Source organism: Artemia franciscana, chromosome 1 (genome assembly GCF_032884065.1).
Source record: "Artemia franciscana chromosome 1, ASM3288406v1, whole genome shotgun sequence".
NCBI classification, from domain to species: Eukaryota; Metazoa; Arthropoda; class Branchiopoda; order Anostraca; family Artemiidae; genus Artemia; species Artemia franciscana.
In genome coordinates this window covers 2736919-2809007 of record NC_088863.1, presented here as the reverse complement: position 1 = coordinate 2809007, position 72089 = coordinate 2736919, and the positions used below count along the sequence as shown (strand labels likewise).

At 33.9% G+C, this 72089-nt stretch overlaps 2 protein-coding genes across 3 annotated transcripts in view; both read left to right on the top strand.

Moving 5' to 3' along the window:
- The first annotated feature begins 44906 nt into the window (after positions 1-44906).
- On the top strand, positions 44907-67552 carry LOC136038554 (lactosylceramide 4-alpha-galactosyltransferase-like). Of its 2 annotated transcripts, XM_065721850.1 has the most exons (3): positions 44907-44959; positions 64839-64936; positions 66419-67552. In XM_065721850.1, exon 3 carries the CDS (start codon positions 66419-66421, stop codon positions 67421-67423), a length of 1005 nt encoding a protein of 334 aa, XP_065577922.1. In that variant the 5' UTR covers positions 44907-44959; positions 64839-64936; the 3' UTR covers positions 67424-67552. The 2 variants fall into 2 exon arrangements, with proteins under 2 accessions (XP_065577922.1, XP_065577835.1); XM_065721763.1 differs by lacking the exon at positions 64839-64936 and having other exon boundaries at positions 44909-44959.
- A 2250-nt stretch (positions 67553-69802) lies between these two features.
- LOC136033631 (protein sly1 homolog) overlaps positions 69803-72089 on the top strand; it is a 13760-nt gene continuing 11473 nt past the window's right edge. Inside the window, exon 1 of the mRNA XM_065714440.1 lies at positions 69803-69931. Within this exon, the coding sequence (XP_065570512.1) occupies positions 69803-69931 (129 nt within the window). The remainder of the gene's footprint in view (positions 69932-72089) is intronic.

The window sequence follows — 72089 nt, the reverse complement described above, 5'->3', positions numbered from 1 at the left end:
GAATTGCAATCTTTTAAATTGAAAAAGCAGATCCGTTGGAATCATGGGAATGCGAGGAATAAGAACAGTCTCACCCTCATAAGGCCCTGTCAAGATTGTGGCCTCTATTAGGTTTTCCATTGTTTTTTTTAGTCGCGTGCCATTGCAAAGCTTTGGTGGGTTGATATTTCTTAAAAGTATTATTGGTACGCCTATTTATAGTTGTAGCACGTGTGGTGGAAACCCTGAAGGATCTATGGAATTTGAAAATTCAGATGGATAATTAACCGCTTCATTTGGTTCCAAAATACAAATTAACTGCGTAAAACTTGCGAATATACAACATTCTTCGCTGTCCAATTGTCGCTGCATATAAATAGATTGTCAGGTTTACCGACCCTCGAACATGCAACGTACAATTGTCCATGGGAAAAACAATCAGTATTAAGATCTATACCACATTTTTCTAATGATTGACCTTGAGCTTTGTTAATGGTGATTGCAAATGCTAATCGAATTGGGAATTGCAATCTTTTAAATTGAAAAGGCAGATCCGTTGGAATCATGGGAATGCGAGGAATAAGAACAGCCTCACCCTCAAAAGGCCCTGTCAAGATTGTGGCCTCTATTAGGTTTTCCATTGTTTTTTTTACGGCAAGTCGAGTGCCATTGCAAAGTTTTGGTGGGTTTATATTTCTTAAAAGTATTATTGGCACGCCTATTTTTAGTTGTAGCACGTGTGGTGGAAACCCTGAAAGATCTATGGAATTTAAAAATTCAGATGGATAATTAACCGCTTCATTTGGCTCCAAAACTGTGTCGACTGACTTGTAAAGGACTGCCTGGTCTCGAATCTTGGTCAAAACAATATTGTTGATTTCGTGGACGTCTATATTTTTGGGTGCGAGAATCGCTGTTTCACTTAGCCATTTATTATTTTTTATAATTTTTTAGAATATTCGGAAATACTTTTTCAATCAATTCATTTTTGGACGTCACTAAATTACAGAAATCAGCAGGTAGTTGTATATGTCCTGAAATTGAGTCTACTGGGAGCTTTCCGTTTCCCATTGCCAGAAATTGATCTGAAAATGTTTAACCAGAGTCATCGTTTTGCAATAGGACACGCATATTTGTATTTAATTTTAATGTTTTTACGTGTGCCCATAAATTAGAATTTTTCAGGCAAGCATTCATTTTGTCTGCAGGAGTTGATCTAGGTATTATAGGTAATGTTTGCCTGAAATCTCCCGCAAGCAATATTAATGTGCTGCCAAAGGGTTTCGACTTTCCTCTCAAATCTTTCAAGCATTGATCCAGAGCTTCGAGCGATTTTTTGTGTGCCATTGTGCACTCATCCCAAATAATAAGTTTGCATTGCTGCAATACTTTACCCATTCCAGATGATTTGGAAATATTGCACGTGGGAGTTTCTGTAGAATGCAAGTTCAGAGGCAATTTCAAAGCGGAATGAGCAGTTCTTCCACCAGGCAGCAATGTTGCGGCTATTCCGGACGACGCAATTGCCAACGCTATATCATTTTTTGATCGAATTGATGCCAGAATCAGTTTTATCACAAATGTTTTACCAGTACCTCCTGGCGCATCCAAAAAGAAAATTTCTCCATCGTTGTTATCGACACAATGCATTATCGTATCATAAATGTCTTTTTGTTCCGACGTTAACTTGGAAATGTTATTTTGTACATACGACAATAGATCACTCGTACTTTAACTTTGTTCACGATCCAATTCTACACATGTCGAAACAGCAGCGATACGGTTAGGTGAAGGTATTCCCAAATCCTGAAGAGGTTTGTTTGCCATACGTACGCACAAATCTTCTATAACAACTAAAGTGTAGTTATAAATTTCTGATGTAAAATCAAAAGTCATATCTGACGTCTCTAACTGTTTTCGATGGAGTATATCTTCGGACATTTTTGACTTATATTTTTCCCATAACTCTGTAGGCGCTGATGGAGAGCAAGTTGTTAAAATGATGCCAAACAATGCACGAATTTGACTTGGGGTTGACGTTTCGCACGCGTCATTGATGCAGTTATCCCAGTGTTGGTCATTCTCCAATAAATTCAGAGCTTGGCATGCACTACGGTAAGTGTCATGTATAGTACCATTTACAGTCCTCAAATACTCAAAAGATGTCGGACCGGGTACATTCACCAAAAGCAGGCGTAGAAAGAAGCATTCATGTTGATTGGGGTGAACGGTGTAGAGTCTTCCTATCGTGGTATCTTTGAAGATGGTAGGTTGGCCGTCGACTGACTTACCCTGTTTTCGACGTTCAAATACTTTATTTTTAGTATTCCACGTGTAATACGAAGGCACTTCAGTATACAGCAGTTTTTTTGCAAAAGAATCATTTTTGCAAAGCGAAAAAAAAGCTGTTAATGTTGTATCCGGTGGATTCGGGACTCTTTGTTGCACGTTGGTTTCCGTGAAATAAACACGTTGACCATTCTGTAAATGTACCGCTAAGTGAACAACAGCTGGACTACGTTCACGTATCGGAAATGAAAGAATTCGCCAAACAGCTTCATTACTGCTTATGTATCTTCCAGCCTGATATTGTACGATTTCATCGAAATCTTTGATTTCGGGCTGCAAGCCAAAAACTGCCATGTCACTTCCTTTGTTGACGTATTTACATATGTATTTGATTGCCTTTACGGAGTCACAGTATTCAACGTTTATGTGTGCATTAAATGTTTTTGATAATAATGGGGAATATGGAACAACCCACTGGTTATCTACTTCGATGGTGGTACCGTTACGCTTCTTTATTATTGCTGTTTTACCGCCATCTTCAGTAGATCTTCTTCTATATTGTGGGTAACCATCATTGCCAGTAATTGTGTTTGATACTAAAAGTCGAGGATATTGCTTTGTGCACCTTCCTTTGGCCATGCATGGTGAATTTTCGTTCAGTTTACCGCAAGGTCCATGTATCATATTTTTTACAATAATATCATGTAACCCCTTATCGACATTTTTATCAGGTATTTCAGCGGAAATCACATCATCAATTTCGTTCGAAGTAATTTTTTTATGTAGCCAGATTAGTATATGTGCGTGTGGCAAACCTCGTTTTTGCCATTCCACTGAGTACATCCAGCATCGCACTGACCCAAACACTTCAAGTTTTACAATGTAGTTTATCAGTGATTTCAACTTTTGCCGGAAGACACGGGCCGTAATGTCATGCCTATGAACCGCCGATTGTCCTTGAAGTAAAAGCTGCAGTATCTCGTCCCAAGATTGATTACATGTAAATGTAATTAATAAATCTGGACGACCATAGAGACGAACATACGCAATAGCATCTTGAGCATATTCATGCATATGACGGGGACTGCCAGCATATGACGAAGGTAAAATTGTTAATCTTCCAACGTTTGCGGTATTACCGTCATTTATAACTGCATCTCGCAAATGAATGTATTGTTCAGAGCGGAGCTTGGTCTGATTCAGGCGGATATATAGCAAACGTTCTGATTCAATTTTAGCATACATATCAACGACAAATTGGTGAAACAATTCACGGCATTTTAAAATATAATTTTCTTCATCCTGCCGAATCATTAGTCTATAGGAATAATAATGCCTTGCACTGCATTTCTTATTCATTTCTTTGTTAGTGGCTGGATTCATCAATTTAATATTAAAGTGATAGCCGTCAGCTCCATCCCAAAAAATGATAGGATATTGTAGGGCATCGTAGCATCGATGAGTTTCAGCAATTCTTAACAACTGAGCGTTTCGCTTATGAGGAATAATATCTCGAGGTAAAAACTGATCACCGACCATAACGATTGTCGATAGTTGGAGCATTGTATCTACGCACATGTTGGCCAGGAGGCGTTTTGTCAGCGGAAATAACAATTTTATGCGTATCAGTAGGCATCAAATCGATGGCTGTTTTGAACAGACGCACTAAATTATTATTTTTGTGGAAAAGATGTTGCAATTGGGAAACGATTGTCCTTTCAACGTTGGGAGAAATTTCGCAACGTGCATTCAATTCAGAATTTCTATCACTGATGAAGTAAAATTGTAAAAATTTATGATTCTCGCCTGAAAATGGTAGAAGGGACCCTGCTCTATGATAAATTTGCCCTTTTACTTTGAAAGTAGACATAAATTGATCTGGATTTTCGATTTGGGCTCCAAACGATGTCATTTGGAAACATGAGTTGTATTTTCTGATTTTTGACAAAAAACACTTAGATTCTGACGTAGTTCCAGTAAGGAAAGTCTTCAATGGCTCTGGCGGTGCAGCCAATAGAGGAAGTTTAACTTTTCCTGAGGCGCAACACATTCCCATTGTTTCACCATTGAATTTCAAGGCCTTGCAATAGGGACAAATTTTAGACATTGTCCCGATTTGAACACATCTACTCAAGCTATAATCATCGACTGGGTTGTACCTGAATGCCAGGCAATAACTTTCAGGTTGCTCTGATTCCTCGGCACGCTTTCTTTTCTTACTTTCTCTATCAGCAGCAAGCCTGATTTCTTGCTGTTCTTGTGATTCCTCGGCACGCTTTCTTTTCTTACTTTCTCTATCAGCAGCAAGCCTGATTTCTTGCTGTTCTTGTAATTCCTCGGCACGCCTTCTTTTTTCACTTTCTCTTTTAGCAGCAAGTCTGCTTCCGCGTTGCTCTGGTAGTTCCTCGGCACGCTTTCTGTTCTTTCTTTCTCTATCAGCCTCAAGCCTGTTTCCTTGCTGTTCTTTTGATTCCTCGGCACGCTTTCTGTTCTTTCTTTCTCTATCAGCCTCAAGCCTGTTTCCTTGCTGTTCTTTTGATTCCTCGGCACGCCTTATTTTTTCACTTTCTCTTTTAGCAGCAAGTCTGCTTTCGCGTTGCTCTGGTAGTTCCTCGGCACGCTTTCTTTTCTGACTTTCTCTATCAGCAGCAAGTTTTTGGCATAGACTCTTTGAGCATCTTCATCGGCTTTTGCCATGGTAAGTTCATCAGTCATTGTAAACTTAAACATTAATATATTTCTACGTGAACATATGTCTTAAATATCTTGAATGACGTCACCGTCAAAGTAAAAATGACGACAACTAATTTCATGACGTCAGTCAACACATAAACATGACGTCACCTGATCCACAGACAGACACACAGACAGACAACTCATTTTTATATATATAGATATTATATAAATAAGTTGTAAGTTTGTCCACATATTTGTGATTGTTTGTCCACATATGACGTCTGAAAAATAAAGAAGAAAAAGAAAACTAAAAAAAAGAAAAAAAAGAAAAAAACTAAAAAAGAAAAAGACTAAAAAAAGAAAAACTAAAAAAGAAAAAACCTTAAAAAAAAGAAGAAAAAACTAAAAAGAAAACAAATCAATAAAAAGAAGAAACTAAAAAAAGAAAAACGGAAAACGAAAAAAACTAAGAAAAGAAAAAACTAAAAAAGGAACTATATCTATATATATATAAATAAATTGTATGTATGCATGTTTGTTTGTTGGTGGGTTTGTATATGACGTAATTATAAGTATATAAGACTTTGTATAAGACGTCATTATAAGATGACGCTACAGACCGGGACACCGGGACACAAATTACGACCTGTGACACAGGGAATATAAATGATGACTGGGACACTCAAAGAGAAATTACAGACTGGGACACCGGGACTGAAATGACAACCGGGATATCTATATATATAAAAATAAGTTGTCTGTGTGTTATGTCTGTCGAGTGACGTCATGTAGTCATGTCGTCATGAAGTTAGGTGTCGTCATGTTTGTTATGACGATGACGTCCTTAAAGGTATTTAAGAAAATCGTTCGAAGACAAATTTTTAATTGTAAGAAGATCGTGGACGGAAAAATGTTTAATTGTAAAATGACTGAAGAACCTACAATGGCAACAGCCGAGGAAGCTGCTCAAAGTGTCTATGCCAAAAAATTTGCGGCTGATAAAGAAAGTAAGAAAAGAAAGCGTGCCGAGGAATCACAAGAACAGCAATAAAACAGGCTTGCGGCTGATACAGAAAGTAAAGAAAACTAAAAACTTGGACACAGGGAATATAAATGACGACCGGGACACTCAAAGAGAAATTACAGACTGGGACACTGGGACACAAATAACGAGCGGGAGATATAAATGATGAATGGGACACTCAAGGATAAATTACAGACCGGGATACCGGGACACAAATGACGACCGGGACACAGGGAATATAAATGACAACCGGGACGCTCGAAGAGAAATTACAGACTGGGACATGACGACCGGAACACAGGGACACAACTACAAGGGGGATGCCGGGGGCACAGGGGGATATATAAATGACGACGGGAATTTTGTTGCAATGTTCATTAACTCCTTTGTGCTTACAATATTTTCAACAAAATGTAAACAGATCATTAAAGTCGTGATTAAGTGAACTGATGGAACTCAAAAATCCCATGTTAAAATCGAAAATTTATATTTAAAAAGTACTCAAGTATTCATTGGCGGAAAGATACCGCTTTTAATATCAGGCCGCAGCTTGAAGATGCTACAAAATGTTTACTATGATTTTGCTCCATTTCCTCTAATTGCTTAGAAATCTTCGAAAATGTCTCGCTTTTTTTCACAAGTTTACTCTATGAAGGATATTGCTTTTAGAACAAAATCGGTACTATCATGAGCAGAAGACAATACCGTGTAAGATGATTGCAACCATTTTTTGATGTATTTTCCTGTTTTCGAACAGTCCCATATAATATTTTCAGCACCCTGAAATTTTTACAAGTCGGTTGCTAGAAAGAATCCTTTCAGAAAACATTGTACCAATAACACCCCTAGAGACCGAATTGACAAGCTGGTATATTTAACCTGCTATTTCCGCCAATGAATGAGTGCTATTTGAAGGATGGGAAGTTTCCCCAGTGAATTACACGGTAACCCATTATCAAATCGTAAACAGTTGCAAATAGAATTAATAACTGAGCTCTACCTACTATTTTCTGTTGAATATTTTAATCCTTCGGGAAAGTCGATTAACGGTTGAACTTGTTGTAACTGATGTACCTTTTCAGCCAATCTTGCCGTTGCTCCATGGTAACTAGATTAAATTCAAACATGAAGCAATTTTAGAACTTCTAAACGGTTAAAGTGACACAAATATTATGCTTAATGGCTTCACCCTCAAATGACTTTATTTGTGTTGTAATTGGCAAGTCATCAAAATTCTAAGTAAAAGCTTCTTTGCTTTCAATTAAACAGCAAATGAACATAAAAAAATAGGAGAAATACAAAGTAGTTGAGAAGCACTAGAACAAGAGAAGTATTGACAAGAGTATATTTACCTTTCTTTTGTTTCTCAACATTATAAGTTTTCGAAGTGTCAACTAAAGAGATTGTCACAAATAAGCCAATACATATTCCCACTAAAAGGAATATAACAGCTGAGCATACTGGTCTTCTCCCTGAAATATAAAATCATGATTAAAAAATATAAAAGGTCAAATTCAAATCCGATGGCATCACAGCCATAAAGTGTTTCTGATAACCATCTAACAAGGTGCTCATATAAAACCACAGCAGTAAGTTACCAAGGATGAGTTTAGAATTCCATGATTTATCTTCAGCATCGCCGGTACTTACAGAAGATGGTTCTGTGGGTGCCGTTAAGGATTCAGTATTGTTCATTTGCTGATTAATTATCATAGTTTTAATTTTAAAAAGCATGGAATATTCATTGAAACAATGTTGCAATATTTTATAGTTATATAAATCTTTGTTCTATGTCATTGCATTGTATCTAATTTTTGTCAAGACCCTATTCTTCCCAGAAGTTTTCAGATGAAAAACAAAACATTCATTCACTTTAAAGAGCTTTTTTTTTCCAAATTAATTCTTAAGAAAAAAGTAAAAAAAAGAAAATTATTTCAGTAATAGTAAAGGGTCATTTTAAAGTTAAAACAAGCAGAAATAAATTAATGTCATAATTCAAACCTAAAGCAACCATAAATTAATGTGAGTGAATTCATGAAACCAAGAATGGACAGAAATAAAATTTAATAATCACGTTATACAAATAGATAACAGATACGGATATAGAGTAATATATGAATCCAAAAACAAGACAGAAATTAAACAATAATTCAAGTCAAATTTAAAATGAACCGAAATTACAAGAACCTATTAGACCATTTAAATTCAATTTTGTGATTTACTAAAAACCAATTTAAAAACCAATGTTTTCTTAACAGTGTGACTTTTGATTTGCCGAAGCGTTAACGACAGCAACAAAATCTTGATATGCTTACTGTAATATTTTCAATCATAAAAAAAGAATATTTCTTAGGGTAATTACATTTGTTACTTCACAAATTTAAAGTTACTTCAGAAGCAACGCTATAGCGTTGCCATTAGTAAAAAGCCGTAAGGATTCAAAGTTTTATTATTATTATTATTATTTTTTATATGGAAGGGGTGGTCATATAAACTTCGGAGGGGCTTATTCAATTGGATATTAGAAGTTTTAGAGACTTTTTTTAGATTCAAAAGTGATCGAAGGGCAACTAGCCCCCCCCCAGCCCTCTTTTCCCGAAATCCATCTGATCAAAATTTAGAGATAGCTATTTTGATGCAGATAGTCCAAAAGTCAAATGACTATGCCTCCTGGTTGCGAAACCCTCAACAGCCACCAGGACAAGGGATGTAAGTTATGCAAGTTTCCCGTTATTAACATGCAAGGTTTTTATGGAAGAAGTGGTGTTTAAACTTCGGAGAAGGCTCATTTGATTTGAAATTAAAAATTCTAGTTCCCTTTCCAAGAGTCAAATGTGATCGCAGGTTGACCAACCCTCCCAATGTCATTTTCCCAAAATTTGTCCAATTAAAATTTCGAGATATTATTTTGTTCGAAATAGTCGGAGAGCCAAATATCTATCGTTCCTGGTTTGACAACCCCCAAGCCCTCGGGACAAGGACTCTAAGCCATGCAAGCTGCTCATTGTTAACATATATGATTTTAAGGAAGAGGTTTTCGTATAAACTTCGCAGAGGACCCATTATATTGGAAATCAGAAGCTCTAGTGCTCTTTATAAGAGTCATATTTTCGAAGTAACGCCTTAAATTAGGTATGCTTTTTCTTAGACCACACTCCCGTTCTATTACGAACAAATAAATGTTCGAATGGGGATAAATCCATTTATTTAGAGATTGAAAAAAACACAGCTACAAAAGTCCAGATATTTCGATCACATATACAGCGACCGCCATCAGTAGCAATCAGTAGCAACCCTCCAAAAGTCAAATAATCAAATGAAAATCATACTGTCAGACTCAATAAATCAGAGAACCATACTGTAGAAGTTTCAAGCTTCTATCTATAAAAATGAGGAATTTTATATTGTGCTGGTAGAAGAAAGATCATAGATCTGTGTTTATTTTATTTTTATTTTTTCGTTCTTTTTCCCCAGCGGCGATATTATCAAACTAATGGTCTTTGAAGATCGGCAGAGGGCTCATTTGACCAGAAATTGAAATTTTCAGTCTCCTATTTAAGTGACCAACAAGAGTGGAGGGGATCTAGCCCCCTACATAATTATCTGAAGACCCTGTCTTTGTTAAGGCTGATTATGATGATTCTTAACTAAAGCTAGTTATTTGACACTATTGTTAATTATTATTATTATAATATTACTAGCTGTTGGGGTGGCGCTTCGCACCACCCCAACACCTAGCTGGTGGGGTACTTCGCAACCCCCCAAGCCCACCCCACGCGCGTAAGTCGTGACGCGCCATATTAGTTACGCGCCATTGTAGTTGTGTCCCTGTGTCCCACCTGTGAATATAGATAGATTTATATATGTGTTTCAAACTACGTAAAAATTGCGAATATACAACATTTTTGGCTTTCCCACTACTGGGAGCTTTCCGTTTTCAATTGCCAGCAATTGATCTGAAAATGTTTGACCAGAGTCATAGTTTTGCAATCGGACACGCATATATGTAGTTAATTTTAATATTTTTACGTGTGCCCATAAATTAGAATTTTTCAGGCAAGCATTCATTTCGTCTACAGGAGTTAAACTACGTAAAAATTGCGAATATACAACATTCTTGGCTTTCCCATTGTCTGTGCATATACAAAGCCGTATGTACTAATAATGACGTCATATGCAAACGCTCTTTTTACAAACAAACAAACATGCATACACACAACTCGTTTTTATATAGATAGATAGACAGATAGATACAATACAAATTAACTGCGTAAAACTTGCGAATATACAACATTCTTCGCTGTCCAATTGTTGCTGCATATAAATAGATTGTCAGGTTTACCGACCCTCGAACATGCAGCGTAAAATTGTCCATGGGAAAAACAATCAGTATTAAGATCTATACCACATTTTTCTAATGATTGACCATGAGCTTTGTTAATGGTGATTGCAAATGCTAATCGAATTTGGAATTGCAATCTTTTAAATTGAAAAGGCAGATCCGTTGGAATCATGGGAATGCGAGGAATAAGAACAGCCTCACCCTCAAAAGGCCCTGTCAAAATTGTGGCCTCTATTAGGTTTTCCTTTGTTTTTTTTTATGGCAAGTCGCGTGCCATTGCAAAGCTTTGGTGGGTTGATATTTCTTAAAAGTATTATTGGTACGCCTATTTTTAGTTGTAGCACGTGTGGTGGAAACCTTGAAAGATCTATGGAATTTAAAAATTCAGATGGATAATTAGCCGCTTCATTTGGTTCCAAAACTGTGTCGACTGACTTGTAAAGGACTGCCTGGTCTCGAATCTTGGTCAAAACAATATTGTTGATTTCGTGGACGTCTATATTTTTGGGTGCGAGAATCGCTCTTTCACTTAGCCATTTATTATTTTTTTAATTTTTTAGAATATTCGGAAATACTTTTTCAATCAATTCATTTTTGGACGTCACTAAATTACAGAAATCAGCAGGTAGTTGTATACGTCCTGAAATTGAGTCTATCGTATCATAAATGTCTTTTTGTTCCGATGTTAACTTGGAAATGTTATTTTGTACATACGACAATAGATCACTCGTACTGTAATTTTGTTCACGAACCAATTCTACAAATGTCGAAACAGCAGCGATACGGTTAGGTGAAGGCATTCCCAAATCCTGAAGAGGTTTGTTTGCCATACGTACGCACAAATCTTCTATAATAACTAAAGTGTAGTTATATAAATTTCTGATGTAAAATCAAAAGTCATATCTGACGTCTCTAACTGTTTTCGATGGAGTATATCTTCGGACATTTTTGACTTATATTTTTCCCATAACTCTGTAGGAGGTGATGGAGAGCAAGTTGTTAAAATGATGCCAAACAATGCACGAATTTGACTTGGGGTTGACGTTTCGCACGCGTCATTGATGCAGTTATCCCAGTGTTGGTCATTCTCGAATAAATTCAGAGCTTGGCATGCACTACGGTAAGTGTCATATATAGTACCGTTTACAGTTCTCAAATACTCAAAGGATGTCGGACCGGGTACATTCACCAAAAGCAGGCGTAGAAAGAAGCATTCATGTTGATTGGGGTGAACGGTGTAGAGTCTTCCTATCGTGGTATCTTTGAAGATGGTAGGTTGGCCGTCGACTGACTTACCCTGTTTTCGACGTTCAAATACTTTATTTTTAGTATTCCACGTGTAATACGAAGGCACTTCAGTATACAGCAGTTTTTTTGCAAAAGAATCATTTTTGCAAAGCGAAAAAAAAGCTGTTAATTTTGTATCCGGTGGATTCAGGGCTCTTTGTTGCACGTTGGTTTCCGAGAAATAAACACGTTGACCATTCTGTAAATGTACCGCTAAGTGAACAACAGCTGGACTACGTTCATGTATCGGAAATGAAAGAATTCGCCAAACAGCTTCATTACTGCTTATGTATCTTCCAGCCTGATATTGTACGCTTTCGTCGAAATCTTTGATTTCGGGCTGCAAGCCAAAAACTGCCATGTTACTGCCTTTGTTGACGTATTTACATATGTATTTGATTGCCTTTACGGAGTTACAGTATTCAACGTTTATGTGTGCATTAAATGTTTATTATCAAAAATACTGTGTCCCGGTCGTCATTTGTGTCCCGGTATCCCAGTCTGTAATTTCTCTTTGAGTGTCCCGGTCGTTATTTATATTCCCTCTGTCCCGGTCGTCATTTGTGTCCCGGTCTGTAATTTCTCTTTGAGTGTTTTTTCTTTTTAGTATTTTTTAGTTTTTTACATTTTTTCTTTTTTCAGTTTTCTTTTTCTTCTTTATTTTTCAGCTTCACTATGAAATACATATCGCCGAACCTTTGTTTTCTTAACTAAAATCTGGTAGGCATTGATGACCTTATCCAAGTCAAAATCCCAAACTCAATCATCTTCGCTATCATTTTCAGTTTTGATATGTTTTGACTCTCGCTGTCCAGGTGGATCTTCATCTAACTGCGCGGTTTTGCGTTCTTTAGCCTCAAGCCTGTTTCCTTGCTGTTCTTTTGATTCCTCGGCACGCTTTCTTTTCTGACTTTATCAGCAGCAAGTTTTTTGGCATAGACTCTTTGAGTATCTTCATCGGCTTTTGCCATTGTAAGTTCATCAGTCATTTTAAACTTAAACATTAATAGATTTCTACGTGAATATATATGTCTTAAATATCTTTAATGACGTCACCGTCATAGCAAAAATGACGACAACTAACTTCATGACGTTAGTCGACACAGAAACATGACGTCACCTGACAGACAGACACACAGACAGACAACTTATTTTTATATATATAGATAATTATAATTATATTAATTATTTGACACTACTTATATTTTTTGTGTAATTTGAAGAATCTTAAATTCTCTCTCGTCCAAAAGTATACTCTAGTGCATGCACCAGTGAGAGACAGAGGGGGCTACTAAACGTTTAAAGTTATTGAATTCCCTCAAATTTATAGGAACTTCTTAATCAATATATCGTTTTTCATTATTAAAAATCCCCTCCCCCTCCAAAAAAAATCCTGTACGTTTACCTTCTCTTGTCTAAGTGAATTTTACTTTCAATAAGTAGTTGATGTATTTCAAGGCTTAGCTAGGAGAGAAGAAGTTATACCTTGCCAGTCTTAACAAAAAAGAAAAAAAAAGAAATCTTCATAAGACTGTTAGAGGTTATAGTCAGAGCGCCAGATTCTGTATCTCGCTTATTTCGATTAGTACCCATGCCGGAAGGTACAAAAATATTAAGGGTGGATCCCATGGTAATCGACTATGCTGGAAACCAATATCGTAGGGCGCATGTTTGCCGTTGGGGCGTTTCTGAGATATAGGCCAAAAACACCAAATTTGGCCTATTCATTTTTTTTTTTTTACAGATAAGATTGGTCAAATCCGGCGTACTCTTACATCAATAGAAGAAAGAGACTTGGAACTCCACGAATATGATTTTTTCTTGTAAAAAAAAAAATAAAAAAAGTAAACTTTTTACTGCAATTTAAAAAAAAATCAGATTTTTGTCAACAAATTTCTAACAGAAAAGCTAAAAACTCTAACTGAAAATTTCTAACTGAAAACAAAAAGTTTTTTTTTATATTAAAAAAGACCCGTTAAATTTCAAAAACATTGAGCTAAGCAAAAAAAAAAATTAATTATTGTTTCTGGGGGGTCTGCAACTTTTTTTTAGCAAGTGTACCCGATAATAGGAATTTTGTCTAGTAACCTGCTACCTAGCGAGAAGCTGATTGATAAGCTAAGCAGAAGAAATTGATAAGCTGAAGATGAAAAAGAAAAGTGAGTCAGGTAGGCCAAGATAAAAAAAAAACAGTTACTTCAGGTTGATTCAACATGTGCTTCTGACACAAATACTGATTTGCTGATGGATGATAATGAAGAACATGACACAAATTTGGAAGATAAAAAAAAATTGAAAGAAATAGAATTTTTGAAAGCACTTTTGGTGTTGTAAAGTTGGCTGGCAGAAGGAGGGTAAACAATTTTTTTGCAGAAGTAAGAGACTTAATAAAAGTAATTTACAAAATTAAATAACTATCACAAGAAACTAGGTTTCACTGACTCCTTTAGATTTATAAGGACTGATCAAAAGGCATGTTACATTGATCAATCAGATTTAGCATTGGAACTTCCAGTTCTAGTGAAAACCCGTGGGACTGCTTGTCAAATGGAACATTGATGAAATTGATTTGTCAATATTTAATCTAAATTAGTTGATACTTGCTGGAGAACAAGTAGTAAATGTGTTTCTGTTTGTTTTTGTACTTATTTATGAAAGTTGTCAAAATTACAACACAAAGTGGCCAAAGGTTCAAGATCTATGCTGTACCTCTGACCAGTTGATGTATATTTATTGACCTGTGTTTACTCTAAAAAATAATGCAATACATGTTTCAAAGATGAAATGTGTGTTTGAAGAACAAAAGTTGCTTATGAATCTAATGTATCATTTCATAATGAAATACAGTTTTTTTTTCCAAAAAATGGCCAAAGCTGCAACACTTTCTACACCCCACCTGCCCCCTGCTGGTCTCAGATATAGTCAAGATTATTTCATTGTTGTGTTTATAACCTAATGACAATGTCATTCATCTTTTTTAGATGGGTTTCTGCATTACAGTATTGTATCTAATGAAATTTAGCCTAATTTTGTGTCAGTAAGACAAGTAGAACTGTGAATATAGATGGGATATCATTTGAAAAAAAAATTCAGAAGTAGTCAACAATAAAAGGAAAAGAAAAAAAAGCCACAAAAGGAAAAGAGGTGGTTGAGGACTTTCTGTGAAACAGGAAAGGCGATGTGAAAAAACTTGCACTCCGAACTTTCCCATCAGAGAGAAAAACTCAGAAAGTGAATGGTGTCCTTAGAACCGATCTCCTGAGCTCTGAAGTAACAGCCTTGAAGAGAATCATTACTGCTCAGTCGAGCTACGGCGAAGAAAAGGAGAAAGCAGTTGCAAAGATCCTCACAAAAGAGATTCTTCCTTTCCCTCCATCCATTTTTGAACATCTTCCACAAAAATCAACTAAGACATCCTCTGGCTGGAAAATGAGGACGAGGAACAAAGCTGTGCTGTTGAACTGGCTAAGAAAAAAAGGAGGACTTGCAGCTTGGCCGGCAACTTTGAAATCCAAAGAAACAACATCAGCTACAGTACACATCATTGACCTAATGTCCAAGATAAGGTCATATCGGCCCGTCATTTTTGAAAAAGTCAAATCTTTCGCGGAAAAATTGCTTCTATCGTTGCTGAATGATCTTCCAGTGGGTATTTCTGAAGTCCACATTGTCGTAGATCGGTACGACGGGCTGTTTGGGAGGCTCATGGACACTGGAAAGTCGATCTCCTTGAAATCACCATGCAGACATCGACGAGGGAAAAGGAAAAACCTCCAGAGATCCGCTCTTAGCACAATTGAAGAATGGGATGCCATACTTGCAAGCTCAGCGTCCAAAAGCGGGCTTCTCGGAATTTTGTATGAAACCTGGGAGCAGATGGGTGATCAGCTTATGTACCGCCCAATTAGTTTGTTATCAAATGTAGGGAAAGTCTTTGAACGTTTGATCATGTATAAACTTGATGACTTGGGCTTCAAGAACTGGATCTCGAGAAACCAGTTTGGGTTCATGAAAGGCCGTAGTACTTTGGATGCTATAGATAACCTTGTTACAAATATTGAAAAAAACAAGCAGCATAAACTTCTCACGCTGTGCTTGTTTTTTGATATTCGAGGTGTATTGGACAACGCTTGGCACCCTGGCATTTTGAATAAACTAAAAGATACCGGATGCCCAATTTGGATGGTTAAGTTGTTACATAGCTATCTATCAGACAGATTTGTATCATATAATAATGAATTTTCTTTTAATATTGAGAAATCCTGTCCACAAGGTGGAACATTATCACCATTTTTATGGAATATTAATATTAATGATTTATTTGATTTAAATTTGCCCAATAATTCTCACATACAAGCTTATGCTGATAATGCATGTGTTATCATTGCGGGCAAGACTAAAAGTGATTTAGAGTTTACAACATCTGATGTTTTTTGAATCTTTGATCGTTGAGCGAGTAATAATAAATTAGTTTTGATTCAAAGAAAACAGAAGCAGTTATTTTCACTAGTAAACAAATATTTCCTAAGCCTGACCTTGTTTTTAACGGTAATGTAATTAAAATAAAAGAAAAAGCTAGATATTTGGGAGTTACCCTAGACAGGAAGTTATTATGGACGGAACATATTAGAAACCGGATAAATTTTGCAAAACGATATTCTACAAAATTGATGTGTGCAGCTAAATGTACTTGGGGGCCAAAACCTCGTGCTCCTAAAAATATGTACCTGTCGGCTATAGGAAGCACGATTCTATATGCAGTCCTGGTATGGATTGCAGCATTAAACAAAAAATATATTGTCCAAATGCTAAGCTCAATTCAAAGACTTTCTCTAATTTTAATCACAAACTCTTTTCGCACCGCTCAAACTGACGTACTAACAGCGTTAGCAGGAGTTTTACCAATAGATTTGAGAGCTAAGGAATTAACAATTATGTGCTATGCAAAAAACAGTAGTCACACAGTGTATACACAGATGAGATTATAAAAGTGTTTTTTAGATGTTCAATCAGATGATAGCTCACCTCCCTTTCCCTTAGATAGACGTAAACTGAAAATTGCTCTTTATGAAAAGTGGTATCAAGGTTTCACTAATAGAGTGAGCCCATGGCCAATACAATTCTTTCTATCAAAAGACGATTTAAATGCTGCTTCTAAAATGAATATTACACACCAGCTAACGCAAATTATAACAGGACATTGTCGGTTAAATTAAATCTTAAATAAAATTAGAAAAGCTAGAAGCGGAGAGTGTATTTGTGGTGAACGTGAAACTTGTAACCACTTCCTGTTTACTTGTCCTGTTTATTTCTTACAACGTTTTGGTATGGAGCTAGAACTCCATTCTTTAGAAATAAATTCCCTTTTTGCCCTAGTTCAGTAATTTCTTATAAAGTATTAAGGAAATGCTTGAACAGATTTTTGTATTCAACTAGAAGATTGGTTTGATGTTAGTAATTGATATTTATACCTGATTGTTGCCTTTGATTGTTGAATTTATTAGTTTCATTTATTCTGTTGTTGTTTTTTTTTTTCTTCCTTTGTAGTGTTAGTTTGTAGATATTTAGCAGTGAAATACTTGTAAAGGTTTAATCACTTAATAAAATCACCATCATTATGATACACAAGATCATTATACATAAATCAAAAATAGCAAATGCCCTAAAACTGATTCCTGGGGGACGCCAAAATTTACTTGTGAGGATGAACGGAAAAGTGGATCGACAGAAATTAACCTATCATTCAAATAAGACTGAAATCAAGAAAATACATTACCCTAATGCCAAAATGAAACATCTTTGATAGAAGAATTTCATGGGTTAAGGAATCAAATGCCTTGCGAATATTCAGGAATATAGCTGCCGGAATCAATCCCGGATCTAATGCAAAATGTATAAAATTCAAAAGAGTCATACAGGCATGTTCAGTGGAGTGATTCATTCGAAAACCAAATTGAAAATCGTGAAGACATTTATAGATTTTAGAGAAGTAAGTCTTTTCAAAGATATTACTAAGGCAAAGGATATGAATGGACTCCTGTCTAATTGAGTAACGGTAGCGTTAACTTATAGCACACACTATAACTAAGCTTTAACCCATATACCTGTTTATGAATAATAGTTAACTTGGGATTAACTATTTCAAAGTACTGATTAGTGAAAAGTACTTCGAAATAGCAGGCAAATTTACAGTAAATGTATTTGACATGAGAAAATAAGGTGATTATATCGCTGATGGAGCTTTGCAATAGAGGGGAAGAGTGTTTTACTTGCTATTTTCATATAGAGGATTATATCAGTTTTATTTTGCTATAATCTCACTCTATATTTTTGAAGTTGGGAGGGGGCCATCCCTTAATATGCAGAGAATCTCACCTGCAAATAGGCTCGGGCCAAATCTTTTTTACAATTTCTTCTTGCACTAGCTTTCTCGACAGGTAGACTGGTGGCTCTCCACATTTGCATCCAGATTTTGTATACCCACAGAACAAAGAGAATTACCCTTATGAGAATAACACTACCCGCTATGAGAATAACAGTCTCTTGCTTAACGCTGTTAGTTGCATAACAGGAATCCTTTTTTCACGTTGAAAAATCAATACATAACAGGTGAACTTTAAAACAAAAATGTGTTTTTTAAAACAAAACTTAATGTGTTAAGTTTTTTGTCAATTCGACAGGAATTAATTGTGAAGTTTTAATGACCCTAGCTAAAATTTGGTAATTAGTTTTAAATATGTTTTCAGTTTCGAGGTTCAGCAAATAAACAAGCTACCAGTGGGAGGACCTCTATCTGGGCTACTGGCAAATATTTATTTCGAGAAACTTGAAAATTGGGCATTAAATTCTTATTTTTTAAGACATGTCTATTGGGGTCACGACATGGATGACGTAATGTCACTTTGGAATTTAGTGGAAATTGAACTTCAGGCTTCCTTGCATCATCTTAATGCTTACATAAAAATTTGAAGATTACCCTAGAAATTGAAATTGAAAATAAACTAGGTCTACGTTGCAGGAAAAACGTGAGGTGCTGTGGCAACCTTTGTTCGGCTTTGCCGGGTAAAGTGTGGTTTTGTTTCCTCGCTTCGATTAAATGCTGAAGTTGTTAATCTGTAAGGATCTTAAAATAAATAATAGATACACCAACTCTTGAAAGTTGCAAACCCTTCATTGCAACTAGCAAAAGTTGCTTACCCCTCGTCACTGAAGATGGTTGTAGCCTAACAGCAGATTATTACTTACAAGTCCCCTACATGTCTTACTACTGGAACCAAACGGGTCTTACCACCAAATACATCAGAAACAAATAATAGGTACACCAATTAGCAAAAGTTGCTAACCCCTCATTACCGAAGATGATTATAAGCTAACAGCCTACTGTTGCTTAAAACTCCCCTATATGTCACACAATTGGTATCGGCCTATTTTTGGTCTCAGTTTTTACCTTACTACTAAAATTGTCAACCCCTTTAAACTTTCAAACTGGTATATCTCATGAAGGAATTTTTCTTCCAAAAAATGGATGAAATATACTTTTATCAGCTCATCAATAGTTTTTTTTGCCGTAGGCCAAGTTTCTAACGTCATCACTTGGAAAGGAGCAAAGGATAAACTCTAATTTCTTTAGCAATGAGAGAACTTTTAAAGTTTAAGAGGCACATCCGATATAATTTCCTTATCGGGGTATTTTTGGTTTCAGCGTGTACCTTACTATTGAAGTTGTCAATCCCTTTAAACTTTTAAACTGATATATCTCATGAAGGAATTTTTCTATCAAAAACAGAATGAAATACTTTGATCAGATCATCAAGAGCTATCAACTGCCGTAAAAAAACCTATATGTCTTGAGGTTGTCCCCTCCTCAACGCCTCGCTCTTTACGCTAAATTTTTTTATTCTTTTAAAAAATAGAGTTGTGACAAGGACTCAAACTTTAGCATAAAGTGTGAGACGTTGAGGAGGGGACAACCTCTTTCATATACGGAACAATTCCTGTTCGTTTTAAGTTTTAATGTCGCTCCTTACTTGCAGTTAAAAAAACTTGTTTTTTTTAATCACTTAGAAAGGAGCAAAGGATAAACTCTAATTTCTTTAGCAATGAGAGAGCCTTTAAAGTTGAAGAGGCACATCTGATACTATTTCTGTATCGGCCTATTTTTGGTTTCAGTCTGTACCTTACTGCTGAAGTTGTTAACCCCTTCAAACTTTCAAACTGATATTTCTCATGAAGGAATTTTTCTACCAAAAAACTGATGACATATACTTTGATCAGCTCATTACGAGCTATCGACTGCCGTCGAAAAAAAATCTACATGTCTTAGTTCAAAAGTTGACATTTTTGCCGTAGGCCAAGTTTCCAATGTCATCACTTAGAAAGAAGCAAAGGATCGACTCTAATTTCTTTAGCAATGAGAGAACTTTTAAAGTTTAAGAGGCGCATCTGATACCATTTTTCTACCACAATCCGAAGTGCAAAAAACCGAATGATAAACTCAGCTAAAATCACGAACAGAAATGGGTAGAAACAGTAGATTTTTGGCCCCAGGCAAGAGTTCTACGAAGCTTTCCAAAATGCAAAGTCATATTCATCGATCCTGCCTAAGGTCCAAACTTTCCGTAAGAACAGATGAGGTTAGACCCTTACTCCTTTCTAGGAATAAGCTGAAATCGGAGTGCTAAGAAAAAAAAACACGACAAAACCAAACTATTGCTCTTGCAACACAACTACCGTTTTTAGATGTGTTAATTATTTGTAAGACTGATAAACTGGATTTTACTATCTATAAAAATCAACGTAAAGCAATAGATATCTTTACTTTAGTTTAAATCACCCCCCACAAGTTAAAAGAGCAGTTGTAACTTCTCTCATTGATCGTGCTCTGAACATTTGCTCCAATTCGTACATGAATGCAGAAATAAATTTTATTTTAGATATTCATTTTGGTAATAGATACCCCATTCCTTTTGCCAATAATACAATTAACCATAGATTAAAAAGAAATTCCCCTAAAATCAAAGATATTTCACAATTTGAGGCTCTTGATAAGCCCTCAAATATAATCTATGTTCCTTACATCCCAAAAATCACAATAAAATTAAAAAGAGTTTACACAAAAAATGGTGTGTATGTAGTTTTCATTAATAATTTTAAAATTACAAATTTCTTGAACTCTGGTAAAGATAAAACCCCAGTTACTCGCCAAAGAGGGGTTTATCAAATACCATGCAACTATTGCAATTACTATGTTGGCAGAACTCATCAGAATCTAGAAAAATGGCCACACCAGCATAAAGAAGATGTAGACAAAGCATTAATTTATAATTATTCTAATGACTCCTTTGATTCTGCTTTAGCTTGCCATATATTTAATAATCCTAGCCACAATACTTTTTGAAAAATCTTTTCTCAATAATAATGATTTGGGGATAAAACAGGTGGCTCAGGAAGGAATCGAAATTAATCTCAAAATAAATAATATTATTTCTTTAAAAAAGGACTTAAGGGAATATTCACTAATTTTTTCTCTTAAATTTAATTAAAAAAATGCTAACAAAATATTATCTGAATTGAATTCCACTGTCAGGAGAAAAATTTCCCTATTGTTTCTAAGTTCTGTTTCTTTGCTATGGAAAAGCAGTTTGGTCTTCGTTACTATAAACACTTGATGAAAAAAAAAATTCAAAACAAAAGGCTTTTGTACCAAAGAAAAACCTGTGTCATCATGTAAACATTGGGTTAGGATAATCCAAAGACTAGCCAATGACCCACTTGATTAGTGGGCCCTGGGTTTTTTCCCCTGTAATCTTAGGATTTTAACCATTTAACTTTTACATGACTACTAAGGAATTCTCGAAGAAAATATTTACATAAGAAAACATTTACGTAAAAATCTGAGTGGTGAAAAGGGAAGGGTAAGCTGGATGTAAATTTTGTTGTTTCTGGTCAAACAGTTCGTGGTAACGAACTGTAGTAAGGAGCGTCCCGGCTCAATAGTAACCGAAACTCAATGGAATTTTGATACACATTGTTACATAAAAAAAATTAGATTTTAATTTTGATTTTAAATATATAACTTTCATCAAGATTAGTCTGACCTATCAAAAGTTACGAGCCTGAGAAAATTTGCCTCATTTTAGAAAATAGGGAAAAACACATCCTAAAAGTCATAAAATGTTAACAAAAATCACACCATCAGATTCAGCGTATCAGAAAACCTTATTATAGAATTTTCAAGCTCCTATCTACAAAAATGTGGAATTTCGCATTTTTTGCAAGAAGACAAATTACGGGTGCGTGTTTATTTATTTTTTTTTATTTTTTTTTTTCCCAGGGGTGATTGTATCGACCCAGTGGTCCTAGAATGTCGCAAAAGGGTTCATTCTAACGGAAATTAAAAGTTCTAGTGCCCTTTTTAAGTGAACAAAAAATTGGAGGGCACCTAGGCCCCCTCCCACGCTCATTTTTTCCCCAAAGTCACCAAATCAAAATTCTGAGATAGCCATTTTATTCACCATAGTCAAAAAACTTAATAACGATGTCTTTGGGGACGACTTACTCCCTCGCAGCCCCCATGGGAGGGGTTGCAAGTTACAAACTTTGACCTGTGATTACATATAGTAATGGTTACTGGGAAGTGTATGGACGTTTTCAGGGGGATTTTTTTGGTTTGGGGGGGGGGGGGGGGGGTTGAGGTTGGGGGGGTATGTGGGAGGATCTTTCCTTGGAAAAACTTCTCATGAGGGACCTGATTCCCCCAAACTTCTTTTTGATGAGGCTACAGCTATTTCTAATGATAGAGGTTTTTCTCAGTGGGCGAGGGAGGCTATAGAAATTAAAAAACACATATTTGCTAATCTATTAATAAATCGAGACACAGGGAATTTAAATATTGACCCAATTTATGATTTTCTTTTGAAAAATGAACCAATAGTCAATAAGGGAATTAAAATTTTACACAATCAACAGGGGACAAGATTACCTACTAGACCAAAAAGAGTTGCTTGAATATTAGCTTAAAAGAGGATTATTTCGCAACAGAATAGTTAACTAAGTTTAAATTTTCATAATTTTTCCTCAGTTGATTTGATGTTCTCATTGAAGTAACTCGAATAGCTTCTTTTCCTTACGTGTATCAGTAGCGACAATTGTATTTATTATTATTGGTGGTGGTTTTATTTGTTTTCAGTTTAGTTTTCTTTTTATCTTGTGCTGAGGACGCCTAGTTTGGATACAGGCAAAATATACGCGTTGTTTTAGTCTTTCCTCTCTACTGGCCGTAGTCTCGTTTGAGGTTTTTTTTTTAGAGTTTTATCTCTTTTTGTTGTTTATTGTCATGTCTGGCCAGTTCGGCTTAAGAACTTTCGTTTTAAGTTTTAATGTCGCTCCTTACTTTCATATAAGAAAACTTGTTTTTTTATATTTAATTCTGATAAAGGTGTGCATGTTTTAACAACTAAGTTAAAATATTGTATTAAGAATGATATTAAGACTAAGTTTGATTTGGTCGTTTCTTTGATTTTTTTTCAATGGACATGCCGAAAAAAGGTTTTTCCACTGAATATACCAAAGAAAAGTTATTTTTGAAATCTAGGGGAGTGATAAAATCTAGAAGCCAATTACTCCTCACCCCAAAGTGACGCTCCCATTTACTCCAAGTTCAATGTTGTTTCAGAATATAATGACTTCTACCGGGAAAATCCTGTCCCTGTCTTCCAGTACCCCAAGTTGGATCAGATATAATCCTAGCCAGCTTATAAACACACCTGAAGTCTCCCTTGTAAAGCAGCTCCACAATAAAATATCCTTATTTCAATACATTCAGGAAATATGAATCGATCAGATTTATAAAGATGCTTCAATATTGACTAGAACCCAGCCTGTCTGCTTCCCTTCTACTTGTTTATTCCCCTAGGAAAAATACAAAAGTGGTAACACTTTTCTGCAAGGTCTCTTCTGAACTAAACACTATGATAACACAACGGGTTTGCCCTTCAATTCTCCCTTCACCATTTTTTGAGAAATAACGATCACTACCGTGACAATTACGTCCCCTCTGCAACCATAACATAGCGCGTATATTCAAAGAATATATACACATTTCTCCTGTTGTTGTTTTTTTTTTTTTTTTTTTTTATGGTGTTATTTCGCATTATTTCCCGACTATTGATGAGAAACTAATACGAAAATAATGTTAAACAAAAAAATCACCAATGTTTTGTGTATTTTAAGACGTTATGCGACTCTGAAAATCCAATCAATCCACATTTTGAAGTGAAAATCTCGGTATTATATTGTTTCCTTCAATTGGGGACATAAACTAAACTGCTACAAAAAATAATATATTTTTATGTTTTGAGACTAAGTTTGATAAGCTGTCATCAAGGAGGCACACTCGTGCCTCTATAAAGAGGCGACACACGACAATGTTAAGCGATCTTCGGTTCCAGTGGTCGCAGACGGATGGGGAGGGATGCATTTCATAGCCCGAGCTCCAACTAAGAAACCTGCAAAATTTCATCCCCCTCCAACTTTTTCTTCATGAGGAAAATCTGGCCGAAAGTTTCGACCTGTCAACCCAAGCCCCCCTTTAACGTTGTTCGATCGGGCTGAAATTCACAAGTTAAGGTCCCCTAGAGCCCAGGAGCTTATCCGCGAAATTTCAGCTTGATCCGATAACTCCTTCCCTGTTTTCCAGAAACCACGCATAGCCACTTAAAATTCATTTACCTTTTTTTCCTAGACGCCTACAGGTCACATCCGACATCGGATCTGGGTGTACGAAGACTCATTCGATGCGGAATTCTCCGAGTAAGTGCCCATGAAAGTTTCGTAGGAAAATCTTAATCCCCCGAAAGTTTCGACCCTCCAACCCCCCCCCCTTTTAACGTTGTCCGATCGGGCTGAAATTCACAAGTTAAGGTCCCCTACGGCCCAGGAGCTTATCCGCGAAATTTCAGCTCGATCCGATAACTTCTTCCCTGTTTTCCAGAAACCACCCATTAGCTATTTAATTAACGGATTTCTCTCCATAAGAGCCCATGTTAATTTGAAATTTTTAAAAGCTATTGAGAAGTTATATTTACACACATGCAAGTTATTAGCTCAGTTGGTAGAGCGTGAGACTTTTAATCCTCGGGTCAAGGGTTCAAGTCCCTTACGGGCCGTTTTTTTTCACAACATAAAAAAAATTTTGATAACACCTGGACAGCTTATCATTTGAGAGATAACAGAATATTAGCTTCTTATGAGCAAAAGAAACATTTCGGTCATTCTATCTATTTTTTTTTCTATTTTATACAATGATTTAAAAGCGAGGGGGGGGCGGCAGCCACCCAAGTTCCTCTCCTAATTCCTGTACGAGGAGTACAGGAATTATTAAATTACATCCACCATGGATTGTAGAAAAACGTACAGAAATAATATGAAAAAAACTTCGTTTTCTTAAAGAGTTAAAGAAGCTGCGTCCCAAAGTCGAACCTTAAAACGTACAGGAATTAGAAGAGGCAGTTGGGGGGCTGCCGCCCCCCAAACCCCCAGCTTTTAAAGACTCTTTTGTACAGGTTTTTTGTTTTTTTGCTAACCCCCAGCTCTTGGCTTCGGAAAGGCCCTCTTTTAATTAACAAAAAATTGAAATGAATGAATAATGGAATAACTTCGAAAAATGTTAAACACAAGAGGACAGGAGAACCATTGCGCCGAAACTAGTAATTCTTAACAATGAAGTCCCCCCCCCCCAAAAAAAAACCTGTACAAAAGAGTCTTTAAAAGCTGGGGGTTTGGGGGGCGGCAGCCCCCCAACTGCCTCTTCTAATTCCTTTACGTTTTAAGGTTCGACTTTGGGACGCAGCCTCTTTAACTCTTTAAGAAAACGAAGTTTTTTTCATATTATTTGGTGGAAGAATCCCTGTAAATCGCGTGTCTGGAATATTGTTTGATCACTTGCCTGATACGTAACATAGGCCAAATCTGATAATTTAAAAAAAAATTACTTACAGAACAAAGGAATCTGACGAAAAATACCCATCTCCTAACTACAGTTTAACTAGCAAAGAACTTCTGGCAGATTTTTACCAAACCTATGCCATTAAATTTTTTAGTCTCAAGGCGGGGCTTAAATTGTGTCCTTCTCTGGAATGGACACCTTAGTTAATTAAGCTAATTAGGCTTAAAATTAATCTTTTCCAGAATGGTAAAACATCAGAAGCTAACTCACTGCGTAAACATTTAAAAAAAAGAAATACGTAAATGAACTTCTGCGTATTACAAATGTGAAGTCAAGGATTTGTTTTCTACTAAGCCAAAACAGTGGTACAAAAGTATAACAAAGATTAGTGAGAAAATACGTAATATTATAGATTTCCATTTACAAGAAGAGCCTCTATTTTCAGCTAATGATATGAATGAATTACCATCCTCCATAATTCAAAGCCTCCCTCCCTTCTCTGTTAATACTGCTTATGATCTACATTATTCTATTATTTTGCCCTCAGATATTGAGACAAAAATTTAAAACATTAAAAAGTGCAGCACCTTTCCACTAGAAATCCCAATTGTACTAATTAAAGCCTTTGCAAACTTTCTTTCAGAAATTTTGTTCTTAGTTTTTAATGAAATTACCTTTACTGGAAAGTTCCCTTATTGTTGGAAATCAGGTTTTATTACTCCCTTAAAAAAAGAAGGGTAACAAACAAGATTTTGCTAGTGTCCAGCCCATTACTCTTACTCCGGTTTATTCCAAGTTATATGAAAGTTTTTTAGCTGATTGGTTGAAAGTAAATTTGATCAAAGGTAATTCGAAAATTTGCGCTCTACTTCTACCACACACTATCTTGTTCACCTTTTGGACCCTATATATAACAAACTTAAAAAACCCAATACCTGGCTCAATGTTATCGCAGTTGACTTACAAAATACTTTTGATTTAATTAACCATAATACATCAGTAAAAAACAAAACAATGATTTTCTAGTTGACCCCTATTTAATAAAAATAATTTTGTCCTTCCTTTCTAATAGAACGCAAGTCGTCAAATTCCTGAATGTATACTCAGATCCCTTCCCAATTTATAATGATGTGCCCCAGGGAACCCTCTTAGGCCCAATTCTATTTCTTACCATGATAAACAGTCTTGGTATTGATTTCCAGATCTTGGAATCAATATCATATAAAGCTATTGCTAGGGATATGAGAGCCAATCCTTTAAAGTCAACAGTTTTAACAATTAGTTTTCTTAAAACTCCTTCTTCTTTCTCCTGTCCAATCCCCCTGAAATGTCTGTTAATACTATGAAATTACGGGGTCTTAGCATCTCAAGCGACTTAAAATGGGATCCTCAAACTTCTTAATAAATTTAAATGTCCTAAATCGCATTGTTTGAGGATTTTCTCTCTTTTTTACGTCGTACATTTGAATATGCATATCTTGATTGGCATCCTGCCATCTCCAATGAATTTTCGGACAGAAAAGAGGCAGTTCAAAAAAGGTGTCTAAGAATTATCTTCAATCAGGGTGAAGTGCCTTACATTTCCCTTCTTCAGGGAGCGAATCTAGTCACCCTTAAGGAAAGGAGAGCACAAATTTCCTTGCTTTTTGCCCATAACGCCGTACATAACCCTCGTACTACTTCTCTTTTCCCTAGTAAATATTTATCCCCCCCTGCACTCGCCCCCCCCCCCACATTCTGTTCAAAGACAAATCCTCCTCTTTGCCCCAATAAGAGTTTCCACAGAAAGATATACAAGAACGTCCGAATCCTGGTGTATCCAATTATATAGTTTGGTACAGGGGTCAGTGGCGTGACTCTGTAAGCTCAGCCAGAGTCGACCCAGCTCTAAATGGGTACATGGAGAAATCTGGGGAAGGTAAACAGGAAGGTTGTGCGAAAGCACAGGATGGCAGGCCCCCAGCCCCCCATTGCACTTCCTGGCTGAAGGGCCAAGAAATGGAAATCAGCACCGCCGGTAGGTACTGTAAAGTCTAATGCTGTATTCTTTACCTTTATATTGTTAGTGTTTATATTGCAATTGCGAACTTAGTAATTCTTGCTAGCTAGACTTTTGTATAAATTGATTTTCCCTATTTTCATTTTACTAGTTTTTATCATTTGACTGTTTTTTATTGATTGCAATTTTATGATTTTATGACATTGACCATTTCAATTTTTTTTTTTTTTTTTTTTTTTTTTTTTTTTTTTTTTTTTTTTTTTTTTTACTGACGCTGAAGTTCGAATACGGCCTTTTTGGGCTTGTGATAGCCGCTTCTATTAAATAAATCGTGTCTTAGTTCAGTCTACAGGGATGACGGGTGGGCTACTTTAACCACAAAAATTATTCAATCAAAATAGGTGTTTTGAAGTATTCAGTTATTTTCTACTTTTGCCCAAGTTTGTGTTGTCAATAGTACACAGTAGGAATTGGCCTAAAATAAAAGGGCAGAGTATACCAAGCTGATAAAATAGAAATTAAAACTTAATCTAGCTGTCGTAACAAAGCAAAAATAGTTTGCGGTTAAAATTATTTGGAAATAGTAATTTTAATTCTTAATCAACTAAACAGTAATCTGTAATCACGAGAAGAAATTTTTTCTAGTTTTAAAAAAGATTCTGAAACCTTTAAAAAGAATTGAGATGAAAAATTCAAAATGAAAATGATATTACCATTGTTCAATTCCCTTAACTGAAGATTCGCAGTCCTCCACCTTGAACAACAGGGAAAATCTGCATGGATTTTGCTGACATGTCTTTTTTCCACAGGGGCAATTTTATCGAATACATAGTCGTCGGATACTACGAAGGGACTTATTTGAACAGAAATGAGACTATACCACCAATTTCAAATATAGAATAATTTGTGCGACAATGAGGTCCCATTTTCTTTCTTTTTGCGCAACGAAACCTTAATTTTTTGTCCAACAAGGCTAAAACAGAGGAAAACACAAATTTTGGGATGACCTGTAAGTTTTGCATGATTTGAAACCCCTTTCTTGAGGTTTAGAGTTATAAAGTTATCTATCGTGATAAAATGGATAGTAAGTCTGTTGTGTCTTTTTCTTTTCTTTTCAAACAGTTTGTGGCAATTAATTGTAAGTAAGGAAAGACGCGACTCAATAGTAAGCGAAACTCTAAGAAACAGGTTTTGATATCAGTGGATATTTCAAAGAAATTGGCTTATTATACTGACTCCATATATGTAAGATTCATTAAGTTTAGTTTTACCCATCATAGGCTACGAACTAAGATCAGATCGTTTTGTAGTATCAAACAGTTCGTGGTAACGAACTGCCAAACAGTTCGTGGTAACAAACTGTAGTAAGGAGCGACCCGGCTCAATAGTAAACGAAACTCTTACAATCGGAATTTTGATGCTACAAGATACATCCAAAGAATTGAATTTTTATGCTGATTTTAAATATATAAGTTTCATCAAATTTAGTCTTTGTCATCAAAAGTTACGAGCCTGAGAAAATTTACCTTATTTTTTGGGAAATAGGAGGAAACACCCCCTAAAATTCATAGAATCTAAACGAAAATCACACCATCACATTCAGCGTATTAGAGAACCCTATAGCAAAAATTTTAAGCTCCCATCTACAAAAATGTGGAATTTCGTATTTTTTGCAAGAAGACAGATCACGGGTGTGTGTTTATTTATTATTTTTTTTTCCCAGGGGTCAGTGTATCGACAAAGTGGTCCTAAAATGTCGCAAGAGGGCTCATTCTAACAGAAATGAAAAGTTCTAGTGCCCTTTTTAAGTGACCAAAAAAACTGGAGGGCACCTAGGCCCCCTCCCACGCTCATTTTTTCCCAAAGTCAACGGATCAAAATTTTGAGATAGCCATTTTGTTCCGCATAGTCGAAAACTATTATAACTATGTCTTTGGGGATGACTTACTCCTCACAGTCCCTGGGGGAGGGACTGCAAGTTACAAACTTTGACCAGTGTTTACATACAGTAATGGTTATTGGGAAGTGTACAGACGTATTCAGGGGGATTTTTTTGGTTTGGGGGGCGGGGTTGAGGGGAGGGGGCTATGTGGAAGAATCCTTCCTTGGATGAATATGTCATGGGGAAAGAGAAATTCAATGAAAAGGACGCAGGATTTCCTAGCATTACTATAAAAAAAAAACAATGAACAAATAAACATGAAAAGTTTTTTCAATGGAAAGTAAGGAGTAGCATTAAAACTTAAAACGAACAGAGACTATTAAGCATATGAGGGGTTCTAAAAATACTTTAGCATAGAGAGCGAGGTATTTAGGAGAAGATTAAATATAAAAAAAAACAAGTTTTTTTAACTGAAAGTAAGGAGCGACATTAAAACTTAAAACGAACAGAAATTACTTCGTATATGAAAGAGGCTGCTTCCTCATCAACGCCCCGCTCTTTACGCTAAAGTTTGACTCTGTCTATCAATTCTTCTTTTTAAAACAGTAAAAAACTTTAGCGTAAAGAGCGGGGCGTTGATGAGGAAGCAGCCTCTTTTATATACGAAGTAATTTCTGTTCGTTTTAAGTTTTAATGTCGCTCCTTACTTTCAGTTTAAAAAACTTGTTTTTTTTTTTTGTTTTTTTCTGAACGTTTTTGAATCAATGCATGTTTTGATTTTGGCTCTCCGCAGAAGAATAATTAAAACGAAATTTGCATTTTTTTTTTTTTTGGCTAAATGGCTTTCTCATAATTTTGATCGAATCATTTTGAGAAAAAAAGAGCGGGGGAGGAAGCCTAGTTGCCCTCTGATTTTTTGGTTAATTAAAAAGGCAACTAGAACTTTTAATTTTTTACGAATATTTTTATTAGTAAGAGATTTACGTAACTTATAAATTAGCTTACGTAAAGAACTTTTGTATTCTCATATTTTTATTACATATATGAGGGGGTTCGCCCCCTTGTCAGATCCTCGCTCTTTACACTAAAGCTTAAATTTTTTCCCAATTCATTAAGAATGACCCCAGAATCACAAAGCCGTAGAATAAATAGTTGAGATTACTAAAAATACTTTAACGTAAAGAGCGAGGTATTAGGAGGAGGTGAGCCCCTCAAATGGGCAATAATTTCTGTTTGTTTTAAGTTTTAATGCTGTTCCTTACTTCCAGCTGAAAGTACTTTTTCATATTTATTTTTTCATTGTGTTTTTAAATAATGCTAGTAAATCCTGCGCTCCCTTCATGGAGATTTTCATCCCCCATGACAAATTATCGATGGAAAGTTCCCCCAGCATATCCCCCTCTTCTCAACCCCTCCATCAACCAAAAAAATCCTCCTGAAAACGCCTAGACACTTCCCAATAACCATTACTATATGTAAGCATTGGTCAAAGTTTGTAACTTGTTGCCCCTCCCATGGGGACTATGGGGGAGTAAGTCGTCCCTAAAGACATAGTTATAAGGTTTTTTGACTACGCTAAATAAAATGGCTATCTCAGAATTTTGATCCGTTGACTTTGGTAAAATAATTAGCGTGGGAGGGGGCCTAGGTGCCCTCCAATTTTTTTGGTCACTTAAAAAGGGCACTAGAACTTTTCATTTCCGTTAGAATGAGCCCTCTTGCAACATTCTAGGACAACTGGGTCGATACGATCACCCCTGGGAAAAAGAAAAAAAAAAAACAAAAAAACGAAAAAAAACAAATAAACACGCATCCGTGATCTGCCTTCTGCCAAAAAATACAAAATTCCACATTTTTGTAGATAGGAGCTTGAAACTTCTACAGTTGGGTTCTCTGATACACTGAATCTGATGGTGTGATTTTCGTTAAGATTCTATGACTTCTAGGGGGCGTTTCCCCCTATTTTCTAAAATAACGCAAATTTTCTCAGGCTCGTAACTTTTGATGGGTAAGACTAAACTTGATGAAACTTATATATTTAAAATCAGCATTAAAATGCAATTCTTTTGATGTAGGTATTGGTATCAAAATTCCATTTTTTAGAGTTTTGGTTACTATTGAGCCGGGTCGCTCCTTACTACAGTTCGTTACCACGAACTGTTTGATAAATACCTCGCTCTTTATGCTAAAGTATTTTTAGTAATTTCAACTATTTATTCTACGGGCTTTCTGATTCAGGGGTCATTCTTAAGGAATTGGAACAAAACTTAAGATTTAGTGTAAAGAGCGAGGTATTAACGAGGGGACAAAGCCCCGCATATACATAATAAAAATATAAGAATATAAAAGTTTGTTACGTAAGTTAATTCTTAAGTTATGTATATTTTTTACTAATAAAAACGTTCATCAAAAATAAAAAGTTCTAGTTGCCTTTTTAAGTAACCGAAAAATTGGAGGGCAACTAGGCCTCCTTCCCCACCCCTAATTTCTCAAAACCGTTTGATCAAAACTAAGAGAAAGCCATTTAGCCAAAAAAAAGAATTAATATGCAAATTTCATTTTACTAATTTATGTGCGGAGAGCCAAAATTAAACATGCATTAATTAAAAAACGTTCAGAAACTGAATAAAAAAAACTAGTTTTTGTAACTGAAAGTAAGGAGCGACATTAAAACTTAAAACGAACAGAAATTACTCCGTATATGAAATGGGTTGTCCCCTCCGCAATCCCTCACTCTTTACGCTAAAGTTTGACTCTTTACCACAATTCTACTTTTTAAAACAATTAAAAACTTTAGCGTAAAGAGCGGGGCGTTGAGGAAGGGACAACCCGTTTCATATATGGAGTAATTTCTGTTCGTTTTAAGTTTTAATGTTGCTCCTTATTTTCAGTTAAAAAAAAACAGTTTTTTTATTTCAAGTCCAACTTAAAACAAATAAAAATTAATACAAACAGGAGTTTAGCTTCTGCCCCCTTCCCCTCCCCTAGGCGTATAAGTTTTAAAGCCTCTTGCACTATTTGTGTTTTATTGGAAACTACATGTATCTTGAACAGTAGGCTTTAGTTTTAAAAACATCGATGACGAATAAAAACTGAATCACTATAACAATCAAGATAAATGGAAAGAATTGATGAAAATAAACTCAATATTCGATATATAACGATATTGATTCCTTAAAATCTCGAGAATTCAAAATTTTATTCCACTGTAATTTTATATTTTTTCAATGTTCAAAATATGAAAAAAAATAATAGTATATTTTATTTTCAGTGGTTGTAATGACGCAACAGGCTTTAAAACCTCTTAGCCTGTTTGAACAGAAATATAAACAGAGATTTTCCTATTCCTAGCAACAAATCCTAAACGTAAAGACTGGGGAAATGGCAAAACTTAAGAACCTTGCCTTAGGACTGTGGAAACTATGGCATCCCAGAGATATGGTTATTAGGCCTTTTTACTATCTTGAACTAAATAGATCTTCAAAATTTAAGCATATTTTGAGGGGATGGTGCATTTAAATAGGTTAGGGGAGGCTGGTTGCCCTCCGATCACTCTTCAATATACCCTGAAAGTTTTAACTTTATACGCTCAACCCTTCCTTAGATACTGCTGATACAAGCATTTGACAATCGTTATGCATATAGTACGTTTTGATTGTGGTCGAAATTCCTCTCAACTTTAAATTTTCATCTTTATAACTTAACATTTTTTGGAAACCCAGGATAAAAATGTACTCTTTTCCCAATAAAAAGCCCTATTTGTTGTCAACAAGCAACTTTCATAACTTCCAGCCCTATGCCCAGGATTGTGAGGTTACGTCGATTCTGGAGGCCTAATTATTTGACCTTTGGACTATTTTGAACAGCATAGCTGTCTCAAGACTTTAATAAGAAACCAATGGGGAAAAAGATCATGGGAGCTGGCTCGGTCACCCTCCGATCACATTGTACTCTTAAAAAGGACACTTTAACACTCCTCTTCCAATCAAATGAGGCTTTCTGAAATTTGTACAGACACCCCTTCCATATTAGGGGGCTCTAGGAAAAACGTATATAAATAAATAAATAATAAGGATATAGTTAACCCTTATGGCTCTTTATTATAAGCAACGCTAAACCGTTTCCTCTGATTAAAAGTTCCAACGGCCCTTATAAGTTAAAAATAGAGATAGCAGCAAAACAAAGTTCCATTTCATGTCAGCAAACAAAAATTTTGGCCAAAGGGAGTCAAAATATCATATACCATATTAGAAAAATTTCCAAAAGCTGTGTAAGATATTTGTAAAAACACAAAAATGAGTCTGTGGTTTTCCCCTAGATTTTTTGACTCACAGAAAACTTGAAAAAATAAGCATTGCAATGGAAAACAATCCCTTGAAGTTTATGATTCGTATTAAAATGAAGACTATAGTAAAAGTGCTGACCTAATGTGAATCCTTTCCAAAATGACTAAGATGGTCGTTTTAAGATTAATTTCTTCATTCACACTAGTCTCTGCTCAATTTTGGCTTGGTGTATTATATAATCTACCTTCTGCTGGTTTTAAGTTTTTGTTCATTTTTCACTTTTTAGGGTATTTTTTTTCCTCTTAGTCCTCAATCTTACGATACGTTTTGTAAACACTATTGGCACTAATTTTTTATGCTATTCTTCTTAAGATTATTATTTTATGTTAATTAATAGTAGGAATGTAGTAGCAGTAGTTATGGTCAGGGTAGTTGTAGTTAGAGAAGCCTAGCAATGAGATTCGACTTCTATGTTATAATGTTAATCTCAGATTGGTAGTCAACAACCTAATAAGTCTTTAAATAACAACTTTGGTTAGAACCAAACATCATTTTTGAAGGGCATGGAAATTATCTTAACCAAACAAAGGAAAATTAGTTATTATATCCTTCGGTTCAGAACAGGACTTCTGATTGCTTATCATTGCTTGGATTGTACAAGCTAGTAGGCAAACCCTTGCTTAATCATCCTGGTACTGCTGGATTACCTGTCTCGATAGTTACTGACACACAAACAACGCGAAAGTATTTAGGTAAAATAAACATGAATTTCTTGTGGCAGACCAGTCCTTAGACAAGAGCGAAGTCAATGGAAAAGGTATGTTGAACTCAGCGATAAGTTCTCTAATAGTTATATTTTAGTTAAGAGATGGCGCCCTATCCGTCGGATTTCTCTGTTCCGTAAGTCAATTTCTTTTAATTTGTTTCAGATTTAGGCAATTATGCATCAAGCAGGTGATTAAAGAATTGTTTCGAGTCCGTGATTTAAAGGGATTTATCCACCAAATGACAGCTTATCAAATTTCCTCTCGGAATTTATAAAGGTAAACGTATCACAGTTCATATAATTGACTTACCAGTAAAGTGAACATACCACTTGATGCCCTTTTTTATGCTCTTTGCGAATATAATAATCGTATCTATCACAAATTCAAATTTAAGCACTTTTTGACCTAACCTAACTATAAATAATTTTGGCACTGAGAAAATGTAGCATTACGTATTTGTGTATTATTCAGAACACACTCAATAAGTGAAGTTTGGTTCTTTCGAGAAACAAACTACGATGCAGATACATTTTAATGAAATATTTGGTACTTGTTCATTATTCAATTGATTGAATTCAATTCAGAACACTCAAGAATTTTGCTTAGAGAATCCGGTTTCATAGCCACAAAGACAAAACTCAATTTAGTTTGCTACGCATAGTGATAGAAGATAGTGTCTGAACATGAATTTTGAAATGAAATTTTGGGATTTGCCAAAGACTGAAAAAGAGGCAATTATGTTTTTCCAGGATTCCAGGATGCCCACAACAAAACAGTGCGTGAATGAACACAACATGACTTTTTACTCTTATGAGAAGGAACATTTTTGGAAGTATGACAATAGGCCATGTTTGAAAAAAGTCAATTTGTGTGTAATTGTACAAGTAATTTTACATTTAAGTTGTAGTTTTACAATTTTCCTAATAAAGTATTATATTTTCATCATATATTATTTTATTTCTTTAGCTTTATTAAAAGTTTGGGCTATACATTAGGGGGAGGGGGGTTCATTATATAAAATACCTAACTTAACCTAACCTAACCACCTCTACATATAAAACATTACAGTAAAAATGTACCTGCATCGCAGTTTGTTTCAATGCTCTTTCCAAATATAATAACCACTGCCGTCACAATTGCTCCTTCCATACTGTGGTTTTCACATTTTAGATTTTAAACCGAAAACTGAAAAAAAGTTAACAAGCAAAAATGTGCAGAAACGAAAGAAAAATTTTTAAAATAGAATGAATAAGATATTTAAATCTCAAGGACAGTGAAAATGAAATTTGACAGATTTCAGAACGAAATAAAATTTAATAAATCATCGAGGCCAACTAACAGAGTTTATGACTCATAGGAGGAGGGCACTTGCCCCCCCCCTTATACCTTATAAAGACCAAAGGGTCATTTGCGCTTATTGAACACACAATAAGTTTAACATTTCCTCTTTAATTGTATAAAATTGAAAATTCAAAGTTGCAGAGACATCCAGGAATTAATATGATTTTGTTTTTGTTGTTGATCTTTTTTCAAATGAAAGCAGCACAGTTCAAAATACACAAAGTTATCAGTAAAGAGTTAAAGACACTCAAACCTTTTAAAAGGTTTTGGATGAAGGAGGAGATAGCCCCACTTAGAAGTGTCTGGTTTCTCTGTGTAAAATACGACCATTCCTTCTAGTTTTTGTTAATTTGGGGTTTAATTTATTCATTTATTGTAATTTATTTTCACTAAGTTTCAGTTATTCTTTGATTTTATTTTTGCTCGTGTTTGGTTTGAATTGGCTTCTTTTACTTTTATCTAAAAACCTTCTTTTTTGGAAAAGCCTTAAAAAGTTAAGTTTAAGAAAGATTTTCCAGTATCAGTCCCATTTAAGGCCTGCAATGGTACTGTTTTACACAATCCCAACTGCGTTAATGGCCGAAGCTACGGTACCGCAACGACATACGTTTTGTCTTTTTGTATATTTTTCAAATTTATTTTGTGACTATTATATCAATAATTAGGATACAAGTACTTTAAGATGGTAATGTGGTAACCACAAACTGTTTGTGCCATACATTGTACATGTATGTTTTAATATAGGTGGAATATCCTATATCCCTTCTTTTCTTCAGTCTTTTTATGTATCTTAATTTCCCTTTCTTAGCTCGATTTTATGTTTAGGGAGAGTTTTCTATGGAGAATTGTCGTGGGAGTTTTTTTGCAGGGGTGATTTTCAGTGGGTATGCTTTTTGATGAAAAGAATTTTCTGTGGTGGCATTTTCCAGGGGTTATACGCCAGAATCGATATTGTGTAGACTTTTTGCATCTCTATGAACGAGTGCCACAACGCGCAGTATTAGTGCCTCTGAAACTGCGAAGCTCCTTTACGGTTTCTTTGTTATTCTTTTTTTTTTGCTTTTTTTAAAATCAATTACCTATCTCAGAGTTTTCGCTCAAAAGTGTTATGGGACTCTTTGGACCACAGCTTTTGATTGCGTCGCAAAATGGCAATATGCAATTTCGACGAAGCATCTCTTTCGCTACTAAAAAGGGCACCAAAACTTTGAATTTCAATTCAGATCAGTCCTCCCTTGACCAGGGACAGATCCAGGATTTTCCTTAGAGGGGGGGGAGCGCATAATAGGTTGCTTCAATGAACTTATGAAAAAAGAATTACCCACAATTAAAAGGGAATCTACACAGTTATGTGTCGTAGGTAGGTAGTGGAAATGGTCGTAAATTTAATCTAAAATCTGGTGAGGGTTTAAGTTCTAATAAATCTTTTGAAATGAAAATGGTATAAAAATATGAATACAAAAAATAGTAAGTTATAAAAACCACCCCGCCATAAAAAAAATAAAAAGCTGCTCACCATTTATAAAAAATTGTGATATTTAATGTTTTCTGCATATTTTTTTGCCTTTGAACTTCTGACCACTATAGCGGGTGAGTTAGGCTTTTTATTGTAAAAAAAAATTGGTCTTGGACAATCTTTTGGGGTCATGCACTCTTTGTGACAATTTGTATAGGTCAAACCAATTAGTATGTCACGAAACTTTGTGGCATCGCTTAGTAACTATGATATTAATGAAGAGTGGGAAATGAGGATCAAGCCACAACTTGTATATTCGTAGAAGATATATTAAACATTAGATACTAGTTCCTTTAGAAGTGTAACAAGAAAAACGAAACAAATTGATAGAAATGCATAGAAGACATTTAAAACGAGGGTCTTAAGTATAGGCAATAAAACACTAACTAATGACTGTTTCTTTTCAAAAATAGTGCTTTAATAAACAGTGTCACCTTCGACGAAATCTCAAAAAGTTACTAATCAAAGTTTTACTTTTCATGACAACGTAGCGTATCCTTCCGCTTTTTAAAGTTCAACATATTTCGCTTAAATTACAGAATTTACAATTTTATAAGAAAAAGTCTATTTCTCTATTTCCATTCCCACCATATCTATTTATAACACGGTCGATATCTACCTCAATGTTCCAGGGAACGTTGATAATGGCCAGTCCTGTCAGTTTAGAGCTCTTCGTTAGTATTTTCTCTTCTATTTATCGTAAAATATTCAAATAAAGATCAAAATTGTCAGAAGAATAAGAACTCTATTAAAGATGCACGCAGGTATGTGCTTCAAACAAAATATATGAGTCGAAATACTCCTTAAAAACAAATAATTATTACCTTTGTTATCTTTGTATTTAATAGGTATAGATTGGTGATTTAAATTCTCAGGATTTCAAGCTGTGGAGAGTTATAATTGTTTTTTTTTAATCTTGATATTTCCAGATATTCAATTCAAACGTTTAAATCTCGATATGTCTATTGAGCATAAAAATAAAAGCTTGACTCAGATTTAGCATTAAGTAAGAACATCGTCCGGTAAAAATTTTGATTTATAAACAACTAATCGCAAAAATATGATTGGATTGCATGTATTAAAATAAGTATAAAAATCCTCAGCGGTATATATTAGCAGTTTGCTCAATTTTGTGGACAAATATATTCAACCCTCTTCAAAAACATAATTATAATTTGTGATTGGTTGGTATTGAGAAGGTGAGAAATTCTAAAGTAATATTGTAGTTGCATTCTGTTTCCGTGGTTAACTCAAGTTATGCGAATTTCCCCTTTTTATCATTTTTTTTAATTTTTAAATGTTTGAAAAATCAATGCTATTCCACTGATTCAAACTGAGAATTCAGAGACCTATCTATACCAGCTAGATAAAAAAAAAATTAAATCAACATACTTATCGGAGCCTTTATTAAAGTTTAAAAAGCATAACCTTTATTGCAGTGTTTTAGGATGAATAGGGGTGATCTGTCAAATAACGTAGAGCTCTAATTAGATGAAAATAGGCAGTAAAGTGGCTACCATTTTCTCACCAAAATCCAAAATTTTTGTTAATAATTTTTGTACTTCTCATACATTTACTTTCTATTATACAAAGCCCCTAAAAACTACAATGTTGTAAAAACCACCCTGCTTCGTAAAAAAGGCAAACCCAAACAACAAAAACAGCCACAAAAAGAAAACAGACAGCTAAAAAAAGAAATGATATCAATTTCTTTGCCTCAGTGCTATAACAAGACTCAGAAACAAATTTTTGACTGCTAAAAGAATTAAATATTTTGCTTTTCAGCCCCGTTGTGACAGCACAAACCTGAAATATCATTTCGACAGCCTAAAGGGGTTAGGATTTTAAATTTCCCCTCCTTGTTATTACGAAATGAAGATTTTCGCCTCCCAGTTGGCTTTTGTGGTTAAACAGACAGATTCCCTTGATAAAACTAAATTTAAATAAATACTTTTTGGCATTAAGCGTCATTAGTAAAATTTAACAAAGACCGCACAAAGTAACTAAAACCTTGTTTCAATCTTGTTTGCAAAAAGAAAGTCTTAATAATTAAGAACTTATTGAAAACTAAAAAAGCTAAAACTAATAGCTAAAAGAACTTATTATAAAAAAAGCCTTCGTCCCAACCCAAACCAGAGTAAGTGGACCCAACCAAAAATCCACCACTACGTCAGGGGGCACGCGCCTCCCGTACCCCCTGTATCTGCCACTGTTCTTGACATTCTAGTACCAAAATCCTAATACAATCACCCATAGAGCACAACAAACAAATATTATAAAATAATTTTTTATTATAAAATAAAAAATACGCATCTGTGATCGTTTAAAAAAAAGTTTTTTCAACTGAAAGTAAAGAGCAACATTAGAAGGTAAAAAAAAACAGAAATGATTGCGTATATGAGGGGGGTTTCCCCCTCATATATACCTCGCTCTTAACGCTGACGTTCGAATTTTGTCTTGTTTCTTTAAGAATGACCTATGAATCACAAAGGCCGTTTAATTAAAATAAATATATCTTTTAAAAGAACTAAAAAAAGCCTCAGCGTAAAAAGTAAAGTATTGACAAGGGGTGACCCTCCTCATATCCGTAATAATTTCTGTTGTTTTAAAGTTTTAATGTTACTCCTTACTTTCGGTTGAAAAAAAAAAAATTCTTTAAATTTAATTTCTGATCTTTTTTAAATAATGCTGGGAAATCTGGCTCCCCCTCCATGAAAAATTCCCTTCTCCAATGATAAATTTTTCCATAGAAAAATCGTTCAAATTACCCCCCCCCCATGACCCCCTCACCAAAAACATCTCCCCTGAAAACGTCTGTATACTTCACAATAACCAATAATGAATGTAAACAATGGGTAATGTTCATAACTCACAACCCTTCCTCCAGGAATGTACGGGGGGGTTACTTCCTCCTCGAAGACATAGCTATAACTCCCCCCCCCCTACCAGAAAAATCCCCCTGAAAACGCCTGTATACTTCCCAATAACCAATACTGACTGTAAACAATGAGCAAAGTTCATAGCTTGCAGCCCCCGGGCCTGTGGTGGGGGAGGTTAACTTTAGGGGGGAGTGGAACGAGCGTGGGAGGGGGATAGCTGCCTTGGTCAATTAAAAGGGCACTAGAGCATTCGATTTTCGATCAAATAAGCCCTCTACCACTCATCTACGATCCATGGTTCGATATGATCGCTCCTGAAAAACAAAGCAAAAAAAAACAACAAAAAACGAATAAATACGCATCCATGATCTTTCTTCTTGCCAAAAAAAAAATTCACATTTTTGTACATAGGAGCTTTAAACCTGTACAGTATGGTTCTCTGGTATGCTGTATATGATGAAGTGATCCAACAGTTCGTGGTAACGATCTGTAAGTAAGGAGCGACCCGGCTCAATAGCAACCAAAACTCTAAAAAAACGGATTTTTGATACCAATAGATACATTAAAAATCATATTTTTATGATGATTTCAAATATATAAGTTTTGCGAATGTTAGTCTGGCCCCTCAAAAGTTACGAGCCTAAGAAAATGGGGCTTATTTTTGAAACAGGAGGAGACACCCCTTAAAAGTCATGAAATCTTAATAAAAATCACACCATCAGATTCAGCGTATTAGAGAACCCTATTCTAGGGGTTTCAATCTCCTATATGCAAAAATGTGGAATTATGTATTTTTTGCCACAAGAAAGATCACAGATGGATGATCATTTTTTTTTCCAGGGGTGATCATATTGACCCAATGGTTCTAAAATATCGCGAGAGGACCGATTCGAAAGAAAATTAAGATTTCTAGTGCCATTTTTAAGTGACCAAAACATTGGAGGGCAACTAGACCCCCTCCCACACTCATTGTTTTCCCTCAATTACCCGATAAAAATTTTTGAGATAGCTAACAGAAATTATTACGTATATGAGGGGGTTCCTCTCTTTGTCAATGCCTTGCTGTTTACGCTAAAGTATTTTTAGTAATTTCAATAGAGCTATTTTTTCTAATTAAACAGCCTGTGATTCAGGGGTCATTCTGAAAGAATTGGAACAAAATTTGAACTTTAGTGTAAAGAGCGAGGTATTGAAGAAGGGATAAAACCCCTCATTTCAAGTATATGAGGAAGTTCACCCCCTCGCAAATACCTTGCTTGACGCTAAAGTTCGAATTTTGTAAAATAATGACCGATGTAAGCATGAATTTGTTTGTGTTATTTTCAGGCCAATCTTAGCATTTACTTTTACCTTAATCAGCTTCATAACTATGATTTTTATTTGATAATAAACCAAAGATAATGTATTTGTTCGGCTTATGATTGTTACGAAATTAAAAAACAAGTTTTTTCCAGCTGAAAGTAAGGAATAACATTTAAACTTAAAAAAAACATAAATTATTACGTATTTCTTTTAAAGATCTTTTCCTTCATTCATTTCAGTCATTTGAGAATTGCTCAACGTTTGACTCTCATTTTCATAAAAATAGTTTCGACCTCTTTGGCCGTTTTGTTACTATGCCTTACAAAATTAGTTCCGCAAATATCGCAATTTAAGTTACGTGGGAGAATCTTTTTATGGAAAATTTTTGTGGGGGCAGGGAATTTTACATGGAGGGGCAGCTGAATTTCCCTAAAATATTCAAAAAATGATCAGCAATTAAATAAAAAACGAGTATTTTCAAGTGAAAGTAAGAAGCAACATTAAAACTTAAAACGAACAGAAAATATAACGTATATGAGATGGGTTGCCTCTCCTCAGTAGCTCGTTTTTACGCTAAAGTTTCTTTTTTAACTTTTAAAAAAGGCTATTATTCACATCAAACAGCCTTTTTTGATTCAGGAGTCATTTTTAAACAACTGAAACAAAAATCAAACTTTGGCTATTATAAAATTATCATAAGTAAAAAAAAAAATATATACAAATTTCGTTTTAATTAGTCATGTACGGTAAACCAAATTCAAGACCTGCATTAATTCATAAACATTCTGAAATTAATAAGAAAAAGAAATTTTCTTAAGTGAAAATAAGGAGCGATATTAAAACTAAAAACGAACAGAAATTATTCCGTATATGAAAGGGGCTGTCCAATCCTCAACGCTCCACTCTTTACACTAAAGTTTTTTATTTGACTTTTTTCATAGCTCTACTTTTTAAAACAATAAAAACTTTAGTGTAAAGACCGGGGCATGGAACAGGGGACAGCCCCTTTCATATACGAAATGATTTCCGTTCGTTTTAACTTAATGTCGCTCCTTACTTTCAAATAATTTTTTATTTATTTATTTAATTACTAAGAAGATTGAAAAGGCCTTAGGTACTGAGACCCAGGTAAATGAGTTTTTGAAACATAGTGGTTGAGAGATTAGAGATAAATTGATGAAGATCCTCAACGCTCCACTCTTTACACTAAAGTTTTTTATTTGACTTTTGTCATAGCTCTACTTTTTAAAACAACAAGAACTTTAGTGTAAAGAGCGGGGCATGGAGGAGTGGACAGCCCCTTTCATGTACGGAATGATTTCCGTTTGTTTTAACTTAATGTCGCTCCTTACTTTCAAATAATTTTTTATTTATTTATTTAAATACTAAGAGGATTGAAAAGGCCTTAGGTATTGAGACCCAGGTAAATGAGTTTTTGAAACATGGTGGTTGAGAGATTAAAGATAAATTGCTGAAGATCCTCAACGCTCCACTCTTTACACTAAAGTTTTTTATTTGACTTTTGTCATAGCTCTACTTTTTAAAACAATAAAAACTTTAGTGTAAAGAGCAGGGCATTGAGGAGGGGATAGCCCCTTTCATATACGGAATGATTTCCGTTCGTTTTAACTTAATGTCGCTCCTTACTTTCAAATAATTTTTTATTTATTTATTTAATTGCTAAGAAGATTGAGAAGGCCTTAGGTACTGAGACCCAGGTAAATGAGTTTTTGAAACAAGGTGGTTGAGAGATTAGAGATAAATTGCTGAAGATCCTCTCTTTACGCTAAAGTTTTTATTTAACTTTTGTCATAACTCTACTTTTTAAAATAATAAAAATTGTAGTGTAAAGAGCGGGGCATGGAGGAGTGGACAGCCCCTTTCATATACGGAATGATTTCCGTTTGTTTTAACTTAATGTCGCTCCTTACTTTCAAATAATTTTTTATTTATTTATTTAAATACTAAGAGGATTGAAAAGGCCTTAGGTATTGAGACCCAGGTAAATGATTTTTTGAAACATGGTGGTTGAGAGATTAAAGATAAATTGCTGAAGATCCTCAACGCTCCACTCTTTACACTAAAGTTTTTTATTTGACTTTTGTCATAGCTCTACTTTTTAAAACAATAAAAACTTTAGTGTAAAGAGCAGGGCATTGAGGAGGGGATAGCCCCTTTCATATACGGAATGATTTCCGTTCGTTTTAACTTAATGTCGCTCCTTACTTTCAAATAATTTTTTATTTATTTATTTAATTGCTAAGAAGATTGAGAAGGCCTTAGGTACTGAGACCCAGGTAAATGAGTTTTTGAAACAAGGTGGTTGAGAGATTAGAGATAAATTGCTGAAGATCCTCTCTTTACGCTAAAGTTTTTATTTAACTTTTGTCATAACTCTACTTTTTAAAATAATAAAAATTGTAGTGTAAAGAGCGGGGCGTTGAGGAGGGGACAGGCCCTTTCATATACGGAATAATTTCCCTTCGTTTTAATTTAATGTCGCTCCTTACTTTCAAATAATTTTTTGTTATTTAATGACTAAGAAGATTGATAAGGCCTTAGGTACTGAGACCCTGGTAAATGAGCTTGGAACAAGGGAACAAAGGTAGTGGAATTTTAGATGGATATGCTACATCCTAGCAACGGCCACCTTTCGCAAAAAAATTACCCAAATCCTCTTGAAATCCCTTCAAGGCACAATGGGGCACAATGGTCTCTGTCAATCGGACAAATTTTAGGAAATTTGAGATCGCTGGCTTTTTGTTTTAGGAAGTACCATGTTTCGAAGTTTCAAAAGTCAGTGACTTTGCCAAAGTATGAAACTTTGAACCCTTCCTTCGGGCCTGAACGATAAAGTTAGCAGTTAGCGAGAGTCTCTTTGGCCTAAGTTACATTTTTACCAAATTTCAAGTGAACCCCATATCAATCGTCTTTTTAGCTGCCTCAACAAGTTACCATAGAGGTTAAAGATCCAGACAAACTAATAAAAATTATTTTCCTGTAAATTGTCGACCGATAGCCTACCTTTGTCAGGCGTTCACTCGCTCTGCAGCTACGTGCGCCTCAAATCTAAACCCAATGTTGTCTGGTCTCCATTTCCGATCTTGATATTTCGTTTATTTCTATGGGTGTTAAAACAAAAAATGTAAAATAAACAGATGAACACTTTTTTTTTTTGCTGTTTGTAGCGCTTTGTATAATTAAAAAAAAAAGTGGCTAATTTCTATTCCACGCAATTTTTATGCAAAATCAGCATCATAAAAGCTAATTGTCTGACAGCATATAGAAGCACAATTCAAAGTGAAACTTGCCTACAAAGAACATAACTTTAATTTGTTAATATGAATAATTAAACCAATCTTAAAATTAACTGAAATTAGTATGTAAACTAACTCAATCATTACTTAAAGTCAACCTGAACATGGGATTCCTCACCTCCTATAAGGTATATATCCTGATAATAGATACCTCTTCTTCTCCCATCCAGGACGGTCAGATTTAACTTGGACCTAAAAAAGTCAAGTCAGGATGCTAGCAGTGATCTAGAATCCACTTTGATGGATATTAGGGACTTGTAGCCCTGAGGGAGCCCGATCAGGTTTGGACTACTGGATTTTTCGGACGCATGTTGAAAACCAAATAAAGTTCTGCTCGGAAAAGCTTTATTAAGTGGGACACGTCCCATTTTTGGCATAATTGCAAGCCTTTTGAAACTGATGCACTGGATTTTTTGAAAAAAGCAACTAAAGTTATTGAAACCTCAACTTCCAAAAAAACTAGAGCAGTTGTAAATTTTTAAGTTTTTTGTATTTTTAACCTTTGCATGAAAAAGCACACTAAAACGGATTAGAAATTTAGTGTTTAATTGCTTGTGTCCCTGTGTCTACTCCTGACTCGCGAAATCATCCTGCACAAACATAATCGCTAGATAACAGAAAATGTTAGTAAGTAGTAATAACATAAGTGCTTCTTTCTTTGCCTGCGACAAGTAACTTAGGCCCGGTTTCCAGTCTTTTCAGGTTTTCAACTAGACACGATACTAAACGTTGCGAAACAATTTTTCTGTCCATTTTTTCTGTCCATTAAACAGTCCTAAAAATTGTTTAAGTTTCATATTGAGCTTCTGTGGTGCTCAATCGAATTAGCATCAACTGTATATTTTTTTTTTCTTGATTTTATTTTTTTAATTAGTTTTAGGTTTTAGATTAATTTATATTTCATTGTTTTTGATTGTTTTTAGCATTGAAGACGCTTTCTAATAGAGGCAAAACATCCTCATCATTTTAGTTTGTCTTTTCCTTCTACTGGCCGCCGTCCCCTTTGTTTCCTTCATCTTAAGATTTTTTTTTTCCTCCTTGTTCTTAGGTTTAATTTAGGGACCCAAACAATTATGGGAAAAAATTTATATCCTCGTTCCTTATCCTTCATACTAAATTCAAATCCTTAAAGAAGTGTTACGTGGTGTTTAAGTTGTAAGAAATTATTCAAATTCTGTAAAAGAAAACAAAATCGAAATCATGAAAAAGGGTAGTAAATTCATAATTATTATCTAAGAATCATAATTTGTTATTACTAGGTATATAAACTGGGAAATCGTTCCCTTGTATCCCGATTAAGATTTTTTTTTTTTTAAATCATTAAATATGAATATTAATAACAAACAAACCAGATGTTAGCAGTTCATAAAAAATGTAACCAATAATGAACTTATACTGTATCAAAAATAAAACTAATATTAAACTTAAACTCAAAACGAACAGAAATTACAAGATATATGAACTGTCCTCTCTTTTGTTACGCTAGTGTCATTCACGTTTTACTGAAAGCAATATATATTTCAAGCAATTTCAAAGAGAAAGCAAAGTAAAAAGAATGGATGTTTTTTCAAATAAAAAGTCAAGGCCCTACTCAGAGTGAAGGCTGTTTCCAGGCTTCAGCCCCCCTTGTCGCCCAAGGGTTAAACTTTACTCGTAAAATAGTGACTGAAATGCATTTAAACAAATTTTAATCCGGTTTGTAAAGTTTTTTGTACCTTCCCCCCCCCCGAAAAAAATCAAGCTGTATAAAAAGTATATTGTTTTCACTGAAATACAGTTCAGAATATTGGTAAGCCAAAGGAAAAGGACTAAAATGTTATTTTCCCCAATTTTTGCTGATATTGATTTAAACCAATAATAAATAAATGTTGATCTTTATTTTCCTGGACAATTTTTAACGTTATTTGGGTGGGGGGGGGTGTTGCAATAACTTGGCTACATGTTAAATAGTTTTTCCACTCTCATGAGTACTTTTTAGTAATGTTTAATATACAGGTTATGTCATTTTTTTCTTCTTGTTTATTTTTAGCTAAATAAAACTTCAAGGCCGTATTCAGAGTAGAGAGAGGCTACTGTTTCTGAGCCCCTCCCCCCAATAAAGTCTGACCCTCGAAAAAAAGAAATGATAATGTGTATAAATAAATTTTAATATATTTTGGAGCTTTTATTTGCAAATACTCCCTCCCTCGAACAATTAAAAAAATCCGAGGTATGAATTTTTTTATCCATACCCCATAAGAACTAAATTGTTCAAAATACATATTTTTTCAGCGAAATACCATTTTGAATTTGTAAAACCAAAGAAAAGAGAGAGAGAATTTAAGAAAGAGAACTAGAAAAAATTATAATAATTGAAAACTAAATTTCCAATAACAATCAAGATCACGCAAAAGAAAATTTTATGAAAGGCACTTTGTAAAAGTAAATTGATGTACCTTTGTCCCCAATGAATCAATTGCTAAGGCAATTTTTAAAGGGAACTTATCGTCGTCCATATCTCACCCCCCGGGGGTCTTAATTTATTTTGGGGACTTTTCAAAAGTATTAATTAGTATTCGGGTATACGTAAAGTCAAAATCAATAAAGTTGTATATTGTTTAAGCGATGATACGACAGTCATTTTAGGCTGATGATGCAATAAAGTCGTTTGAAAAGTATTGCTTAGTATTGGGTTATGCATACAATAAAAATTAATAAAGTCGCATATATTTTAAGCAATGATACGAGATCCCTGTGATGGAAATGATTCAACAAAACCTTTTTGAAAGTGTTGCTCAGTATTGACATATGCATAAACTCGAAATTAATAAAGTAGTATATATTTTAAGGGATGATACAACAGCCCTATGAAGGAAATTATACAATATAGCCTTATTAGAGTCTGCAATAGGTGAACTAGGTTTTTACCAAAGTCTGAGAGGGATGAATTACATTTTTTCATAGAGTTTGAAACATATAAAGTCAGAATATATGAAGATTAAGTCGGGCACGGACACTACTACCAGCTCACAAGTGATACACTAGAATCTGAAATAGGGGAATTAAGTTTTTACCAAAGTCTGAAAGAGATGAATCGGACTCGTGTTAGAGTTAGAGACATATGAAGTGGGAATTTGTCAATATTCAGTCAGACACTGACACTACTACCAGCTCATAAGCGGTATACTAGAGTCTGATATAGGTGAATTAGGTTTTACCAAAGTTTGAAAGAGATAAATCGAATTCATTTTAGATTTAGTGACATTAAAAGAAGGAATTTAAGAAGATTCAGTCATAAATAGACACTAGTACCAGCTCAAAAGTGGTATACTAGACTCTGAAATAGATATATCAGCTTTTGAACAAAGTCTCAGAGAGATGAATCGAATTCCTTCTAGAGTAAGAGACATATAAAGTGGGGATTTATCAATATCTAGTCATACAAAGCCGCTATTACCAGAAAACAAGTGGTATACTAGGGTCTAAAATATGGGAATTAGGTTGTTACCAAAGTCTGAGAGAGAGGAATTGCATTTTCTTTAGAGTTTGAAACATATAAAGTCAGAATTTATGAAGATTAAGTCAAGCAAAGACACAACTACAGGTCACAAGAGATATAATAAAGCCTGATATAGTTGAATTAAGTTTTTACCAAAGTCTGAAAGACATGAATTGGATTCGTTTTGGAGTTAGAGACATATGAAGTGGAAATTTATCAAGATTTAGTCATAAATAGACACTAGTACCGTTTACAAGGGGTTTACTAGATTCTGAAATAGATAAATCAGCTTTTGAACAAAGTCTGAGAGAGATGAATCAAATTCCTTCTAGAGTAAGAGACATATAAAGTGGGAATTTATCAAGAATCAGTCAAACAGAAACACTACTACCAGCAAATATATGGTATACTAGAATCTGAAATAAGTGAAACAGATTTTTACTTAAGTCTGAGACGGATGAATAGGATTGTTTTTTAGGGTTAGAGACATATGAGTTGAGAATTTATCAAGATTCAGTCAGACACAGACACTACTGTCAGGTCAAAAGTGGAATACTAGAGTCTGAAATATGTGAATTAGGTTTGTACCGAAGTATGAGAGAGAAGAATAAGATTTTTTAGATTTAGACAAGTAAAGAGTAGGAATTTATCAACAGTCAGTCAGAAACAAACACTACTTCCAGCTCATATGTGATATACTAGAGTCTGAAATAGGTGAAATTTTTACCGAAGTCTAAAAGAGAGTAATCGGATTCTTTGTAAAGTATAAAACATATGAAGTGGGAACTTATTAAGATTCAGCCAGATACAGACACTACTACCAGCTTACAAATGGTATACTAGAGTCTAAGATAGTTAAATTCCATTTTTACCAAAGTCTAAGAGAGATCAGTCGTGTTTTTTTTAGAGTTAGAGACATATGAAGAGGGAATTCATCACGATTCAGTCAGATCCAGATACTACTACCAGCTCAAAGATGTATACTGGAGTCTGAAATAAGTGAATTTGGTTTTTAACAAAGTCTGGGAGAGATCAATCGTATTCCTTTTAGAATTAAAGACATATGAAATGGAAATTTATCAAGATTCAGTCAGACACAGACACTACTAACAGCCCATATGTGATATATTAGAGTCTGATATAAGTGAATTAGGTTTTTACCAAAGCCTGAGAGAAAGAAATCAGATTCTTTTTAGAGTTAGAGACATATGAAGTGTGAACTCATAAGGATTCATTCAGACTCAGATACTACTACCAGCTCATAAGATGTAAACTAGAGTCTGAAATAGGTGAATTTGGTTTTTATTAAGGTTTGAGAGAGATGAATCGGATTCTTGATAGAGTCAGAGACGTATGAAGCGGGAATTAATCAAGTTTCAGACACAGATACTACTACCAACTCACAAGTGAATATGTCACTTGTGACATATCACAAGTGACATATTCGTTACTCACTCTGACATAACTCACTTATTATGTCACTCTGATATAATGAGCTATGTCAGAGTGACATAACTCACTCTGAAATATGTGAATTATGTTGGTACCAAAGTCATAAATTGATGAATCAGATTCGTTTTAGAGTTAGAATCATGCCAATTGGGAACTCATCAAGATTCAATGAGACGTACACACTGCTACCAATCAATACAAAAGTGGTATACTAGAGTCTGAAATAGGCGAATTAGGTTTTTACCAAAGTCTGAGAGACATGAGTCGGATTGTTATTAGGGCTAGAGACATATGACGTGCGAATTTATCAAGATTCAGTCAGAAATTGACACTAATACCAGCTGACAAGTGATATACTAGAGTCTAAAATTGGTCAAATATATTTGTACCAAAGTTTGAGAGAGATGAATCGAATATTTATTAGTGTTAGAGAAATGTGAATTGGGAAGTTATTATGATTTAGTCAGACGCATATACTGCTACCACCTCATAAGTGGTATACTACTTCTGAAATACTTGAATTTGTTTTTAGCAAAGTCTGAGAGAGATGAATCGATCTGTTTGTAGAGTTAGAGACATATGAAGTGGGAATTTATTAAGATTCAGTCAGAAAAGACACGAATAACAACTTGTGAGTGGTTTAATAGAGTCAGAAATAGGTGAATTAAGTTTTTATTAAAATTTGATAGAGATGAATCGGACTGTTTTTAAAGTTAGAGATATATGGAGTGGGAATATATCAAGATTCAGACTAACAGACGCAAATACCAACTCGTAACTGGAATGCTAGAGTCTGATAAAGGTGAATTAGGTTTTTGCCAAAGTCTGAGAAGGATTAATTGGATTCTTTTTGCATTTAAAGACATTAGAAGTGGGAATGTATCAAGATTTCGTCAGACACATATACCACTAACAACTCACAAGTGGTTTACTAGATTGTAAAATCGATAAATGAGTTTTTTTTTTACCAAAGTCATAAAGAAATGAATAGAATTGTTATTAGAGTTAGAAATATATGAAGTTGGAATTTATCAATATTCATTCAGACGTGGACACTAATACCAACTCGAAAGGGGTATACTAGAGTCTGAATTAGGTGAATTAGGTTTTTACCAAAGTTTGAGAGAGATGAATCGGACTCTTTTTAGAGTTAGAAACATATAAAGTAGGATTTTATTAAGATTTAGTCAGACACAAACACTACTACCAGATCAGAAGTGGTATACTAGAGTCCAAAATAGGTAAATTTGGTTTTACCAAAGTCTGGGAGCAATGAATCAGATTTTTTTAGATTTTCAAATATGTGAAGTAGAAATTCACTAAGAATCAGTCAGATAGAAGCAATACTATCAGCTTAAAAGCTGCATACTAGAGTCTGAGATAGGTGAATTAGGTTTTTACCAAAGTATGAGAAAGACGAATCCGATTCTTTTTAGAGCTAGCGACATATAAAGTGGGAAATTATCAAGGCTCATTCAGACGCAGTCACTATTACCAGCTCAAAAAAGACTTACTAGAGTCTGAAACGGGTGAATTGGTTTTAACAAAATTTTGAGACCAATGAATAGGATTCTTGATAGAGTTAGGTACACATGAAGTTGGAATTTACTAACATTCAGCCGTAGACACTACTACCAACTCACAAATGATATACAAGAGTATCAAATAGGTGAACTAGATTTTTACCAGAGTCTAAAAGAGATGAATCTAATAGTTTTTAAGGTTACAGATATGTAAAGTGGGAGTTTGTCAAGAGTGAGTCAGACACAGACACTACTATCAACTCACAAGTGTACTAGAGTTTGAAACAGGTGAATTTGGTTTTTACCAAAGTCTGAGAAATATGAGTCGGATTCTTTTTCGAGTTAGAGACAAAAGATGTGGGAATTTATCAAGATTCAATCAGACACAGTTACTACTACTAGCTCACAAGATGTATACTAGGGTCTAAAATTTGTAAATTAGGTCTTTACCAAAGTTTGAGAGAGATGAATCGATTAGTTATAAGAGTCGGAGACATATGAAGTGGGAATTTATCAAGATCGTGTCAGACAGAGACACTACTACCAGTTCACAAATGGTATACTAGAGTCTGAAATAGGTAAATTAGGTTTTTACCAAAGTCTGAGAGGGATGAATTGAATTGTTATTAGAGTTGGAGACATATGATGTTGGTATACTAGAGTCCAAAATAGATAAATTAGAACTGATATAGGTTAATTAAGTCGATACCAAAGTCTGAAAGAGATGATTTGTTTTTTTTTAGTGTAAGAAACATATGAAGTGGTATTTTATCAATATTCAAACAGACACGGACGCTACTAACAGTTCACTAGTGGTATACTAAAGTCTGAAATAGGTGAAATAGGATTTTACTAAATGCCCAAAGATATGAATCAAATTGTTTTGAGAGTTAAAGGCATATGAAGCGTTAGGTTATCAAGATTCAGTCAGATTCAGAAACTACTAACAAACTCACGAGTGGTATACTAAAGTCTGAAATCGGTTAACTAGGTTTTCACCAAAGTCTAAGAGAGATGAATTGGATTCTTCTTAATTTTAGAGACATATGAAGTGGGAGTTTATCAATATTTATTCAGAAGTAGACACTACTACCAACTCAGAAGATGTATACTAGAGTCTGAAATAGTTTAATTAGGTTTTTACCAAAGTTTGAGAGAGGTAAGTCGGATTCTATTTAGAGTTCCAGACTGATGTATTGGGAATCTATCAAGATTCAGTCAAACGTAGTGACTACTACCAACTCACAAGTGGTACACTAGAGTCTGAAATAGCTAAATTTGGTTTTTGCCAATGAATAACAGAGATGAATTGTATTCCTTTTAGAATTAGAGGCGCATCAAGTGGGAATTTATCAAGATTCAGTCAGACACAGACACTACTACCAGCTCACAAGTGGTATGCTAGAGTCTGAAATAGGTGAATTTGGTTTTTACCAAAGTTTGAGAGAAATGAATTTTATTCTTCTTAGGATTAAAAACTAATGAATTTGGAATTTATCAGGATTCAGTCAAACATAGAGACTAGTACAAACTCACAAGTGGTATACTAGAGTCTGAATTAGGTGGATTTGGTTTTCACCAAAGTTTGAGAGAGGCTAATTGGATTTTTTAAGGCTAGAGACCGATGAAGAGGGCATTTATCAAGTTTCAGTCGGACACAGACACTCCCTACCAGCTCAGAAGTGGTATAATAGAGTCTGAAATAGGTGAATTAGATTTTTCCCAAAGTCTGAGAGGGATGAATTTTATGTTTCCTAGAGTTAGAGACACATCAAGTGGGAATTTATCAAGATTCTGTAAGACAGATATACTAATTCCAGCTCACAAATGGTATACTAAAGTCTGAAAAAACTGTGTTAAGTTTTTGCCAAAGTCTGAGAGACATGAATCAGATTGTTATTAAAGTTAGATATATATTAAGTGGAAATTTCTCAAGATTCTGTCAGAAAAAGAAATTGCTATAACCTTGTACGTGGTATGCTAGAGTCTGAATTAGATTTTTGTCAAAATCTGAGATAAATAAATGGTATTCTTTTTAGAGTTAGTGACATATGAAGTGGGGATGTCATAAGATTCAGTCAGACAAATAAACGATTACCAACTCACAAGTGGTATGCTGGAGTCTGAAATAGATGAATGAGGGTTTTGCCAAAGTTTGAGAGCGATGAATCGAATTCTCTTTAGAGATAGAAGTAAATGAAGCGGAATTTTATTAAGATTCAGTCAGACAACTACCAGATCACAAGTGGTATACAAAAGTCCAAAATGGGTAAATTAGGTTTTACCAAAGTCTGAAAGCGATAAATTGGATTCTTTTTAGAGTTAAAAATATATGAAGTGGGAACTTACTAAGATTCAGTCAGATAGAAATACTACTATCAGCTTACAAGCTGTGTACTAGAGTCTCAAATAGGTAAATTAGGTTTTTATCAAAGTCTGAGAGAGAGCAATCCTATTCTGTTGAGAGTTAGAGACTTATAACGAGGAAATTTATCAAGATTCATTCAGACACGGAAACTATTACCAACTCAAAAATTGTTTACAAGAGTTTGAAACAGGTAAATTAGATTTTTACCAAAGTTTGGGAGAGGTGAATCCTATTCTTGATTTAGCTATAGACGCAGGAAGTGGTAATTTATCAAGTTTCAGACACAGACACTTCTACCAACTCACAAGTGGTAAATATCTACCAACTCACAAGTATAGAGTCTAAAATGTGGAAGTTTATCAAGATTCAATCAGACGCAGACACTAGTACCAACATACAAGTGATGTACTAGAGTTTGAAATAGGTTAATTTGGTTATTACCAATGTCTGAGCAAAATGGATGGGATGGTTTTTAGATACAGAGAGGAATAAGTGGGAATTTATCAAGATTCGGTCAAAAACAGACACTACTACCAGCTCAAAAGATGTATACTAGAGTCTAAAATAAGTGAATAAGGTTTTTATCAAAGTTTGAGAGAGATGAATTGAATAATTATCAGAGTTGGAGACATATGAAGTGGAAACTTATCAAGATTCAGTGAGACATAGACACTAATACCAGCTCCAAAGTGGTATAATAGAGTATGAAATAAGCGAATTAGGTCTTTACCAAAGTCTGAGAGAGATGAATTTTATTTTTATTAGAGATGGAGACAAATGAGGTTGGTATACTAGGTAGGTAGGTAGGTAGGTAGGTAGTTATGTGTTTATTTCATCAAATAATAATTACTAAAATTGCACTTACAATTTTTAATATACTGCTAAATTTAGGGACCTAATATGTCCATGTTCAGCAGCAAAACTACAACAAATAAATGATAACTGTTCATTCAAAATCAAAGAAATATGCAAAAAAAAAAAAAAAAAAAAAAAAAAAAAAAAAAAAAAAAAAAAAAAAAAACATTAATAACAGACGAAACACTATACAATCTCTAAACAGCCATCTCTCATCATAAGAAAAAAAAAGGATAAAAATTTAACAAATATAATTTATAATTTATTCAAAAAATAATTTTTTATTCTTACTTTAAATAACATAAGGTTTTCAGAACACCTAACACTCTCTGGAATTGAGTTCCAAATAACAACACCTACATGTTTAATCATAAACCCAGATCAAGTTGTATGCCTGATTTCACTAGTCAGCTGATCCGAGCTCCTAGTAGAATAATCGTGATAATTTGAATTATATCGATAAAAACTCTTAAAATATTGAGGAGACAATCCATTTAAAACCTGGTATACAAAAATTAAAATCTGTTGAGATTTAATAAAATCAATATTCAAAATATCTAAATCTCTAAAACTATCTCTAGTACTACCACACGCAAGATACTCACCCAAACTTCTAATTGCCTTATTCTGCATAATATGGACCCTTTTTACATGACTAGAAAAATTGCTTGCATACAATGAACAACCATAAACTAAATAAGGATGGATAATTGAATAATAAATTGCTTTCAGGACATGTAGAGGAAAAAAATTATGAAATCTTCTTAAAATACTGACTCCGCGGGCCAATTTTGAAGATAAAACTTTGCAATGATGAATCCAACTAAAATTTACATCAAAATAAAATCCTAGATATCTACATTGAAAAACCTGACTAATGAAAACACCTTGTAAAAGAATACTATGACAAAGTTGTTATTTACAACTTTACCAATACGACTAAATATCATATAATTAGTCTTCTCAGTATTCACTGCAAGAAAACTATGCTTTGTGAACTGAGATAAATTCTCCAAAGCTACATTAGTTATCTCTATAAGATCTTCGACAGATTCCCCAATCACTGTAAGCGCTGTGTCATCTGCGAATGATATAACTACGGCACCAGGAATGTAAAAACGCATTGTATCCACGTATATAAGAAACAGTAAAGGTCCTAATACCGAACCTTGGGGCACTCCACAATTCACATTGAAGGGTTTCCCTACCACATCATCTATCATAACTTTGATGGACCTACCATGCAAGTAAAACCTAAGCCAATCCAAACACTCCTCACGGACTCTCAAACAAGCTAGCCAACTTAATAAAAGATTAAAATCAACGGTATCAAATGCTTTTTTAAAATCTATGAACACAGTAAGAGGGATAAGATTCCTTTCTAGGGCACTATTAACGCACTCCATTAGATGGTATGCCGAATTAACAGTTGAATGTTTAGTTCTGAAACAGAACTGTGACTCACTTAATATTCTGAGCTTGTCTAGATATTCATACAGCTGTCAATGTACTATTTTCTCGTATATCTTTGAGAATAGTGGTGACAAGCTTATAGGTCGATGGTTCGTCATATCTTGCTTATTGCCTCATTTAAACAGTGGCAGGACCTTTGCTTGCTTAAGCGCTTCAGGGAATTGGTCGATTTCAAGTGACAGATTAACGAGGTAGAGAAGACATGGTAGCAGATACACTGAGACTACTTTGAATGCTTTCATATTCAAACCGTCAATACCAGCAGCATTTGACTTTAAATTCTTCACAATTTTTGTTAATTCTTCAATTGACGCTTTTTCAAATTGAAATTTATGATACTCACCTCGATTATTTTCAAAGAGCGTGTAATTTGCCGAAATAGACAAATTAGGTCTGATATAGGTAAATTAACTATATAGCAAAGTCTAAGAGAGATGATTTGGATTTTGTAGAGTAAGAGACATATGAAGTGGGATTCTATCAATATTTAGTCAGACACAGACACTACTACTTCAAGCTCACAAGTTGTATACTAGAGTCTGAAATCGGTGAATTAGGAGTTTACCAAAGTGCCAGAGATATGAATCAACTTGTTTTGAGAGTTGAAAACATTTGAATTGTTAATTTGTCCAGATTCAGTCAGATTCAGACACTACAACCAACTCACAAGTGGTATACTTGAGTCTGAAATAGATTTATTAGATTTTTACCTAATTCCAGGAGAAATGAATCGATTTTTGTAGATTTAGAGACATATGAAGTGGGAATTAATCAAGATTTAATCTGACGTAGACACTACTAGCAGTTCAGAAGATGTATACTATAGTCTGAAATAGTTGAATTAGGGTTTTACCAAAGCTTGACAGAGATAAGTAAGATTCTGTTTAGAGTATGAGACCGATTTAGTGGGAATCTATCAAGATTCAATCAGACACAGAGACTACTACCAACTCACAAGTGGTATACTAGAGTCTGAAACAGGTGAATTAGATTTTAGCCAAAGTCTGATAGAGATGAATTGGATTTTTTTTTAGAGTTAGAGGCGTATGAATTGAGATTTTACCAAGATTCAGTCAGACAAATACACTATTACCAGCTCACAAATGTTATACTAGAGTCTGAAATTGAAGATTTAGGTTTTGAAAACGTAAGAGATAGAAGAATTGTATTAGAGGTTTGGAATTGGATTGGAATATAATCTCTAATTGGATTAGAGAATTTGAGAGAGTTAGAGGTTCATGAAGTGGGTATTTTTCAAGATTCAGTCAGACACAGATACTACTATCGGCTCACAAAAGGAATACTAGAGTTTACTGCCGATAAAATCTAGTAATTTAAAATTTAGTGCATAGTTCGATATCTAAATAATTTATTTTTATTTAACTTTTATATTAACACATAATTTGCAATCACTGACTTCAATGATGGCATTTCTTTCTTTCAATTAACTCCGGCTTTATTCTAACGAGATTCAGTTATTTGAAGTCCAAACGCATATCACCTGAAACGTCACAAGATGCCTTTCAAATGTTCCCCGAAAAGAATAAATACAGTTTCCTGGCAGGCCGAGGATGGCCTAATCGGTTATGTGGTCCACTTATCATTAGTTTTTTTTCAACAATTTGACTCTCACTTTTACCTTGTGTAGCAGTTGACGATGTCAAAACAATCGGACCAAAGGGGTCCATATCGAAGAGTAAGAAGCAGCCAGCTTCCTTCCGAACAAAAACCCTCGGGATTTGCCAGAACCCAGTCTGAGATCACCAACACCATGAAAAATGATAAAAACAAAAAAAAATTAATTGCAAATGCAAAAACTGAAATTTTTTTTTTAAATTATTATTTAATTATAATATTTTTTTTAAACATAAAGAACTTATTGAAATAAATAAAAAATGAAAACGGATAACAGCCTGGGGGGAGTTTTTTTTTTACAGAGAAGCATCCTTCATATGCCATCTTTGTCCAAAGTGTTAAGAGAAACTAGCATTTATTTATTTTCCCATCATGTTTTTTTTGGTGGGAATGATGTAATTTTTTCAATATACATATCAAATGAATTTTTTTTTTAGTGAGGATTCTGAATGTAGGCAATTTTTTAAGTTTAACTAAACCCATCAAAAGTTACGAGAGAATGATTAAGTAGTTAAATATAAACTGTTTGTTCGTTCCCGTGAAAAGATTATATTTGGCTCGGGAGACAAAATTACTTGTATGTTAACCAAAACAGAGAGGGGCTATTGGCTTTTTTATATAATGTTCTTACCAAGTAAGTATGTATTAATAAGAGGGGGTAGAAAGAATGATGGATTTTATATAGGTGTTAAAATTGAAAGACTTTACGCAATTTTAGAACCATCAATTTTACTTGTTTCATATATTTTCACAAGGAAAAAACTGTAATGTTTGCGTAATTAATTTTCTCGTTTAAGTAATAATTCATGAACCAATTCACCTTATTTATACATAGCAAGCAATTCTTAATAGAACGAATTATAATCAGCAGTTTTATAATCAGCCTTTCTTTCTGCTATTCTTAGATATTTTTCAAGTGTATTAATCAGAACTCTCCCAAGACTTAAAGTCGCAAGAGGTAGCAAAGCAAAAGCAGATAAACATGATGCACTAAATATAAATTTGGATACTTGGAAAGCATTACTAACAGTTCCATAATATTTAAAACTTCTACGATAAACAAATAATCTCTTTTCTAAATCTTCTTCCATTTATATTTGAAAACAAAATTCTGTGGATCCATTCCCTAAAATCTTCTTTTTATATAATCAACACAAAAATGACCACAATTCGCATTGTTAGAATTTTGAACTTGAGTAGAATGATAGCAAATTTGCTTGTTTGATGTCTTTAAATAGTTGACAATTTCATTTCCAGGCTGAAACTCCAAAAGAATCATACAATTCTACAAATGAGTACTTGGGATCATTGAAATAACAAGTCCAATGCATCTCAAGTGGTCCCATACAGTCATAATTGATTGCACCACTTTTTATTTCCTTATTTTACTTAGTAGGTTGTCATGAGCAAAACACCTTCAAAATAAGGAATATGACCTAATTCATTCCATACATCAATATTTATGAACGGTATCATGTGATTTTTGATTGTTTCTGACGTTCCTCGTTGTTTGGTAGCGAGCATTCTTTATAATTATGAAATCTCTCTACTTACATTTCCTTTGGTCAACCACGTTTTTTGGGAGGTTCAACAAGCACTTCAGATCCAGACCCAACAATTTTGTGTTTACCTAGTAATTTTAAGCCTCGACCTTTTGGTAAAGTCCCTGGTACTGTTAAACATTCGCCTTTGGCATTTAAGAAATAAGTGATTTTATCAACAATTTTCTTTCCAGCATATGTACCTAATGCAGTTGAACCATTGTTAGAACAGATTTATCTATGGCACCTGCTAATGGTATTAAAACTGGAAGTAAGCCACCATTTTGAATTAGTTGATGATAAAACATAATTATATAGACGTCTTTATTCTTTATTTTTCCTTGCTCAATTTGTTCAATTTGTTGTCTTTTAAGCAATAATTTAAAAAGTTCTTTACCAACAATAATATTAAATAAATTCATCGTTTTATTGATTTTAAATTTACCAAGAAGACATAAGAAAGATAATCTTGGACAATTTTAAAGTAGTTGTTTGAAGGAAAGATCGATATCGCATCCTTTGTTTTAATTTTTATATTTTTCAATCTTAGTCACCTTTCTTTTATGAAGTAAAAGTTTAACAGGTTCTCGTTCATTCACTTTTGTATGTATTACTCGAACTTAACATTTTTGTTTTGAATCAAAAATAGGTTTAAATTTTTTGTTTTTTGAAATTCTGATAAATAAATTGTATACTTTTCCATTTATTAGAGAATTATTTTTATAGATAAAATTCAAAGGTAAAGATTTTCGTAATATTCTTTTCAAAAAACTTCATAGGCTTGATTTTTACTTCAAACTTCCTTTCATTATCTTTTGAAATGCTTCATCGGGATCTTGTTCAAGTTTATTTAGTATAACACATTCGAAATTGTCTATATGTTCAGATAACTGCATGAAACCCTTTGAGTATACCAATAAATTTGAAAAATTAAATGCATTTGCCCGATTTTTCGGGTTTACAACATTTCTAATTCTTCTATTTTCTGCATTAATGTCTTCTTATGTTACTTTTAAGGTACTTTCTACTAATAGTCTTTTGTTATCAACTCTATTCAATATATTATCAGGTAATTGAAAATTTTTTGTTAATCTATTAATATCCTCACTTGAATACTGATTTTTAAAAATTTGTTAGTTACCAACTTCACGCTTGAAATCGTTTAAAATAATTTTCATATTTTTTAAATTCATATCATCTTTCTCTGATTTTGAATCACCTAGATTAGTTAATCGTTTCAATTGTAAATCAAGATATCCATCTCCATTAAGTAATCTCCTTTTGTTACTTGTATATTTCCAGTTTTTACTTCCCAAGCTTCCAAACTCGTTCTTTTAGTACATGCAAATTTTTTTAAGTGAATATCCATGTACATTCTGTACTTGAGAGATTCATCATTTGTTTAAAAATCAATTAGTAAAAATCCATGATTCTTGCCTCATTAAAGTAGCTGATAAACTTTTTAAGTCAGATGCATGGTTTTGTCGGATTCAGTCAATTTCTTTTGGACTGTAACATTTGAAAAATAGAAAATAGTTACAGTTTATTCGTATAATTTTAGGTTTTATCACAATATTTTTGATCTTTTCCTGTAACAAAATTGTCAAAATAACTAAATTGTGAACCTTGGGATCTAAGTCATCTACATCAATGATATCACTTTGATCATTACTCACAAAAATAAGATCCTTATTAGTTTTTTCTTCCACGACATTAATGTTAATCATTAAATCTTTATATCTATCTTCTTCAAGATCTTTAGCATACAGATAAATTAATTGTAAGTATAGGTAATCATAAATCAATTTCAAGAGTAAATTGGTTTTACCACAACCAGAGTTACCACAAATCATTAATCGAAACGACCATTGAGGTGCTAGACAAAACTTATTTTTAAAACGAACTTTGTTTTGTCCAAATTCATATATTTTAATAGGTGGTTTTCCGTCCATTTACTTGGTAAATGTTTTGCTAAGTAAAATTCAACTATGAATCTTATAGTTTTGAAGCTTATAGGCCTGAAGCTTATAGCTTCCAGCTTTGAAGCTTATAGCTCATAGCTGAACTTAATGGTTAATAGATTATAGCTTCAATTGATTAAATCCTCAGGGTACCGTGTTTGCTTTATTTTTCAAAATCTTTTTTTAGTATCAGTAGGGTCTAGAGCTTTTTGTTTTGTTTTTCTAAGAACATTCTAAGTTTGTTTGCTCTTAAAGTAAACTGAGTTTCTGATAAGTTTCCCACTTTTTCGAATAATACATCTTTATAATTCTGTAATGTTACTTTATCTTTAAAGATATTCGTTTTGATACCTTTCAATTTTTTTCTTTGCTTTCGTTTCATCGTCACCCTATTTTAAATAAGCATATACCTTTGATCTTAAACGTTCAAACTCAGACATTATTGTTAAATAAAGCTAACCGTATCCATATAAAATGAGCAGATTTTTGTATTATATTTTGGTTTTATGTATTCATAATGAAATTCATACATCAGTAACTTAGAAAATTCTAATACAGTCAATTCAATATAAATAGGTTTATCTAGATTTATTTTTGACATGGCCATTTTGGCTGCCGAGACATTCTCGCTAAAGATTATTTCTGATCTAAAGTTATGTTTTTTTAACATTTTTTTTTATTCATCACTAGTGATTATTTCAACACTAGCTCTTTTTCTAACATTTTCCATGGTTCTTCCAAAACAAGCATTATTCAATAGTTTAAAAGAATTTTTCTCGAAATCATTTCTTCCCTTTTGTCGTAATTTAGTATTATGATTGATATACTCTTTTAAATAGGGTGACTCAGTAAATGCTAGTATTCTATGTACTTTTTCAATACTAAGCCATTTTTAAATGAAATTCTAAATTCTCATAATGTACTACATAATTTATTTTATTATTTAAAGTTGTACTTAATTTGTATTGAAAATGATCGGAAGCTAGCGGTAAATCTTTATGCAAACTGTGTAACCCTCTTGGATATTCTAAATAAACTTCGTAAATGGGCTCCTACGTTATGCTAATTCATTTCTGACTGAACGTAATATTTTAATTGTTGGTAATAGTCTGAGGTGTGGTTTTCTTTTAGATGATCGGGTATATTAATAAAGGTAAAGTCTTTTTAATGTAAATTTTGTGACATTACCCAACCATACAAATTATTAGAGTCTAAATATATTAAATAATTTTAAGATTGTATTTGATTAAAGTATTTCATTATCTATTATTCGCTTTAGCATATCTTTCATATATTGAGATACACCTCCTCCTGTTCCTTTTTCAATAAATGTATACATATCTTTGTCAGAAAATAATGGAATTTTAGATTTAGAGTGCTTGAGAAAAGCTTCGCATGTTAGTCCTGGTGCTGAGAAGAAGTGCAGTGGATCTAGTTTGTAATTGTTTAAACATACGTTTTTTAAAATTTTCAACAATATCTGATAAATTAAAACATCACTTCTTAGGTATAATTTAGGGTAATATAATAGTGTTTGACATTTAAATAATTTCCAAATATATTTTGCTCTTATATATTCTTCTTCAGAAACATTTTTCCCTGTTAATCTAGAATAAAACTCGTCTATTGAAGGTAATTTTGTATCATTTATTTTTTCATAGCTATTAATATATTCATGGGGATATATCCCTTTCTTTCTTATTTCTTTGAAATCTTCAGTTTTCTGAAATACATCGGAAGTATACTTGAAATGGTTTCTTAAATAATTGCAATTTATTTTACATTCACATTTAGCTAAATTTTCAGATAGCCGATTGATGAAGCCATAAAATGGAGTAAATCTAAGAAACACATTTCGTATTTGGTATTATTAACCGTTATTGTCTTATAGAAATCATATAAAAATCTCTGCTGAATCAAAAATACCGTTATCAGGTACTACTTCTCTAAAAAATAAATAAGAGTCATATTTGAGAAATTATCCATGACATAGGGATATGTTTAGGAATTCTAAAGTTTTATTACATTCTGCATGAGTAAATCCAAGTATATTACCAGTCATATGGTTTTTATCTAGATGAAAAATTATCATCTTCTATTTCTTTTCACAAATAAGACAGCTTTTAAAGGTTCACAGCTTGTAATAGTATTATTCTATTTTTCTCTGTCTGGTTTTTGTGCATAACCATGATCTCTCTGTCTATTTTCATACTCATTGGCTATTTCTGTATACACGTCTGTTAAAGTAGATACAAAATGCTGGCTAGCATCTTCACCAAAATATTTCTAATATTTATTTTTTGTTGTATAAAAAAAAACATACTTGGAATCCATAAGCAAATGGCTTTTGCTCTGCTACTTTATTTGTCTTGTTTACCTTTCTTTTGAGTAAATTTTTCATTATACGATTCAAAATCAGCGATAATACAGTAAAGTACTTTCATTTGTTTTGCTATATTTTTAAATTGAATTTTTGATCCTGTTTCTGGCATGATGATGTCAGGATCTTCACAGTTTTCTTTTTTATTATTTTTTTCAAATTTTTCTTGTTCATTAAAGTGTCTTCTACACAATGTAAATAAACAAATTTTATGCCCATTTTAGTCATTTGAGATTCACGTAATCTACTTAAATCCTTATTTAAAACATACTGATTATTGAAATGAGCAAATCAATCACATATGTAGCAGTTTTTCCGTTGATCTTGGTTTTAGGAATATGAGCTCTAACCACATTATTTTCACTTATTGAAATAAAAAATTTTAATAATATATTTGCTTTTAAATTTATAAATATCTTGAATATGCATTGGCAAATTACTAATCTCTTTAAAGTAAAATTCATTGTCATATGGTTTATATTTTGATAGTCTATCAACATGTCTGTCATTTGCTGGGTTACGATAAGTGAGTGTTGACCAAAAAAGCATTTATTATCATTATTTTTTTTAATAATGCAAGGTTTTTAATTTTTACAAATTCAGGTAGTACCTCCCAAATACCTTGATAATATTGTCATTCGATAATCCCTTCCATCGACTCTTTCAAATTGTAAACCTGATCTGGCTGTATTCTCTATGACTAATGTGTGTATATTCCTGCGGTTATTATTTAGATGGCTTTATTCAGTTTCACTATTTTTATTAAAAATCCAGGAGTAGCTATGATGATAAATAGGTTCGTGTTCTTCATTATCCTTCTGAGAATAGAATATTTCACGTGTTGTAAATTGAACTCTCTTACCTATCTCTGTCATTTATTCTATATTTTAAATCTCTAACAACAGAGTCAAAAAGGGATCAAAAATCAGTTGAATTGGAATTCTTTGAAATATTAACAAATACTCTGGGAAATCCAAAACTTCTCTTGTTTTTTCTTAGTTATAAATAGATTCAAAATGTCAATATTCTGTTCTTTTTCAACACTCCGTCTAGCAATTACATCTCGAATGGATTTTTGATTTTTATCAGCATCCTTTTTATTAACTTCTTTTTGATTATTAAAATAACTTTTTACTTTATTCTTCACTTCATTATAATTTCCAGCACTTTAAATCTGTTTTGATTTAAAAAACATTTTAAGTTCAATAATATCTTTATTTCGTAAATTATTAATTTATATTTTTAAATCTAAAATAATTTTATTCTTTTCTTTGATTTCATTTTCTAACTCTACTTTTAATTCAGGCTCAATATTATAGTAATATTCTGTACTTTCTGTAGAATTCTGAACTTCTGGATGCTACGACTTATTGTACAAGGAATGAGTGCTATTGTAATCAACTACTAGTCACTGAAAGTCAAGGTTTCTGTGCTCCAAAGTAAGGTTGTTGTCTGTATTTTTCATTGCGTAATGAGCTATAATGCATAGAAAGCCACACCCAACCAGCAGTCTAGGGGTAAATTCACTTTCCAGATATTTCTGTAGTTCTACTTTGAGCTGCTTGATCTTCTTTTTCTTTGCAGTGACTAGAATATCTTGCAACAGTACGATCTGAGGTACAGCTAGACCTACTGTAAGTTTAGAAATTAGAGCCTTTATTCCTGGCTTTTCAAATATTGAAATGGGAAGCTCGTTAATGAAATTTTTTAATTTGAAATAAGTACAAATTATTTCAAATTTCACCATAAACACGTTTTACAATTATAAAAAACAATAAGGCAACCCATAAACATGTCTACCATGTCAAAGAAGTGAAAAAAAATGTTTCAGATATTTTCAGAATGAATAAATTCTTAGCAAAATGCTCAATAAAATCAGATCTTTTCAAAAACGGGATTATATTTCTATTACACACACGGATAATTTTGTGCTTTTGTAACTAGATGCTTATTCTTTTTTTCACTGTGTCAAGCGGGTGTTTAATTCTGTGCATATTTTTCAAAGACTGCTTTAATGTAAGAAGAATATTCAAAGTAGTAAATCTTTTCTTCAGAACGCATAAAGACAGAACTATTCCTGGTATGTATTGCAAATCCAAAAGAAGTCGCTAAGAGTGCTATGATGCTAATCGCAATAAAAACACATAAAGAAGAACAACAGAAACAACCGAAAAGGTAGGAAAAAACGGAACAGAAACAGAAATGTCGCTGAAAAAAAAAGGTTATCTATATCTGTTTTTCAAGAACAGAATACGGAAGAAAACAAAACTAAAACAAAAACGGTGCCGATCCCTAATCCTTAACTCTTAAAGTATCCTCATATTCCTTCAAATCTTGTTTTAATCTATTGTTTAGTTTTTAGAGTATTTTTCACAGTATTCCTCTGGGAAAAATTAACACTCCAGATTTTTTCAGATAGCAGCTTGAAACCTCTACATTTGTGTCCTCTGATACTCTGAATCCGATAGTGTGATTTTCATTAAGAAGCTTTGACTCTTAGGGGATGTTCATTTCTTTTTTCGAAAATCTGGCAAAGTTTATCACTTTACCCTTTGGTGGGTAACGCCAAACTTAATGAATCTTATATATTTGAAATCAACAAAACAAACTGATTCTTTGATATATCTATTGAATTTAATATTCTGTTTTTTGGAGTTTCGGTTCCTGTTGAGCTACATCCCTCCTCATGCAGTATTCGTTACCACCATCTGTATGATCAAAATAAATTTGAAACTGCTAAATTTTATCATGATCTTACAGGTAAAAAAAATTTTAAAGTATAAATAATCCTGGTAGGGCTTAATAACTTCATTGAATTTAAAGATAATTTCTCCTAAAATGTCGAAACCCACTATACAAATTATACCAAAAGTCAACTTTCTTATGAGACTTATATTAACCATCGTTTGCTTTATTTTCAGATGGCATGCCGAATAAGGAACTCTTTCATCTCATTAGCGTGCACATGTGGTATCTACGTCATTGTAATATTGCTCATAATGGATTATGACGTATTAAATCGTATCCGAGGTACAAAAAGAAGTGAAGATGGAATAGAAATACTTTATGAAGTTGGGGGATATCACAACTTCAACACCACCTTCTTCATTGAAAGTAGTGGTAAAGGATATCTAAATGACAGATATGCCTGCAGCATTGAAGCTGCTGCCCGGTTGCAATATCCGTTACCAGTTATCCTCTACATGACAGGAATAAAGAAAGAAGCAATAGAACGAAATAATCCATGTTTAAAAAATTTCACAAACCTTAAACTAGTGAAAGTGGATCCTGGGATACTCTTTAAAAACACTAGCTTTGAAAGACTTTATCTAGATGTTAAAGGTCAGGCAACCGACCTCACAGAGCATATATCTGACATGATGAGAGTTTTTTTGTTGAAAAATTATGGTGGACTTTATTTAGACACAGACACAGTACTTCTTAAAAATACGTCAAGTCTTGGATCTTTCCTTCTTTACAAATTAGTCAACGGTATAATGAAATTTGAAAGTAACCACTTTTTAGCCAATAAAATATACAATTCTCTTGCTCAGAAAAAGTACAATAATAGATCATGGGATGGCTTAGGTTTCCAAACCATTCGTGATATTACGAAGAAATATTGCGAACTCTCTCTGCAAAAAGGAAACTTTGATGAGGCGGGAAAAAATTGTAAATTAACTTTCTTAAGAACAGAGACATTTCTACCAATCAAGTGGACGGAGTGGAGAGATGGGTTATTTATCCAATCATTCAAAAAATTGGAAGATTTTAGACAAGATGTCATGAGCAATGCGTATGGTATCCACTTTAATAACCATTTGACATCAAACATTCCTATTGTAAGAAAAAAAGGACAAATCCATGAAATCATCGCAGAGCAATATTGCCCTTTGGTTTACTCAACACTACCGAAGTTTTACTAATTTGACCTCATATTTTTTTTCTGATAATTATACTAATTATTCTTAAACAGTGTCGAAACCATAACTGTGATAAAGTCAGGGAATAACTGTACATAGAACTTTAAAACCTAATTTTTCCCTCAAGATTAAAAGCGCTTGTGTTATTTAAATTTATATTGTCTGTGTTCATATATTACTTATTTTTTGCGTCTAATTTAAAATGCTTAGTACATGAGGTAAACTAAAGCTCTAGAAACAACACTCGTCTTGGACGGGTTTTTCCACTGACAGGAATGACGAGCATGGGATAATCCAGAAACTTTGGCTGGATAAGTCTGTTTCCACGCAATTTCATGGTAGTTAAAAATTATATTTTCTTGTAAAAAATCATATACTAGGTACAAGGTCTGAAATAGGTCAATTAGGTTTTTGACAAAGTCTGACAGAGATGAATCAGATTTTTTAGGGTTAGAGACATGTGAAGTGGGAATCTATCAAGATTCAGTCGTCCAGACACACTACTACCAGCTCACAAGTGGTATACTAGAGTTTGATATAGGTTAACTAGGCTTTTACTAGAGTCTGAGAGAGATGCATTGGATTGAGTTAGAGGCATACGAAGTAGGAATTCATCAAGATTCACTCAGACAAAGACACTGCTACCAGCTCACAAAGGGTTTACTAGAGTCTGATATTGGTGAACTTGGTTTTTTACCAAAGTCTGAGAGAGATGAATTGGATTCTTTTTAGTGTTAGAGACACATGAAGTGTGAATTTATCAAGATTCAGTCAGACAAACACACGACTACAAGCTCAAAAGCAGTATACTAGAGTCTGATATAGGTGAACTAAGTTTTTACCAAAGTTCGAGACAGATGAATTGGATTTCTGTAGAGTTAAAGACATGCGAAGTGGGAATCTATCAATATTCAGTCAGATACTTACACTACTACTAACTAAAAATTGGAATAATAGAGTCTGAAATAGGTCAATTAGGTTTTTGATAAAGTCTGAGAGAGATGAATCGAATTCTTTTTAGGATTGAAAACATATGAAGTGGGAATATATCAAGATTCAGTCAGACACAGACACTGCTACCAGCTCAAAAGTGGTTTGCTAGAGTCTGACATAGTGGAAATAGGTTTTTACAAAAATCTGAGGGTTGAGAATTGAATACTTTTTCGAGTTAGAGACATATGAAAGAGGAATATGGTATACTCAAAAATGGTATACTAGAGTACAAACTGAGTGAATTAGATTTTTACCAAAGTCTGAAAAAAATGAACCTGATTCCTTCTATAGTTAAATGCATATGAATTGGCAATTTATCAAGATTAAGTCAGAGACTGACACTACTACCAGCTCAAAAGTGGTATACTGGAGTCAGACATAGGTTAACTAGGTTTTTACCAAAGTCTTAGAGGGATGAATTGGATGCTTTTTAGTGTTAGAGACATATGATGTTGGAATTTATGAAGATTCAGTCAAAAAAGACACTACTACCAGCTCAAAATTGGTATTCCAGAGTGAAATAAGTTTTTTTTACCAAAGTCAGAATGAGATGAATTGGATTCTTTTTAGTGTTAGAGATATATATCGTGGAAATTAATCAAGATTAAGTCAGAAACAGATACTGCTACCAGCTCACGAGTGGTATAGTGACTTACAAATTGTATACTATAGTCTTATATAGGTGAACTAGGTTTTTACCAAAGTCTAAGAGTGATGGATTGGATTTTTTTTAATGTTACAGACGTATGAAGTGGGAATATATCAAGAATCAGTCAGACAAAAACACTACTACCAGCTCACAAGTGGTATAGTTGCTTAAAAATGTTATAGTAGAGTCTGATACAGCTGAACCAGGTTTTTGCCAAAGTCTTAGAGAGATGATTTGGATTCTTTTTAGTGTTAGAGATATTTAACATGGGAATTAATCAAGATTCAGTCAGAAACAGATACTGCTATCAGCTCACGAGTAGTATATTGACTAACTAATTGTATACTAGAGTCTGATATAGGTGAACTAGGTTTTTACCAAAGTCTAAGAGTGATGGATAGGATTTTTTTAGTGTTAGAGACGTGTGTAGTGGGAATTCATCAAGAATCAGTCAGACAAAAACACTACTACCAGCTCACAAGTGGTATAGTGGCTTAAAAATGGTATAGTAGAGTCTGATATAGCTGATCTAGGTTTTTGCCAAAGTCTGAGAGAGATGAATTGGATTCTTTTTAGTGTTAGAGACATATGAAGTGGGAATTTATCAAGATACAGTCAGACAAAAACACTTACTACCAACTCTCAATTGGTATACTAGAGTGTAGTATAGGTGAACTAGAGTTTTTACCAAAGTCAGAAGGAGACGAATTGGATTCTTTTTAGTGTTAGAGACATAAAACATGGGAATTTATCAAGATTCAGTCAGACACGGATACTGCTACCAGCTCATAAGTGGTATACTAGAGTCTGCTGTAGGTGACCTAATCAAGATTAAGTCAGACGCAGACACTACGGCCAGCTCACACATGGTATAGTGGCTTACAAATGGTTTAATAGAATCTGATATAGGTGAACTAGGTTTTTACCAAAGTCTAAGAGATATGAATTGGATTCTTCTTAATTTTAGAGACATATGAAGTGGGAATTTATCAAGATTCAGTCAGACACGGATACTGCTACCAGCTCATAAGTGGTATACTAGAGTCTGCTGTAGGTGACCTAATCAAGATTAAGTCATACGCAGACACTACGACCAGCTCACACATGGTATAGTGGCTTACAAATGGTTTACTAGAATCTGATATAGGTGAACTAGGTTTTTACCAAAGTCTAAGAGACATGAATTGGATTCTTCTTAATTTTAGAGACATATGAAGTGGGAATTTATCAAGATTCAGTCAGAAACACACACTATTATCAACTCACAAATGGTATAATAGGGTCTGATATAGGTGAGCTAGGTCTTCACCAAAGTCTGAGACAAATGAATTGGATTTTTTTTATGTTAGAGACACTTTAAGTGGGAATTTTTCAAGATTCAGTCAGACACAGACACACCTATCAGCTTACATGTGGTATTCTAAAGACTGATATAGGTGAATTAGGTTCTTACCAAAGTCTGAAAGATATAAATTGGATTATTTTTAGTGTTAGAGACATACAACGTGGGAATTTATCAAGATTCAGTTAGACACAGATACTGCTACCAGCTCATAATTAGTAGACTAGGGTCTGATATAGGTAACTTAATCAAGATTAAGTCAGACATAGACAATACTACAACCTCACAAGTGATATAGTGGCTTAAAAATGGTTAACTAGAGTCTGATATGCTTGAACTAGTGTTACGAGGGGGAGGGGGGTGTATTTGTATTAGACTTTACTAGGGGGTTGATTATTAGTAATGTTGCTGGGAACTTTCCTAGAGTGAGTATAATATAAGGGACATTCAAATAAAGATAATACTATGGGAGCTGTATAGTTGAGGAATTAGAATGGAAGGACTCTGTTAATAGTCCCCAATTTTCTGGTAGATAGAGTCATCTCAGCGATGTTCGGGTCTTCTGAGTTGTGTAGATTCCTTTGAGAGCGTACCTAAAGACCGTAGAAACTGTACCTGGTGCCTGGGACCATAAACAAAGACGACTAATAAACAATAATTTTATTTCAGTACTCATATACAACTCTAGACAAGATAATTTCTATATAAAATTGTATTGATTATATTGCATCGACACCGGAATAAAACTAACTCTCGGAATTTTGCCACCGAAACTTATTATATGAAGACAGGATTTCTAAATCCTGTCTTATTTGCGTAGTTCAACCTCTTCCAAAAGAGGTATTATGGTTTTGCAATACAACTGGTATTTCGTAACTATAGCATGTGATTTAACCTCCACTAAAAGAGTTATTCCCATTTCACAATATATCAAGGATTTTCCCAATCAGTTCTTTGGGTTCAAAGAAACTAGTTGATTCTATTTGGTAGAAATTGGTTTTTATTGGCTAGTTCAAAAAGGAACACATTTACTTGCTGTATTGAAAACAACAAACAAATCGAAGCCGTATCTAGGAGCAAGTATCTTACGGAATAATGAATTTAACTTTAAAACCTGAGATGTTTCTAAGATTCTTATGTTGAAATTTTCTAAAGGAAATGAATGAGGGATCGGTCTTGAATTTTATAGGGGGGATTGTAGGCCTGTATATCACATATCCCTTATCCCGCTGTAGAATGATGTCCTCATCATTCAGACTGACCTCCTTTTGAATTTTATGTTTCCTTAAAATTCTTTAACGTTTATTAAACATTCTTTTTATAATAACTTCACCTCATTACAATTATTTTACCTTTGTTTAAATTATAATCCTGTACCTTGCATTAATATTGAGCACTTGAATAACAATTGGGTTTACACATGAATACCTGATTTCAATGTTTTTTATTGTAATCAAACTTACTTTATTATAATTCAACTGTTTATTTATTTATTGCATTTAGCTTTCAATTGATCCCAGGTATTCTTAAACATTTAAGTGTACAATTAGATTAAAATTACATCATAATAAAATCACTATTGGGACATTTTCGTAATTTTTCACCAAGCTAATTTTTCAATTCACTGTTGGCACATTCTTTTAACATTCATCACTAAGTTTATAATGTTTTTTTTCACAGCAATA

What these genes read in the sequence shown, in the direction of transcription:
- LOC136038554 (XM_065721763.1), top strand. Translation starts at nt 44,936, where the DNA reads ATGGGATTCCTCACCTCCTATAAG. An exon ending in GATTCCTCACCTCCTATAAG is followed by an intron (nt 44,960 to 66,418) that starts GTATATATCCTG and finishes CTTTATTTTCAG; the next exon opens with ATGGCATGCCGAATAAGGAA.